The sequence below is a fragment of the Cavia porcellus genome, unplaced genomic scaffold, assembly GCF_034190915.1.
Source record: "Cavia porcellus strain 051 isolate PalLab524CR breed Dunkin Hartley unplaced genomic scaffold, mCavPor4.1 scaffold_32, whole genome shotgun sequence".
NCBI classification, from domain to species: Eukaryota; Metazoa; Chordata; class Mammalia; order Rodentia; family Caviidae; genus Cavia; species Cavia porcellus.
In genome coordinates, this window is record NW_026947515.1 from 18,476,796 (window position 1) to 18,536,484 (window position 59,689).

Genomic DNA, 59,689 nt, shown 5'->3' on the forward strand with positions numbered 1-59,689 from the left:
TAATCTTTGGTGCCATACCCTCATTTCTCACATGAATTTAGACACCATTGAGTAGAAAATGCTTCATTAAAATTGGTTCATTAACCAGACCTTGTTGTGTACAGCATCATATCAGATCTATGTAATTACTAGGAAGTAAGCTGGGAGACCTTAAAACCAGATGGATGAAGATTATGGAAGGACTCCCTGGGATGCTTCCTTCTGGTATAAGAGCTTCCTGTCCATGACATGGTCCATGATTTATTCATCATTATTACTAAGGTACTTGTTAGAAGTACAGACAAATCTCAGACCTAGCCAGAGTCATTTTGTCAAAGAGTCTGGTGTAACAAGATCTCCTTGTGAGTCCTGCATATTAAAGATGGAGATGCAGGGGCTGGGGATTTAGCTCAGTGGCATAAGCGCTTGCCTTGCTAGCAGGCAATCGTGGGTTCAATCCCTGGTACCGATTTAAAAAAAAAAGATGGAAATGCATAGTTCTAAGAGTGTTATAGAATTTCATCAAGATAACTACTCTCATTGTTCGTAATTTGCACAAGCAGTAAACAATTCTGGAGCTTTGAAGGCATAGGCTGGTGGCTCAGGAAGGAAGCTGGAAAGGAGATAAGGGTGGATATATGCTTGGCTTTAAGCAGCACTTGGAGAAATCATATTGGCTCTCTGAACTGCAATGCCTCTAGGAGTGTGAGGAAGAGAGGCCAACCTGAGCCAGTGTCCATATCCAAAAGGACCTGGAGCCTGTGGGTTATGGGTAGGGGACTCTGGGAGTTTATACTCCATGACGATGCTTTAGTTCCAGAGGACACTGAGTGTGGTTCTGAAGCAGTCTTCCCAGAAAGTCAGGTTGCCTAATCTCAGTAGCCCCATTCAGCTGTTGTTAGTGGAAGTGCAGGTGTAAGTACAATGTCACAGTCCCAAAACAGCAGGTGGTGGGGAGAGGAGGGCAGCCTTCCGGGCTGGAGGCCTGGGATGTGCATAATGGGTCCAGCATCCATACACTGCCTTAGTGAGGAGGTGACCGTGAGGGGAAAAGCTGCTTTCTGCCTGTATTTCTTGGGCCTAAGCTTTGGGCTTGGCCTAGGTGCTTGGTGTAGGTTGCAGATTCCCACAGTTTGCTCCACTTGCTATAAGTAGATTTGTCTCCATCCTGTGCTGGGTGGGATAAAGAAGTGAACCTTGCTGAACCTCGCAGCTCGGCTGGGAAAGGAGACGAGAAAAGGACCAGACAGCTCAGTTTCCCATGGCACTTTACATCCTGAATGTTTTCACCCCCTCCCAGTACTCTTCCCTAGAATGCACATCCGTCTCCATTCTGCTTTGTTGGAGACAGGTGAACATGCACTCAGCATTCACACCCCTCTTTCTCATTTGTGGTGTGAATTATCTGTGGCTGTTATTTTGTCCTGGACAAGTACTAAGTACTTTAGCCCTTCTAAAATCATGTTTTAAACATTTTACTTCCAGCTAGTTGGTCACCTCATTGAAGGCAAGAGCCAGGCTGAAGGTGCAGCCCCTTTATGTTCCAGGCTGTGGGCAGTGTCCTCCCTGGGTCAGCTGCCAGACAGTGAGTGTCTGATGACAACAAAGCCCGTCTGTCATTTCATTTCACTCTCATGAGTGAGCGCAGTTGAGTCTTCTCCCAAAAGATCTCTTGAATCCATTCTCTGCTTTCTACCTCTGCAGCCGACATCCTAATCCATTATCAGCTTTTCTCTGGAATTCCCTTGGCAAGAGTTGCCCGTGTGGTCTCGCTGCCTCTGCATCCGCAGCCCACCCAGCCCATTCTCTGTACGAACTACCAGGAGGATCTTAACAATGTAGAGATCATACCATGGTATTCCCTGCCTGAAAACCCTTGATGCCCTTCCTTGGCACTTAGAGTTAAGGCCGTTCCCCCTGCTCCTTGAGCCTGCTAGAGCCTATCTCTGGGCCTTTGCACTTGCAGTGCTTTCTCTGGAATGTGCTTGTAGCTTGTGCCAGGCTGCCTCTATGCACACAGTGCCTCCTCACCCCCGCCTGGAGCCCCTCCAGCCTGCATGTACCTTCCATGCCACCCTGCTCATGTCTTTCCTGGAACTCTGTCCACATTGTCATCTTTCACCACTCCTGTCTCTTCTTTACTTATCTATCATTTATTTTCTTCCTTCCTTCTTTTCTTTCTTTCTTCCTTTTTTCTTTGATACTGAGAGTTGAACCTAGCACCTTTGCACTGTGCTACATTCCTGAACCCAAGCAAGGGAGATTTGAATTACCCTATAAACCCTGGTCTTGTCATTGTTTATAGGTCACCTGCTGATGTCTCAGAACCCAACTCCCTCTTCCCCCAATACCTTATAGATTTGTTACTGTTTCTTTGATTAAACCAAACTTGATCAGAATCCTGTCTTGTTTCCAGTCTTCGTGTCTCTTGTCTCTTCTCATCCCCACTCCCCCTCTAGTGTCTACCTTGCCTTACCTGTGGGCCGGGACAAGTGGTACCCAACGTGGGGCACAAAACTGGGGGACTCTGTGAGTGACGCTATTCGTGTGCCCAAAGTAGAAAAAGGAAAAGGAAATAGAGGAGCTGACAACGTGGGGACCTCCCATGCCGCGCTGATCCTTGGTAAGAGCATAGCAGTGTGGGACAAGAAATTAGCCAATATGAGATTTTTGTTGAAAATGTAGTAAAAGCTTTAAAGGCGTGAGGAGTCAAGGTGAATATTGAGCAATTATGCCTATACTTTGATTTTATAAAAGAGGTTTGCCCTTGGTTTCTTACTCAAGGCACTATCAATCCCAAACAGTGGAAATGGGTTGGCACAGTGCTTATAGATTATTGCCACCTCTTTGGACCTGAAAAGGTCCTGGTAATGGCCTTTAAGTCAGGACATGGGTCTAATTCATCCTTATTATTGAGGGTTATAGGAGGCTTGGGGAGACTTAACCATTTTTGTGTATTGCTTCCTCCCACTTGGGAGCAGTGTCGAAGGTATGCCATCTTATCATTGCAATTTGTCATTCTAGTGTAAGAGGTGGGCTTAGTTTTAACTATACTTCCCTTTCAATCACATGGGGAACCGAACAGAGTGGCACTCAGAGCCCTTGCATAGTGAGGGGGTCCTAAGCCTCCCTTTTCTGGCAGCGGTAGAATCATCATAATCCCAAGGAACAGGATCCAGGCTGTCGGTTCCATCTTCTGAAAAACAAGAGCTGGGAAAAATCTCTCAGGGAGGTAAAATAATGGTTTGAGATTTTTATCAAATATGTATTATATTTGTGGGAAGGTTACATAATGTTTGAGATTTTTATCAAATGTGTATTATATTTGTGGGAAGGAAAAATCTCTCAGGGGTCATTTTTGTCCCTGGAGTTGTCTGTAACATTATCCTCTATTTGTTGCATTTGATCTACTTGTTTAACCAATTGTTCTGGTAGCCATTTCACAGATTTCATCTCTTTAGAGTAAAAGCATACTGATCCTCATCCCCAGATAAGGAGCAGCTTATAGGTTTCAGAGATTCCCCCTACTTCCAGGGAAGTTCACCTAATGATACCTCTGACATTGATGTTGGGTTTGTCACCCTCAATAACTGCAATTCTATAATTAGTTGGACCATTGCTTGGACTATTGATTTTACTTTCATTGGGCCTTTTTTTTTTAATAAATTGATGGCTTTTGTCAAACAACAGGTGGGTGCCATAAAAATGCAACCTATACAGGTCCATTACCACAGGCTTAAAATGGCTGATAGAGAAAATTATGGGGAGCCTGCAAAACTGTGTTATGATAATGCTTTGTGAAAGCATGCTGCCCACTCCATTTCTCTTGCCTTGGTGCGGTAGACTGGATAGCCAGAGACGGGCAACTGGGCCTCACACGGGACGCCAACCACCACCTAAGACAGGAACTGGGCCTCTTGCTGCCCTGCCTTCCAATAATGGGTAAGGCTTGGTTGGCCCCCCTGTGGAAGCGCCCTGACCCAAGACAGGCACAGTCTCCTCAAGGATGCAGCCTCTTATATTTTAAAGTAAAGGCGGATCTGTGGAAAGCCCTGTAATTGGCTGCTGCCTTATATCTACAAGCAGCAGCCACCTTAACCTCCTCCAGGAGTTAAGTTTCCATTTGGTAGTTAAGTTTCTCTCCTTGCCTAGCCTGTATGGCCCACTTAGAGATTGTGCTAATCAGCCCACCTTATGAACCCGAGCACGGGAGATTTGAATTACCTTATAATCCCTGGTCTTGCCACTGTGTATAGGTCACCTGCTGATGTCTCAGAGCCCAACTCCCTCTTTCTCCAATACCCTACATATTCGTTACTATTTCTTTGAATAAACGAGATTTGATCAGAATCCTGTCTTGTTTCCAATCTTCGTGTCTCTTATCTCTTCTCATCCCCACTCCCCCTCTAGTGTCTACCTTAACTCACCCACAGGCTGGGACAAGACAGGGTCTCACTAAGTTGTTCAAGCTGGGCTTGAATTTGTGATTGATCTTGCTTCGCAGAGTGCTGGAATTACAGGCGTGTGTCACCATGTCTGGCTTGAACTAGTTGTGTTTCATATTTATTTATTTAATTTAGTTATTTTGTCCAGATTTCCAGAAAAGTTAAAAAATGGTTTCTGTTTTATTTATTACTCAGTTTCCCTAATCTTAATCTCTTATACAATTATATTATGTCATTATTAAAACTAGGAAACAAAGATTGATATTGATCCGTATGGTCAACTGAAGGCAATATCAGTTTTCCCAGTTTTCCCTCCTGAGGTTGCCTTTTCCCTAACTCAGTCTTTTTCACGATCTTCCTACTTTGGAGGAATAGCGATCAATTGTCTCATGGAACATGTCTCAGTTTGTGTTTGTCAGAGGAATTCTCATACTTGGACATGCCATGTGTTAGTGAGGATAGCACCAAAGTGGTAATGTGTTCTTATGCTGTTTTATTACTGATGACCTTGACCTCAATCATTTGATCTATATCATTTCTTTGCTGTAAAGTTACCTCTATTTTTCTTTGTCACTAATAAGTGCCTTAGGGAAGGAACTTTGAGCTAATGTACATCCTATTTCTCCTTAAATGTTAGCCATTCATTTTAGTGATTATCAATAAATCTCATCTACAGCAGCCTAGATTCCGGTATTTATTTTAAAGCATATTTATTGTGTCATTCAGGTTTTTCCATCTTTGGATTATGTCAGACTTTGGGTTGCGCTGCCCTTCCTTTATCAAGTTCACACCTTTATTGAGCTCTCTCTTACTCTCTGGAACCACAAGATGCTCCTGATTTAACTTGAATGTGTTCTCATTTCTCATAGATTGGTTCAGTGAGTAAGAACTACCGATCTGTGATGTGAGCATATATGGAGGAGATGCACCAGGTTGCAAGTAAGGATGGTGTGTGCGTGTGGGGGGCTGTGTGGTCAGGGGCCAAAGTAAGATTCTTTGGAAAGTCCGTTACTGGTTCTTTGATGCTGGTGATTGAAAATCACTATAACCATGAGAGCCACATGATTGCCTGTTCCTGACAGACTTTGTAATAACAAGGTGATGCGTTTTATCAGAGGCCGCATTTCAGTTGAAAGTGGTACATGTAACTTATGGGGTTGGCTTGTGAATCACTGATCTACAACAAAGAGATTGGAATTAAAGAATTTTATTTTATTTGGTTCTGGGGGTTGAATTCATGACCTCAAGCTTGTCAGGCAGGTGCTTACACCACTGAGCTAAATCCCTGGTCTGAAATAGGCATTTAAAAAACCATCTAGTGATCCATAGTCTCAGCACTTGGGAGATTGAGGCAGGGAGGATTGCCATGAGGTAAAATTGGGCTACATAGTAAGCTCATGGACAACCTGAACTATGGAGTGAGACCCTGTCTCAAAGAAAGAAAGAAAAGAAACTATCACAACAGAATCATCTGGAGAGTGGCATGGCAGAGGGGAAAACAAACAAAAAACATGTAGAATGAAAATAATCTTTGAAAGAATCAAGGGTAGAAGCAACAGATTCTGGTAGATACTACAATAATGAGTCTGCAAGTTTCATTGTTCACTTAAAATGTTCTGTTTTGTCTTGCTAGTTGCTGCAAAAGATCGAGCCAGTGGCCACCAATTCAACAGCCAGGTACCAGGAGCTGCCTTTTGTTTTCTTGTGGTTTTTTTTTTTTTTTTTTTTTTTTTTGGTATGGCTAAGTGTTTGGCACCTGTGTAGTGTGGCTCTGCAGTTACTGGCATAGCAGAAGTCTTTTCTTTCTAGATAGACAGGCACCTACTTGAGGTGGCAGGGATCATCCTCAATTTCCTGGTGCCCTTTCAGTGTCTAACATTGACAAAGATCTGCTGGATAAATAATCATCTGAGTTTTCAGTTTTGGTGTTTTAGTCACAAAAACTCATGAATTCTGCTCAGCTATAACTACTTACACTCTAATTAGAATGGGGAGATGACTCATAGGATTTCTTCCCTCACTGGATTCTTGGTCCAAACTCGATAATAAATAAGGAATAAAACCTTGTCTCTGGTCAGTAAAGCATTTCTTTTTCCTTCTGAACAGCGGATGATGGCACGTGGAGACAGAAGGATGGTGGGAAAGTGCAGGTAACATTTTATATTGGCCTTTTTTTTTTGAATCAGGAATCAAACTTGAGACCTCATGCTTGCCAGACAAGTACTATGCCGCTGAGCTCTATCCTCCACCCTGTATTGGGCTTTGCTTTCTTTGTGGTTTTCATTCAGTTCTGGGGATGAAACCCAGGGCCACGTGCATGCTAAGCACATGCTCTGCCATTCAGCTACAGCTCTAGCCTGGGCTTTGCCATTAATACATTGTTTCCTAAACTTCAGTTGTTGCAATATGAACTTCAGAATTACTGAAAACTCTCTCTGTCTCTCTCTCTCTGTTTCTGTCTCTGTCTCTGTCTCTGTGTCTCTCTCCCTTGTTCCCCTGTGCAGTTCAGGCTGGCCTTGAACCCTCAGTGATCCTCCTTTCTCAGCCTCCTGAGTGCTGGGTTTATAGCATGCACAAACATTCCTGGACACCCCGGGCATCTCCTTTGTCGTTTCTTTCTTTTTTTTTTTTTTTTCCAGTGTGGTCTTTGAGATAAGTTTTCACTGGCCTCAAATTTGTAGTGACCCTCCTGCCTCAGCCACTGGGTGCAGGAGTTACAGGCATGCACCACCATACTCCACTTCCTTTTTTTCTGAAGTGTCCTCCTTTTTCCCTATTGTCTTCCTAAATTATAATTCATGAAACTCATGAGTACACTCTTCTATATTTCTAATGCACATTAAAAATGAAATCAGAACCATCAAAATAATGGTGGTCTACAGATCAGCATGTGAAATGCTCACACTGTCTGCCCTGTGGGAAATTCTCTGAGAGGGAGGCCAGGAACTGGTGGGTGAGTGAATGGCGGTCATGTGATTTACATCTTGATGTATTCATGTGCTCTAAGAACACATCTGAGTATTTTTTGTTAAAACCTGCTTTTGTTTCTTCAATAGGTCTCCATTTTGTCAGTGATGGAGCTAATTTGGAACCTGTATGAGATCCTTTTTGTTGAAGTTCTCCCGGTAAGCCTGGGATAATCTCATCATAATATGTAAGGAGTCTTTGCCGTCCTCTGCTGTTTCTTTGTATTTCCTGTGCCAACAATGTTGTCTCCAGTGCTTGCTTTCCTTTTTTTCTTTTTTCTTTCTTTTTTCCTTTCTTTCTTCTCTTCCTTCCCTTCTTTTCCTCCTTTTTCTTGGTTTTTCTGAGATGGAGTTTTACTGTGCAGTTCAGACTGGCGTTAAACTCACTCTGTGACCCAGGCTGCTCTCAAACTTCCACTGATCCCATCCACCCGCAGCCTTCAAGGTGCTGGGCTTGTGGTTGTGTACCACCGTGCTCAACCTTCTAGTTCTTTTCCACATACTGTCTGAAATCATTACAAGACACCCAAAGCAATGTGACATTTTGTTAGAGACTGTAAAAAGAATCATACATATTTTTCCTAGGAACCTAAACATTAAGGAGATGAACTTTTTTTAAAAATGAACTTTGAAAAGCAGTGAGAAATCAAGTTTCATCTCGAAAGTGGTAGTATTGATATTGTAGAGCAGCTAAGCTGAAAGTTGTATGCATGTGGGGAGGAATAAGAAGATGGGTGTAGAAGACACTTTGAGAATTCTGCAGCTAACAATTGGGTGGGGCAACCGTGTGTTTTAAGCCTGTGTAATCAATCTTGAATTATAGTATGGTCCATACAGTATCATGGTTTGAGTGTACTCTTTATGGAGGTACATCTGGGTTTTTTGCTTTTTGTTTTGTTTATTGTCTTTTTTGAGATGGGATTTGGTTTTTGTTTGTTTTTTAGTGATACTCTGCATTGAACCAGGGGCTTTCCACTGAGCTATATCCCCAGCTATGCCTATTTTAAAATTTTGTTTTTTTAGTAACTGTTTCAAGGGCATGACATTCATGTTCACCTTAAGGAGTAGGTACATTTATACAACATGCTTTAATTTTTTGTGTGTTGGTTTAAATTATTGTTTCTCTTTTTTGAGACAGGGTCTCCCTATACAATCAAAACTGACCGTCATCTTACTTTGTAAGCCAGGGTGTTCTTCATTTTTATTCTTTTTAAAATTTACTAATATAGGTATTTTTGATGCTGGGAATTGAACTCAGGATCTCGCACTTGCCAGGCAGGTGCTGTGCCTCTGAGTTATATCCCTGATTCTTAGTTTTAACTGTTTAGACAGAGTTTCACTGTGTTGCACAGGCAGTGCTTGAACCTGAGATCCCTTGCCTTTGCTTCCCAGGGTGCTAGCTTTTTTAAAAATCTATTTTATTCATAGATGGAAAAAGAAGAAAAGTACAAAATTTCAAGATAATGTCAATCGGGGGCAGCAATGGTACATACATCGTGCATTGTCATCCCCAAATCATTCACCCAGAGCACAAGACATGTGCATTCAATTTTCCAGCACCAGCACAAAGCTTTCTCTTCAGCAAACTTGGAGAAATCCATAGCATAACTATATCAACTGTTTTTTTTATATACATACACATATATGTTTTTTCTTTCAGCCTGTCACACTAATGAAGCTATGTTTACACACGTGTGTTTTATTTATTTCACTAATGAGTGTGTTCTCAGATTGCATCCATTTACCTATAAGTGTCCATTTTATTCTTTATGGCTGAGTAGTACTCCATTGTAGAAAAATACCACATCTTTTTTACCTTCCTCAGGGGATAGGCATCTAGATTGTTTCACAGATCTGGCTATTACCATCTGTGCTGCTGTAAAATGGGTGGGAAGAGAGGTTTCATGGGGGCAGAGGCCATGCAGAGAAGCTTCCATGCAATGCTGCATTGAAAGCCTCCCATGGAGCCATTGCTGACACTGACCAGACCCTGCCAGGCCACGGGTTGGCATGGCGTGCTGAGTCCCAGATGCGGGGACCATTTTCCCTCCACTGCATTCCTGTGGAGTTAGCTACACAGAGGTTTAGCAACTCATAACCCAAAGTCATAGACCTGAAAGGAGGCACAGAAAGGATTTAAATTCAGGCTTGACACAAACCCACGGTCTTAGCTACCACTCATAGAGTAGTCACTTCAAGGGAATTGTCTTTCTTTTTTCTTTAGTTCAAGGTGGATGTTGGTAGCAGAATGTAGGTCCTTTGGCATAGTCTCCTGGAAATAAAGCTGGTAGCTCTTCAAGAGGAGGCTAAGCCCACGCTGGAATTTCCATCAACTGTCAACTCTCTGTAACAACTTTTAAGAAAAAATAGATAGGGCCAGGAATGTAGCAGTGGTATAAGCACCTGCCTGGCAAGCACAAGGTCATGAGCTTGATCCCTAGTACCAAAAAAAAAAAAAAAAGCAAGTAGGTAGTTTATTCTTCTGTGGTGGACTGAAAACTATGGTCAATTTAAACACCAACTGAACTGAATCCGCATGGTGCTGAGTGTAGAGGGTCTACCTGAGGCCTTTTGCCAGCATAAAAGGAAAAGGTGGAGAAGACAGTAGCAGTGTGGGTTCTCCTAAGTGTTGTGGATTGGAGCTCTTGGTTTTCTTGGAGCTGTTGGTTCTCCTGGAGGAGTTTGTCATGCTGGCTTCCCTGATATGAACCTTGCTGTTATCAGAGGAGCTCAGGACCTTGTCACTGAGAATGGCTGCAGTTCACTTCGGGCGAGCCCCCGTCCTTACTTTGTACATCACTTCTTGACCCTGGGGAGGGGGAGATATGTGCTCTTCAGTCTCCAGAAGAAGCTCATCATGCTGCTTTCCTGATAGGAGCTCAGCTGAGAGGAGCTCGGGACCTCGTTGTCACTGAGATATGCTTTTTGGTGGAGGCTGGGTCCTTACTTTGAGTGCTGCTTCCTGGCTCCAGTACAGACCCTCAACCGAATGGCACTGATCTTTGTCCTGCTTGCACAGACTTTGTGGCTTCCATCAGTGACCTTTGGGCCTTCCCGCCCAGATCCATGCAACAGACTTGCATGAGTCATTGTTGTGGGCTCTAGGTCTCCAACTGGCCTCATAAGGGGCATTGACATGGGCTCTAGGTTTTCAGCTGAACCCATGAAGGTGACTGCCATGCGATCCAGGCTTTTGGCTGCATTTGCTAGGTCTCAGTGTGTGGAGAGATCTCCTGCGTTTTCTTTGTATTTGACTCCCTGAGTGGCCATTATAAATAGCACTTTAAGTCACGTGTCTTGTGTATAATTGTTCTCCTTGTGACCTCTCATAATATGCTATGGTATCCCTCATAGTAACTCAGAACTCCTTAGACCCGGAGTGCTGTGGCACTGGTTTGCTTTAAGGAAAGCAGTGTTGTCTGCAAGGTTCGCAGGCTGGGTTGTGTCAATAAAAGTTTGCAGGGCTTTCTCTGAAATTTTGCTCACAGAAGCTGGAGACATTTTGGTTCTTGGAGAACAGAAAATTGCCCCTTGCTTCTAACATGAGGCATCTCCTTGTCCGGTGGTCCCTAGCATAGATTTGAACTCACCTTGAACACACATAATGGCTTACTGTTCAATCATTAGAACATTTTTGTTTCCAAATTCCTGTCATTGATCCTTGGTTCCTGTTTCTAAGATCACAAAATTCATTGAAAGAAATGTAGGAAGTAGATATTTCATACATATTTTAAAACAAATAATTAGGTTAAAACTGAAGTATGAGAGGAGGGCATTTCTAGGAAAGTGTTTTCTTTTTTCTGCTTTTCAAAATCAAAGGATTGTCTCATTGTTGGGTGCCACCACGGTTATGAAGAAGGTTCTATTACAAGAAAAGTTCTGAGTTATTGCTTGTTCACTTTGAAAAAGTGATAAAATAGCAGTGGAATACAGGGAGGAGAGGCTGATGCCAGAAGTGGGGAGGACCTTCAGGATTTAATTCAAGTATGAGGACATGAAAGCATGAGGACAGAATGACGGTGGGGCCCTGATTGAACAACCAGCAGTACTGGATAAGTACCAGAAGGGCTGGGGGCAGCCTCGTCGTGGTGCACTTGCTTGCATGTGAGACGTCTGGGTTCAGTGCGCAATATAGCAAGGAATAAAACAGCACTATCACAAAAAGCCCAGCAGGCTTTGGAAGACTGCAGATATGGCTCAGGAAAGCATGAAACTGGAGACTGCTTCTGATACAGGGAGTTTCTGGTGCTGGCCCTGACTCCTTGTTTGAAGTTTGGCCTCTCAGATACTTCTGCAGTTGTGCACCTGAGTGAGCAGCTAGGCTCCCTGTAAAGGGCTTAGGAAAGTCAGCTGCTTAAACACAGGCCCCGTAAGAGCCCCTCTCAAACAGGATTTCTGGGATCAGTGTAACTATAATTGTGCTACAGCTTGGAACACTCTCCTGTCTTCCCAATATAACATATTACCTAGGTGTCAGCATCACCTGAGTGAGTAGAATATTTTGCCAGAGAATCTTTCTGTGACTCAGTTGTACAAAACCTTTAACCAAGGATTAGTTTTCCAATTTTAGTAATTTCTAAAAGAAAATTGTCACTATTTACTATACTTAAGAAATTTAGAAAGGAAGAGGCAAAAACCTGTTCCATGGCAGTGTGACTTAATTTGGGAATTTTTGACTGAAAAGTTGTGAAGTCTTTGAAAAGGTAGAGAACATAGTTGTCTTGTAGAAAAGTACCTGAAGTTTTTTCCTTGTTAAAGAAAGATTATAGTTGAATTTAAACAAAAAGTCGAGGAAGCTTTAAACTTTAAGGCATGTAGCTTCTTGTAAAATGTGAGATGAGCAAGTTAGTATTGATTTTCAAAATCAGATTTTAACACCAAATCCCCCTAAATGAGGTGACTTTTGGAATCAGTTCTATTTTAAAACCATTACTATGTGCAGGCCAGGAGAGGTAAGAGGATGAATCGAGCCTCTTCTTGAGTTTCCCATGCCTGGGTTGTGTCAGGTAAAAGTCAAGCAATAAATGGTTGAAGAAGGGCTGTGAAAGAAGTTGGTTTATAGCAGTGTTTCAAGAGAACTATTTAACTTGAGGATTTTAACATTAAAAGAGTCTTCCCATGTGTGGTGTGAAAAAGGGCACTGTCACATCTGGATGGAAGTGTTGAGGCCTGGTAGGGCAGGGAGAGTTCTCACATGCTAATGGAAAGCACTGACTCAAATCCTTCCTCTCAGATCCAACTGCTCACCTCCAAAAGCCTTCCTGCAAGCACTACGCATCATCACAGAGTATATGCAGCCCCAGCCTAACAGGGAAATGAATCACCAAACATGGAACTGGATAGAGAATAGAGCAAATGACAACTCTGTGGAATAAACCACCATATTGTGTATTCTCCTGTCTGCTGCCCTAACTAGTCCTCATTCTGGAGGTCAGCTGGATTTCCTAGAACCTGCATCCCCAAAGGAGGAAGGATTTCTCCTAGATTGTGGCTTGGAGCAAGAAAAACTTAAGTTGCTGGACTGGGTTACTACTTCTGAGTGTACAGAGGCCCAGCCCTGTGACCTCCATGGAGCTCTGTCCTGCCCCACTCAAGGGGCTGCTGAAGACAGGACTACCCAAGTCTGAGGCCCAAATCCTGCCTCGATATGGGGAGTAGCCCTGCGGGACACTGATGTCACCTGCGGGACACTGATGTCACCTCTGCTGGAGGCAGGAAGTTGGGCCTGGCCAGTGTAGCAAAAGGCTCACTGAGGCCATGGTAAGCCCATCTGGGCCAGAACCTAATTGTTTTTTTTGTGTGTGTGTGTGTGTCTTTTTCCTTTTTATTGGTACCGGGGATTGAACTCACGACTGCCTGCTTGCAAGGCAGGCGCTTATGCCCCTGAGCTAAATCCCCAGCCTGGAGAACCTAATTGTTTCTTAAACAATGATGTCACAAATGGTGGGACAGAACACAATGTACATGGTTACGAAGGCACTGGCAATATAAGTGGCCACCACAAACATTCCAGCAAGTGTTTTTCTGGCACACCACTGGTCTAGGTCTTCATGACCAAGCCTTATCCTATGATGTTTATATTGCCCTTCTGGGCTCCAGGGCTCATGATTTGGCCACAGTTGTGGCTAGTGGTCATGGGAGCCCCACATCCAGAGTGGGCTCAATTGCCAATCCAGTGGGACATTGAGCCAGTAGATCGTAATTTTTTCTTTTTTCCCTACAAGTCCAGTCCTTCACCTAAACCACAACATGCTCTTACAGTTCCAGCAGATCCAGAGCAATTGGATTACCCAGGATCCTCTGCACCGATGAAGAATTTGCTTACACCTAAAGAGTCAACTGGAGAGTCACTGCCAGATCCAGATAAGTTTGCTGTTCTGCATCAGGGTCTGCATGACAAGTTGGTTGGGCCACAGAGGATCCCAGAGGTGCATCCAATGCTAGACAGGCATGAGAATGAAGGCCTAGCTCTGCCTCCTCAACTCCAAAGAAAGATGGGGACTTCTCCTTTAGAGCAGGCTGCAGACCACCAGTCACAAGTACTTGTTCCACCTCTAGCGATTAAGAGCTCAACAGCATCACACTTAGTTTCACCCCTGAAACTGAAGGGTATAGCTCAGCCTTGGCAACTTGCTAAGGAGGTTTTTGGAGCTCCTTATCTATCAGAGTATCCTGAGCATCAGAAACAAACCTTGAAGGACAATACTGTGGATCTAAGTACGGATAAAGCTGATCATGACAGCCTACATTCGGGATATCTGGAGAATCCAGATGAGCGTGCACAGCCCTGTGAGCACAAGGAATCATCACAATACCAGGTGGAGGCCTGGACTAAAAATCTAGAGGCTCCCCAAGTCCAATCCTCTCTACCTCTGGGAAAAGGCCCATGTGAGCATTCACAGCCTGCTGAAGAGGTCTTACCTTCTTTAACCCAGTGGGAGGCCCTACGTCAGCATAAGCTTTTTACTGAGGATGGTTTACATCAGCTGTCAGAGAATCAGGAGTTCGGTGTTCCATCCGCAAGTAGCATGTCAACTCATCTCCTGCATTTGCCCAGTTTCATCTTTAGACCTGTGGATATGGAGGTAGTGGCAACTATGGAAAACGATAAGGAGACTCATCCTTCTCTCAGGCTGCTGCAGTCCCCGGGGCAATCTCTAGAGAATCCTGAAGAGGTGGAAACAACTCTATTCCAACAGAAGATTCTCCATCTACCTCTAGGACCTCCTTTGGCAAAGGAGCCTTCTCCTAGTGAGCAGAAGCATCCAGTTCCATTTTCTGAGGTGACTGAAGAAGTTGAGTACCTAAAGAGCCAGCCTGAGGCCACAGCTCAGCCTATAAAGTCTGTTAATGAAGGCAGACTTCCAGTCCAGGAAGATGCTCAAACTTCAGAGTCCTCTCTAAGGAGTGTGGCTAAAGCTTTGCTGTACCACAAAGTGACATTTCTGTCTCCAGATCACCATTATGACAGGCCTACATTTGGAGTTAAGCCTGCATATGCAGAACTTATTATAACTACAAAGCCTATCAAGGAGGTTGAATCTTCTGTGAGGTTCCATCAAGAGGTCCCAGCTCAGCCTCTAGGTCCTCATGTGGTGCTTGAACCTTCTGCCAGGCAGCATAATCAGCCAGCTCAGCCTTCTAAATATCTTGGAGAGTTTGAACAACTCCAAAGCCAGCTGGAAACCCCAGACCCACATCATGAGGTGAGATTTCAGCCTGTAGATGAGGATGCAGGTCTCCATCATAAGCTGCTCACCCTTAGAGTCGAGCCTCTGGATATGGAAGTTACTACAGTTGCAGAGCCTGTGAAGGTTGAATCTTCCCAGCAAATGGCCCCAGATTTGTCCTCCATGTTGTCTACACTCTTTGAACCTTGGAAAGTTCAGCAAAGTGTTGTAGCTCAGCAGCCGAACTCTTTAATAATTGATTACCATTCTCTGGTGGATCAAGTGATCCCAGTTCACTCCGAAGAGCTTTCTGAACATTCTCTAAGACAGAAGGAGAGCTTATCTCTGTCCTCAAAGCCTGCTGTGAGTGCCACACTTCAAATGATCCAGCAAGAGCTCTCAGCTGAGCCTCTAGGGCCTTGGAGCGAGGGTAGTAGTGTTCTTCCATTGGCAGCTTATATGACATATTCACTTCTAGATACAGGAACAAAGCTCCCAAGTCAGCATTCAGTGTTGTCTAAAGCCACAGTGACACATGTGGATCTGGAGCTTACTACAACCACAAAGCCCACCCTTCAGAGTGAGCCTTCTGTCACCTATCAGGAAGATCGGCTTAAAGTTCCTACTGAACTTTCTCTCGTCCAAATTGGCCCCTCTTTCCAGCATGCAGAGTTCTCTGAAAAATCTAAGTCTTCTCCGGCTCAGCAAGTAGTCAAAGCGCAGACTCTAGATGGTCCAAAAGAGTTAATTTCTGCTGCAACACAGCACGAAGCCCTGCGTCTGCCACTAGAGTTCTCCAAGAAGGCCAAACCTCTGCTTCCCAAGAAATCATCTCCAGTGTGGCAGCCAAACCCCACTCAGGTTCAACAATCTCCTCAGAAATGTATACCTGAGCTCTTAGTGCCACATGAAATGACACTTTCAAGGGCAGGGCAGGACCCTGTTCAGCATCCAACATCATCCAGTGTCATACTTCAAGCACTGACCACAGAGTTTACTGTAAGTCCTAAACCCACTACAGAGAGTAAATATTCTACGACTGTGCAGAGCACTACAACTGTTCCTCAGAAGCACCCTGAGGTGACACCCACACAACCAGACCCAGTGCAACATTGGTATCCAAATCTGACTCCTGTCATGGCTTACTCTGTGCCTCTGGATCATTCCATGGCTTCTCTGGCTACTTTAGAGGATACAGTTTACCCAGTTATAGCAGAGATACCATATCAATCTCAAGAGCCATCTCTGGAGCCTATAGTTCAACATATACTGTCACTTGGGATGACAAGTCCAACCCCAGGTCTGGACCAAGCTCAGCATCCAATATTGCTTGTTCACCCTTTGGATGTAAGCTTTACCATAAGTTCAGGACTTTCTACAGAGGCTGAGCATTCTGTGGCCCTGCAGAAGACTGAAGCTCCTTCACCAAAGCACCCCGAGGTGCCCCTTGCATATTCAGACCAGCTGCAGACTTGGAGCCCAAGCGTAATTCCTGTCATGCTTCAATCTTGGGATGAGGAAAATACCATGAATCCGTATTCTGGAAGTTACTCCCCAGAAAAGGGTTTAACTGTGCAAAAAAACCAGAACACTACCAGAGCAACCAAGACATGTGAGCTCTGCACCTGCAGAAACCATACCCTGTCGTGTGTTGGTCTCAGTCCAATCCAGAAGCTGCACCGAGTTCCTGTACTAGAGCCCGAAATCAAAAACACCTTCACAGTCTTGTAAGAATGAATTTGCTTCATCTGTACTTTACATTCGGCCTGATGTGGCAGCTTTTTTTCAAGGCCTTCGTGGGCAGCCCTCATCTCCCCAGTCCCCACTGACTGACTTTCTTCTGCTTTTACATTTTTTTTTCCAAATTTTCCTTGTTCCACTCTCCTTTGTACTTGTGGTTTCTTTCCCTTTGTCCTTAACCCATTTTTACTTAGTCCACACACCATTGTTTAACCCAGGCTCTCCACCTTTGCTCTGACCCTTTTATAACTCATTTTCTGTCTTTTTTTTTCTTTTTCTTTTTTGTTTGTTTGGTAACAGGGATTGAACTCGCAACCTTGCACTTGCCAGACAGGCGCTTATACCCCAGAGCTAAGTCCCCAGCCCCATACCTCATTTTCTTAGAGACAATATAACAAAGCGAGTATGTGTAGACTCTGGTCCTGGTGTGTAGCTCAGTGGTGGAGTGCTTGTCTTGTACGTGCAGCAGGGTCCAGGTTCAATCTCTTGCACCTCCCCCAAGAACAGATTCTGGAACCAGACTACATGGGTTTTAACATAGACATCTCTTTCATTAGCTTTGTATAGTTATTAGCTTTGTGACTCAGCTTCCTTATCTGAAAAATGGAAATTACAGTATTTACCATTTCACAAGACTGCGAGATTTAGCACCATGGCTATAGATGAATTTTGGCTGTTACTAGTACTATTTAGTACCTGAATTATGTGCAGAAATCATCTTTGTCTGTTGGTTTCTATATGTAGCATCCCGTTATGTCCAGATCAGGAAGTACACTGGAGGACACATAAGAATAACATTTTCTCCAGAACATGAAAAATGATAGGAAGGGGAAAAACATTAAAAGGGACGTGGTGTATATAATAAGGGGTAGAAGAGGATGCAGACCTTAGGAGCTGTGATTGTCCAGAATCTGGAACCACAAGTATGATGCTCAGGGGCACAAGTTCTGTTTGAGGCCATGGTGAGCACAGAGCAATGAGAATGCATCTGGTCACGTGGAAAATGTTCACTAGGCGCATGAGCAGACTGATTGCTTTCCCGCCATCCTCAGGAAAAGTATATGCAAACTGAACAGGAAAGTTGTTGCTGACGGATAAAGAATGAGTTTCCGCAAAATTGGAACTGAACCCTGGTTCGAGGCAGGTTGGCCTCAAGTTCACTGGTATCTTCATGCCTCAGCTTCCTGAGTGCTGTGATCACAGGCATGCTCCCCTACTCCTGACCTAATAACTTCTTGTCAATGCATGATAGACCTCCTTTAAAAAGGAGTCAGAGATGTGTATGGAATAATGTGAGATCCATACCCTTATATGCTTGACCACCTGTCTCCCTCACCCTGTCACACAGGAGATAAGCCCTGGTGCCAGTTTTGTGTGGGTTCCTCCTCCTCCTCTGCAATTTTTGCCCTGACCAGGTGATGGTTTACTCCTTGCCTGCTGGTTCCTGTTCTTCCCTGTGCATCAAGTCCAAGCGGTTTTTCCACATCAGCACGTTAGTTCCTCTATGCTGCTCTTGCCCTTAGCCTTCCACTGCCTGCAGAGCTTCCACAAAGGGTACCGAGCCAAAGCTTTGGCGCCAGCTGGCAGAGGCTTTCTTTATTCTTATTTGTTAATAATGATGCATTTTGGCCCATTTTTTCTTTGGAATTATTTTTCATTTTCTTGTTGGTTTATAGGAGTCACCTTAGACACAGAGATTTGGGGAAAATACGTTAAAAGTGACTGACAGCTGTTTGCAGTCTCTCTGTTTGAATGTCCACTTTGTATTCTTTGATACTGTGATTTGAGCAACTATTTCTAAGATGATAATATGTAATCTATTAACAGGTGATTTCTTACTGGTTTTTTTTTTTTTTTTTTTTTTGTAGTTCTGTATTACGGGTACCCTTACACCGCTTTGTTTTGTTTTGTGTTTTTCTCTTTTTCCTCTTAAATAAAATTTTTAAAAAAAGTGACTGACAGGCATTATTTATCTAGGAGTTTGGATTGATAGGAAGCTCAGCTTTGGAGGAGAAGGCTCATCTTTAGTGCAAGTGGACTTTCATTTTTTTTTTTTTTTATTGTATAAACTAGGAAGCTGTTTGCTCTGGAAATCTAAAAAACTGCTGTCTTCTCTGTTTCCATATCCCCCAGGTTGCCAGGATTCTTTTACTTATTCTGATAATTCTTTTCCCAGTTACTCAAAGATACAAACTATTTCTCCACAGAAATTTCCAAGGAAATGCTATTCATGATCTTCCAAAAAAGACATGGGAGTCATATCATTGGGCTGAGAAACTGTGAGTATATTCCCTCCAAGTATGTCAGATCACTTTAAGATACTTCTTGGTCCTGAATTTTCAGGTGAATACCTCTGAAAAATGATACTTGCCCTCTTATCTCATATTTACTTGATTGAAATTCTGTGAATGTACTGAAAATTGAATTTGTGGGAATTGGAAGTGTAGCTCAGTAGTGAAACACTTGCTTAGATGTGTGAGGCCTTAGGTTCAAACCCCAGCTCTGCAACTTAATTGTTTTTTAGTTTTATTTTTTTAAGTTTCATAGACACTGTTGGAAATTGTATTGTCTCACTAGTGTGAGAAGCTGAAAGAAAGTATACCTAGATAGGTAGATACAATAGTTAAGAAAGTTATCCTACTGATTTCTCTGATCTCACTGAAGAGAAATCTGTGCTACTATTGTTTGGACAACTGAATGCAGATGTCTTGGACTCTGAGTAACATATAATGTATTTTGAGTAACTGATTTGAAGAGAATAATGTGAGACATATATACAACTCTTGGCTTCTCAATGATTGTTTTGAAATTTTATTTCTTCTCTTTAAAATAATACAGATTTGAAAAAATGAATTAATTTAATTGGTACACTTTAAGCATAATAGCCCCAGGGGATTTGTACCTGCGCATAATATATCTTCATTCTTTTTCCCCACCCCTCCTCTCCCGTCAACCTCTCTTCTGTCTTCCTCTCCTAGTCACAAAAGCTTTAGTTCCATTTTTACTTTTCTCTGGTGATGCTGGTACTGAGGAGCAGTCTCACGACCTTGTGCTTGCCAGGCGGGTGCTTGTACCACTGAGCTGCACCCTGGCGCTCCATGTTTGCTTCCATTCCTCTTTGTTTCACTTCCTTCTTCCCCCCCCCTCTATTTGTCATTCCCCTCCCCATTTGAACATTTTCTTCCCACTTCACTATCATGAGTGTACATTTTGATCCTTATTTCCCCTTGCAGCTTCTCACACCTGAGAAACGGTGCAGGGTGTAAACATGTGTGTCCAATATATTTCACTTAAGGCTACGGTCACAAAATGCAACCATGTACCTAGCAATGTCTCGAGGTTCTCCTTCTTTATGGCAGAGTGGTACTCTGCAGTTATACCCACATCTTCTTTATCTGTTCATCCACCGATGAGCATTTGGGCTGTTTCCAAGATTTAGCTGTTACATATTATGATGCTATAAACAGGAGTGTGTGTGTATTACTGTTGCATGGTGCTTTTATTATTCTTTTGGGAAGATATGAAGAAGAATAGCTGGGTCAAATGGAACATCGAGGTTTAGTTTTCTGAAATCTCCATACTGATTTCCACACGATTATATCAGTCTACATTCCATCAACAGTGGAGAAGGGTTTCTATTTCCCTATAGCTCCACCAGCATTTGTTATTGGTTGATTTCTTGATAATAGTTTTTGTGGGATGAGATGGAGTTTCTCTATTGTATTGTATTGTATTGTATTTGTTTCTTTAGTGCTACTGGAATTGAACTCACAACCTTGGGATTGCCAGGCAGGTACTTACAATACTGAGTGAAATCCCCAGCCCTCAGTGTTGTTTTAATTTGCGTCTGTTGAATGACTGGTAATGTTGAACATTTTTTATATTTTCATGTGCTATTTCTGCTTCTTCATCTAAGATCTGTCTTCACCTCAGATACCCATTTTTCATTGGGCCTTTAAATTTGGCGCAGGGGGCCGAGGATAGCTCAAGCGCCTACCTGGCAAGCGTGCAGTCATGAGTTCCATCCCTGGTACCAAACCAAAAAAAAAAAAAAAAAAAAAATTTGAGGGTCTGATTTTTTTTTTTGAGTGCTTTATATAGTCTAGATATTACTCTTTTGTTTGAGGAACAGCTGGTAAAATTGTTTTTCCTACTCTTTGGGGCACTCTCTCTGTGGTTTCTTTTGTTGTATAAAAGCTTTGTTTGTTTGTTTTTAAGGTAGGGACTTGCTAGGTGGTGCAGGCTGGCCTTGGATTCATTTATGTAGTCCAGAGTGGCCTTGAACTCATGAGGATCCTTCTGTCTCAGCTTTCTGAATGATAAGATTACAGGAATGCACCTCCAAACCTGGCCTGTCAAAGTTTTTTAATAAGGGGTAATCCCAGTTGTTAATTCTTTGTGATATTTCTTTGGTTTTGTACATAAAGTCTGCCTACACCTGTATCTCCAAGATTTCAACCTATTTACCCTCCAATAGATTTAGTGATCCCATTTTAATATTTAGATCTTTGCTTTATATTGATTTTAGTTTAGTGTGTGGTGAATGATATGGGTCTGGTTTTAATCTCTGGAATGCAAAAAGCCTGTTTTTCTTTTTGGTCTTTTTCCTTTTTGTCGGTACCAGGGATTGAACTCACAACTGCCTGCTTGCAGTGCAGGCGCTTATGCTGCTGAGCTAAATCCCCAGCCCCAAAAGCCAGTTTTTCCAACTTCATTTATTAAATAGGCTATCTTTTTCCCCGAGGGTTTTTGGTCCTTTGTCAAAGAGAGGATAACAGAATGTGTCTGGAGTTGTTTCTGCATCTTCTAATCTGTTCCATGGATCCTCATGTGTGTTTTTCTCTACTAGTACCTTGCTGTTTTTATCATAGTAGTTTTGTAGTGTACCTTTTTTTGGTTTTTCATTTTAGGCAAGGCCTCACTATGTAGTCCACGCTGACCTGAAACTTGCTCTATGCTGTGCATATAGCAAGGACCCAGATTGGTCCCCAACTCAAATGAACCTTTTGCCTTAGCCTCCTAGCTGGCATTATGGGGATGCACTAGCATGCCTGGCTATAATATAATTTCACATCAGGGTCTGTGTGTCCCTCTGTATTGCCTTTGTGCCCAGAATTGCTTTCGCTATTTTAGGTCTCTTCTGCTTCCAAATTAATTTTAGGATTGTTTTCTCTAGTTGTTTGACATATGTTACTGTGTTTTGTTTTTGTTTTTATTTTTTTGAGACAGAGTCTTACTAAGTAGTTCAGGCTGGCCTTGAACTCACTATGTAACCCAGTCTGGCCTCAAAATTGTGGCAGTCTTCCTCCCTCAGCCTCCCTAGTGCTGGGATTACAGGTAAGTGCCACCACGTTTGCCTGCTACTGGTGTTTGGGATTGCATTACATCTCTGTAACAATTTTGGAAGTATGGTCATTTTAACTATAATGGTTGTTCCTCCCCACAAACAAGGGATATCTTTTCATTTTCAGATTTTCCTTTTTATGTTTTTCAGAGTACTCTAGTTTTCCATGTAAAGATCTTTTGCTTCTTTTGTGAGATTGATTCTGAAGTATTTCAGTTTTTTTGGATACTGTTATGAAAGGTGTGAAAGCTTTCCCTAATTCCTCTTTCAGTGAGATGGTTGTTTGTGTACACGAATGATACTGATTTTTGAGTGTGGACTCTGTATCCTATGTTACAGAATTTCCTCACTAAATCTAGGAGTCTTTTGGAGTTGTTGGGATCTTGCATTCTGTGTATCATATCAACCACTAATGCTTTAAAGTCTTCCTTCTTCTCTTCCCCCACATTGCCATATTCCAGTGTATGGACACCGAATCTTACAGAGGTTGATTTGCTGCTGCTTGCCAGTCCATCTCCCCGGAAGCCTCGACTGTCATCTTTCTTTACATCAGTTGTAATATCCTGCGATTCTACATTTCATACCTCAAGGTTATTTTGTTTCCCAAACATAGAGGGTTGTCCTTTTTTTTTAAGTTCCTACATAATATTGCACAGTATGTACACATCAGTGCTTAATAATTTCCCTCTTTATATGGATGTTTAGGGTATGTCCAGTTCTCTTTGTTTTATTTTTTTATTAGTACATGACTAATTCCTCACGGGGAGCTGGCATATGCACATAATGTATTTTCTTTCTTTTTCCATTCACGTCTCTTCTTCCTTCCCTCCCACCTCCCTCCATCCTGTCTTGATCCTCTTCCCTTTTGCAAAAGATCTACCTTACTTTTCTGTTGTTATGAGATTAACTACCAGCACCCAAAGTTAAGGAGGGAAGAGGCTTCATTACAAACAGTTTCAGACGTTTCATTCCATGATTGGCTGCCTCCAAAGCAGCTGACACGTGGCGGAGGGGCATTCACAGTGGGAGAAGACAGAAAGAGCAGCCAGAGGGAGGGAGGGAGGACAAGCCTCTTCCTGTCCCTCACACTGTATGCAGGCTCCCTGCTTTAGGGCAGCTTTAGCACTCACACCTTTAATCCCAGCACCGTACTATGAATTAATCACACACTCTAGACTAGATTCAGGTACCTCAAAAATAAGTAAATAAATAACCCCCATGACTGCGTTAGGCTTTAGGGGGAACATCTAGACACAAACCATAGCAAGATCTATCTCCCTCTTTCTTGTGATCTATCTTTTATTTTTCTCTCTATTTATATTTTGGGTTTCTCATAGAAATCGTGCAGTATTCAAGCTTTGGTGTCTGATTGACGTATTGTTTTTAACCGTTCTGGTCTCAGGTGCACCCGCTTTCTTACAAATGATTCAAGCTTATCCTTCTTTATTGGTGTAGAGTAGTACTCCATTGTGCATAAAAATCACATATTAGTGATTTATTTATTAGTGCATGTTCATAGCACATAATGTGTGCATTCCTTTTGGGTATATGTACATAATTTATCTCCATTCCATTTTTTCATCCTCCCCCCCCCTTCTTTACCAATTCTTGATCTTCTCTTGTTTGTATATGCTTGTAAGTACATAATATTTATGTTCCTTGTGGGAACCTGGTACATGCACATAATACATCTTAGATCCTTTTTCCACTTGCTTTTGTTTCCCTCTCTACCTGTTCCCCCCCATCTCTTGATTCCTTCCCCTCCAAGAACAATCTGTTTCCTATTTACTATTATTTGTCTTTTTTTTTTATTTATATTTTGCATTTCTCACATAAGAGAAACCATGTGATGCTTAAGCTTGGGTTTCTGATCTATTTTACTCAGCACTATGGTCTCAAGTTGAATCCATTTTCATACACGTAACTCCAGTTCAACCTTCTTCATGGCAGCGAAGTGCTCCCTAGTGATTAAACACCATATTCTCTTTATGCTTTCATCTGTAGATAGACATACAGGCTGCTTCCAATATTCAGCTATTATGAATGTGCTGCTATAAACATCGGCTTGCATGGGTCATTGTAATTTGCTCTCTAACTCTTGAGAAGGGGAAAAGCTGGATCAAATGGAATTTGTACTTTTATTCTTTTGATGGAATCTGCATATCAGAGTCTCCATATTAGCGATTGGACTAGTTGACATTCTCACCAACAATATAGGAAGGTTTCTTTTTCCCTGCAGCCTTACCAGTATTTGCTCTTGTCCAATTTCTTGATTATGATCATGGAATCTCCATGTTGTTTTGATTTGCATTTCTCTAATGGCCAGAGATGGTGAACAATGTTTTCAAGAATTTATTGACTGTTTTGACTTCTCTTCTGAGACGTGTCTGTTCCTATTAGTTGCCCATTTGTTTTTTGTGGGTCTTTTATTGAGGAGGGTCTCTCCAGCTTTCTTGTTACCTGTATCATTCCATGAACATCCTTGCTCAGGCCTCTTTGTGAACATGGGCAAGTATTTCTGTAGGACAGATACCTAGAAAAGGGATGGTTGGTGTGAAGAACTTTAGTTGCTCTGAGAAACGCTGTGCCAACACACTCCAGGCAGCAGGATCTGACAGTGCTCACTTTCTCACGCTTTGTCACTGCGGCATATTCTTTGTTTCTGAGGATGTTGATTCAGAAACACCTTTTCATCTTCCAGAAATCTCAGCCAAAATTACATCACTGGACTACGTAAGAATTCATTTGAAGGCCTGTCGTCCCTCCAATATTTGTAAGTTAAACATATTTGGTTGTCTCTATATATTTTTTTTATTTTAAAGAGGGTAAAATAGAATAAAACCAGTCAAAACAAACCAGTGTAAAAGACACAGAACTTCAAAACATTACAAAATCAACAATAGTTACCATAATGCCTTTGTTGTCGTCACAACAGCTGTGGATAACTTCAGACATATAGTAAAAATTAAACAGGACAGAACAGAATAGAAACAATCAAAACAAAACCGTGAAGGCAAGAAAGGACTTCAAAACAAGCCTATAGTAAATCCACAATGGCTACCCTAATATGTCCTGCTGTCTTTGAAATAGCTGTCAGTCATATTATTTGAGTTTGAAGTTATCTATAAAATGAGAGAGTTCAAAGCAGACATTGTTCAAAATCTCTTCCAGTGATAAAAGTGCGATTATGTGAGTCTGTGTAGGTTTCAGTCTGTGTCTATCATCAATGAGAAAAATCCCACTTACAGAGGAAAAGTGGTAATAAGACTGTGCATTTACTTGTGCTAACACGGGCCTTGTTTTATTAGTGTTTGGGTGCCATTGGCTTGTACTTATATTTACCCCCGATCTACGGATCAAATTGATTCATACTCTGCATTTTATTCAGCTCATAAGGTAATAGTAGTTTTCATATTTTTAAGTGCTATAAAAGGAAAAGGAAAAAGAATCTATAGTTGTATATTTTATTTATGAAGATCATAAAGGTGATCCTCTTAGAGGAAATATAAACAAGGCTGGTGTCCAGAATATCAAACTTGAATATAATGATTTAGACAAAAATATGTTTTCAGTTTTCAAAATTCAAAAGTCTAGCATTTATTCAGACTTATTAGATATCTAATAGCTACTCAAGGCAACATTTTCCTTTTATTTTTTCTAGAGATGTATCCTGCAATAAAATACAATTTATTGAAAGAGGCACATTTGAACCATTAGTTTTTTTGAAGTTCATGTAAGTTACAAATACAACCTCATAATATATTCAATTTTATAAGCCTTGTTATTACTCGGTTTGAAATTGTATTAATCTCTACCAAAGATTAGTATAAGGATTATCTCACAGGTCAGACAGAGTCATTACAGAGCAGTGATCTTCAATTGGTGTGAATTTGCACCCAGGTGATATTTGGAAACTGTGGCTATTACTATTGACCTCTAATTCTGAGAACCATCGGATAGTGTCCAATAAGACACCACAAAAAACAATTGTCCAGCTCAAAAGGTCACTAGTGCTGCAGCAGTGAAATTCTGTTCTAGAGTAATGGAGATCACTTAAGACAAGTACTTATTAAGCATTCACTCTTTCATATTTAGTGCATTTCAAGTGTAAATATGAAAGTTTAAATTAGAAGCCAGTATCTTCCTGTGAGATTTTTTTAGTAGGTGGAAAAAATATTGATATTTTGTTTCACCATGTACTGTATAAATTGAAATCATCGCCAAGTGATTAATCTCCAGAATTAATATCTTTCTTCTTTGGCTTATGCATTTTTATAGAAATCTTCATTGCAATTTACTAATAGAACTGAATTTTGGAACATTTCAAACATGGCATGGAATGCAGTTTTTACACCACGTGTAAGTAAAATGAATGGCAAACACATGTAAAAATAATCAAAACAAAACTGTAAAAACCAAATCAATGTGTTATTGGTTAGCTGGGTCTGAGTCCTGCACGAACCCTGAGAAGTATGTCTTAGGATTCACTGACTCCTGTCAGGTGAGATCGAGTGTGTTCAGGGAGGTAGGGCCAAAGACTCTGTTCCTTATTTTCAAATGAGGAAACTAGGCAACAAAGAGGCTAAGAGATAACTTTTCTTAGTGACAGGTTCTTACTATGTAGTCCAGGCTGGCCATGTACTCACTGAGAGCCCATGCTGGCCTCAAACTCATTTGTCCTGCTTCAACCTCTTGAGCGCTGGGATTATAAGCATGTGCGACCATGTGCGGGTTGACTTGTGCAACTTCCGGGAAGCCTGCTCTGTATTTCCAGATACTGATATTTGGCATGAGCAGTACGAGGTGTTGCAGGCACTGCCCAAGTAACACTCAAATTAGCACTGCAGAGAGCTCAGAGGTGTGGTTCTGACAAGTGAATGGTTCTTAAAATTCCACTTTTGAGTTTAACTCTGATTCCTTCTCACATGCAGAGTTCTGTTACATTGTATGCAATACAGAGCTTCAAAGAACTATGTTTAATGCTCTGTTCTCCAAAGAACAAAAGGTACTGAGTCCCAGAACCTCCTCAGTGGAAAAGCAGAAAGAATTCCTCAGAACCTGCTGTCAATCAGTTCCCTCCCCAACCACCCAGTATGTTATGTTTCAGAAAGTATGGGCCTCTGAAGTTATGAATGACCTGTAGGCAACAGGAACCTTGGAGATGTGCAAAAGATGCTGTTTATGTTAAGTTGTAGTGCAAAAAAATGTATAGAGAAAACAAGTGGTTCTAGGCCAGTGGCAGCAAACCTAAGCAGTGAGGGTTTTATTCACTTTCAGCTGAAAACTTCTGTGATGTTTTCTGTCCTGAAGGGGATTTTAGACTCAAGTTGAAAATTCCTCTCTGCTGAGAAAGACCTGTCTTGTGGGTCAGAGCTCCAGGTTCATACACTTAATTTTGAGTTCCCTGGAGAGAGGTTTAGGATGCACCTGGAGCTGGTTAACTCCACCTGAATTCTCAACTGTAGTGACCTCCCCTTGTCAATCTGTTGATTCTCAACTTGGGAGAACAAGGACAGTTTGCTTTTGAAGCAAAGTTGGGGTGGAGGGTGGGTTAGAGAAGACATAATGGAGAAGACAGCAACTTGTTCCATCTGCTTTGAAGGTTTTCCTAACAGAAAGGCAGTTGCTTTCTGGAGATGAGAAAGTGAGAGCCAACTAGTATTGGACATTAACATTCATATCATTTGATCCGGAGGGAGCTGTGCCTCTCAAGCTATTTTACAGTTACTTTGGTAGATTTGCACAATTAGTACTTGTGGCATGTACCTGTAGTTCCAGCTATTTAGAATGCCGAGGCAGGAGCATCATTTGCTCTCAGGAGTTGAGAGCCAACCTGGGACATACTGAAGGCTTAGAAGTGTTGGGTCATATATAACTCAGTTTACCTTTTTGAGGCACCCATGAACTGCTTGCAAGTGGCTGTGACACTTTACATTTTCACCTACAATAATGTGGCTTCTAATTTCTCCATCTTGGTCAGCACTTGTTATTACCTGTCTTTTAATTATGGCCATCTTAGTCAGTGTAAACACTCATTGTGGCTTTCACTTACATTGGAGACTGATGAGACATTACACATCTTTGCATGAGAATACGGGCCATGTACCTTTTTTGAATACTACTTTCAAATCCTCTCCCCATTTAATCCTTATGTATCTTTTTACTGAGTTGTAAAGGTTCTTTATACATTCTGGATATTCTGTGTATTAGGCCTTTATCAGACGTATGATTTATAAACATGTTCTACTGGTGGCTGACTTTTTATCATTTTACTGGTGTCCTTTGACACACAAACATTTTGTAGTTTGCCTTTGTTTTGTGTAAAACTGGGGGTCGATCCTTGGGCCTCTGCATTGAGCTACATCCCCAGCCCTTTCTCTATTAGGATCTCCTTAAGTTGCTAAGCTGCTCAGGCTGGGATCTAACGTTCAATCTTCCTATTTCCCAGAGTACTAAGGTTACAGCCAGGAACCACTACACCCAGCTATTTGTAAATTTTTTGGGAGATAGGCATGCATCACCAAGCCCAATTGAAGCACAAAATTTTAATTTTCATAAAATCTTGTTTATTTTCCCTGTAGTTAAAACTCTTTGTATCATACATAAGAAATTGTGGCCTAATACAGTTACCAACATTTGCTCTTATATTTTTTTCTAAGAGTTTTATAGTTTAAGCCCTTACATTAGGTTTTTGCTATATTTTGTATCAGTTTTTATATATGGGTTAGGGATTTGGTTACATTGTTTTTCTCTCTCTCTCTTTTTTTTTTTTTTTTTAAATCAGTACCGGGGATCGAACTCACGACCGCCTGCTTGCAAGACAGGTGCTTATGCCACTGAGCTAAATCCCCAGCCCGTTTTTCTCTTCCGTTTTGGATTTTTTATTTCACTTTTTTGTTTTACTCTTTATTATTTTCTTCTGTCTTGGGCTTAAGTTACTATTCTTTTTCCTACTATATTCAGGAGAATTTTACATTATTGGCGAGAATTTTTAATATTTGCATCTGGGTGTGTATCTTTCCCTCTGCACAATGCTCTAACCAGGTCCTAAGTGTTGGTGGTATATGACTTCATTTGCATTGATGTTGAAGTATTTACTGATTTCCCTTGTGACTTCTTTTTGACTCCTTAGTTGCCTATATGTGTGTCATTTCTGTATTTATGAATTTGCCAGACTTTTTCCTATTGTAGCTATGATCTCAGCCTGTGTTTCTCTGGATCAGTTGATTGCTTACGGAGGTGGAGAGGGGCTCAGCTCTTTTTGTCTCCCAGCCCGCAGGGCTGCCTCAGGCTCTTAAGGAGGAGCTGACTTTTTTCTCCTCCCAGTGGCCCATATGGCTGCCACGGGCTCACAAGAAGGAGCTGGCAACTCAGGATAAGTTAGATAACCTCTCTGTGCCTCAGTTTCCTCACTTGTAAAGTGGGGGTAATTTTAATATCTACCACTTAGGATTACTATGAGGCTTCAGTATAAAATATTGAACATAACTACTGTTACTAATAGTTACTATTCTTAAAGCATTCTGTAGAAGTATAACTTACATTTCCTGAGTAGATTTAACCTCAACATAGATTTTCCTTTCCTCATATTTCTTTTGTTGTTGTCTGCTTACTGTAAAGAATTGAAAACAAATTATATTCCAGCATTTTGAAGTAAAAATTTGCGTCACGATGAATATAGCCAGGCACAGTGGTAATTGCCTGTAATCTTAGCACCTGCCAGGTTAAGGCAGAAGTATTACATGTCTGAGCCCAGCCTGGGAAAATTAGAGAGAATTTTTCTGAAAATAAATGTAAGAATGGCTAGGGATACAGCTTAGTGCAAAGGCTCTGGGTTCAATACCTGTGTTTGCAGTCTCCACACAGGAGCCTGAGGTTGCAACAGTGCTTGATCCTAGGAGTTTGATGCTAGTCTAGGCCAGATTATATCTCTTAAAAGGCATGTGTGCATGGGAGCATGCATGTGTGAATGTATTCATTTCATTGATATGAAAAGAGAATTTTATATATTCAGCGAACATTTATTAAAAACCTAGTAAATTTTAGGCACTATGTCAGGCATTAACGTGATACAGGAAAACAGATGGGAGTAATAGAGCAAATATGGCTTTAATTACCTCCCCCTTGTTACAGTTTTTATCCAAATGTCCTCCAAAAGCCTCCCTCAGTCCTAGGTGGAGCTTTGGGAGGTGATTGGATGATGGGGGTGTTATAGCTGAGGTGGGGCTCAGAAGAAGTGGGTCACAGGAGTGTGGTGTGGATGGGTTATCTTCCTCCTGCCTCTTCCCTTCACTCTGTGCTTCAGGATTGCTGGGCTGTGAGTGTCTCTCCTCCACTCAGGCCCTTCCACCAGGCTTTCCTGCCTTGGAGCTGGCGATGCCCTGGAACGTGAGCCAAAATAAAGGCTTTTTCCTTCCTTGTGCGGCTGTCTGATATGGTCTCCTTCATGAAGAAAAGTTACTAAGACCCACCTCTTAGATGTTTAAAACTTTTTTCTTTGACTCTAAACCAAGGAATTGCACCCCTCCCCACATAACTGCCTTTTTTGTCATTGTTGCTGAGACAGGGTTTCACTATGTAGTTTCAGCTGATCTTGAATTCACTGTGTAGCCCAGGCTGGCCTCAATGTTCATGTCTCAGCCTCCTGGGTGCTGGGATTACAGGTGTGTACCACCATGCCTAGCACATGTTTTTTCTCTTAGTGAATCAGACCATGATTTTATTTAAATTTCTAAAGATGAAAGGCAAGCCGCTTGAGTTATGAAGGATGCTAACTATAGAATTTCCTGTAGGGTGAAGGTTTCTTATCAGAGCAGTCAATTTTAGGGTTTTTGTTCTTTCACATATTTTTCCTTTTTTATCCATGCTATTCAATATTTTTGCCTCCCTCTTTCTCATTTCCACCTTATCTTTTAGAGACCTATTTGACCCCCAAAGAAAGAACGCTTTCTGAATTCTAAGGGTTATTACATGTGTAGTCACAGAAAATGCTTTTTTACCATGTAAGTTCTATACCAAAAAAAAAAAAACCTTTTCATGTAACCTCAGGCATAGTGAAATTTTAATTCCATTGTGCCTTTCAGAATTCTCAATCATAATCCTCTGTCAGCCATTGAGGACTCATCTCTTTTTCAATTACCAGCCTTAAAATATTTGTAAGTATTCTATTCCAATAATTGTGTAAATGTAATATAACTTCTGTTCTTCTTGCTTCCTTTCATCAGTGGTTAAGTATTGTATCTTGATTCTGAAAGTCATAATTTTAAGTTTAATTTGAATTTTAACGCAGCTATTGAAAAAAGTTATTGGAAAGAAAATAATTAAGATATATAATGGGTAAGGGAGCTGGCAGGGGTAGAGAGCACTGTTGAAGAACACAGTAGAAATGGAACATATAAACGGAGGCAGACTCATCATTTACCTCAAAAGCATAGTGGCATTGTTACTAAAAATAAAAAACACACATAGAGGTGACTACAATATAAAACTGAAAAGTAAGATGATGATTTCAAAAAGGTATAGGCTCTACTACGGAATGTTAGTCATTAATTTGATAGTGCAAATATTAAAGTTGAACTTTTTCATGAAAAACTCTGGGATTATATTTTGTGATAAAATCATGTGCTGGCTTGTTAATGGGGAAAATTGAACTAACCACACTTTCTTGAAATACCTGTGTAAGTACAGAGTATTTGTGTCGGGATTCCTCATGACTGACTGAGCTTTCTTTTTCAGAGACTTAGGACAAACACATGTCCCACTTACAGCGCTTGAGAATATAATCACAATGGCTCTAGGACTGAAAACACTGTGAGTTAGCTTTGTTTTTCTTAAATTTATTTGACTAAGGTATTTTGGTTAGTTTTTTAAGGAAATTATTTTGGTTTATTAGGATAGCTGTGTATTCCATTAATGATTCCATTGCGTACAGGAGGAGGGCGAGTGCACAATACATCTCAATTTCTTTCTCCACCTCTTTCTCTTCCCTCCCTGCCCCTTTCACCCTTTCATCTCTTGGTGGTCCTTATTTTTTTGCTATGCGTTTGTACATAATGCTTGCACTTTTGTACGGACTTGGTGCGTGTATAAAACACATCCCAACTTCTTTGCATCATCCCTTACCCCCCACTTCTTGACTGCCTTCCCCTCTGAGAACAATCTGTCTCCCTACTTCCTATTATCTATCACTTACTTTGCTCTTTCTTTTAACTCAGTTTCACACTGGAGGAAAGCAATGTGATATTAAGCTTCTGTGTCTGATTTCTTTTTTAATAAACTAAATTTTATAACAAAATAATAGAATATTAAAAGTTAATATATTGTGTATTGTTTTCTTCAAAGTAGTTATTCAGAGTACCAGATATAGGCATAACGAATTCTCCAAAATGGTATTAGCATGGCAGTTTCTTTTCAGTGAACTACAAGAAACTAGTATAACTATCTTATATATATATTTTTTCTTTTCCCTACCCTCCTTTCCCTCTGCCCCCATCGTGGCTCCTCTTTCCTTTCAAATCACTTCTCATTTCATAACATGTATTGCACATTGTGGTCCTTATTTACTCTTTGTTTCTCACACCAGAAATACAATGTGATGTTTACATCAATGTGATGTTGATCTGATTTACTTCATTTACATGCAGGGTCTCAAGCTGCATACATTTACCAATAAAAGTCTCCAGTTTATCTTTCCTTATGACTGAATAGTGTTCAATTGTATAACAACAGCACATCTTTTTAACTCATTCCTTGGCTGATAAGCATTTGCATTGTTTCCAAGATTTTGCTATTATAAATGTGTTCTTGTATACATGGCTACACGTATATCACTGTGGTATGATGTTTTCAGTTCTTCTGGGATGTTACCCAGAAGGGGATTTGTTGGGTTGAATGGGAGCTCCAATTCAAGAGAGGTTTTTTTTTTTTGTGTGTGTGTGTGTGTTTTTTTTTTTTTTTGAGGAACCTCCACACTGATTTCCACAGTGGTTGCACCAGTCTACACCAAAGTGGAGAATGGTTCCTTTTCCTCTAGAGCCCCTCCAGCATTTGTTTTTGCTTGACTTCTTGATACTAGCCATTCTTTCAGGGGTGAGGTGTAATCTCAGTTTTGTTTTAATTTGCACCTCTCAAATAACCAGTGATGCTGCTGAACATTTCTTTCTTTCTTTTTTGTTTTTGTACTGGTGATAGAACTCACTACCTCGCTCTTGCCAGACAGGTGCTTACACTGTTGAGCTAAATCCCTGGCTGAACATTTTTTTATGTTTATTTGCCGTTCGTATTTCTTCATCCGAGAAGTGTGTGTTCATCTCAAATGCTCATTTTTGGATTGGGTCTTCAAATCTGGGAGGATTTTTTTTTTTTTTAGTTAGTTCTTTATAGGTTCTCAACAGTAATCTTTTGTCTGAGGAACAGTTGGCAAACATTTTTGTCCCACGTTGCAGGTTATCTCTTCTCTGTATTGGTGGTTTTCCCTGCTGTGCATAAGCTTTTCAATAAGATGAGATCCCACTTGTTGATTCTTTGTGATAGTCCCCGTGCAATTCGGGTTTTGTTCATGAAGTCTCTGCCTAACAAATGTCTTCAAGAGTTTTACTACTTCTGTCTTCCAGAAGATTTATTGTTTGTTTTAATATTAAGATCTTTGATTCATTCTGATTTAGACTTAGTATATGGTAAAAAATATGGTTCCAGTTTTACTCTTTAGGAGATGTAGAGCTAGGTTTTCTAGAACAATTTATTAAAGAGGCTTTCTTTCAGTGAATTTCTTTGGCACCTTTGTTAAAGACAAGGTGGCTTAGTGTATCTGGAGTTGTTTCTGCATGTTCTATTCCAATTCCATTGATCTTCAGGTCTGTTTTTTGCCAGTACCATGCTGGTTTTATCACATTAGCTTTATAATATAATTTCAAGTCAGAGACTGTGATTCCTCCTGCCTTACCTTTGTTGCCGAGGATTGCCTTGCTACTCTAGTCTCTTCTGGTTCTAGATGAGTTTTAGGATTGTTTTCTTTAATTCTGTGAGATATGCTACTGGAATTTTGATTGGGAATGCATTGAATCTGTTTTGGAAGTATGGTCATTTTCATTATATCAGTTCTTCCAACCCAAGACACTGGGATAGCTCTCCATTTTGAACATTCTTTTCATTCTGCTTTTCCAGAGTACTGTATTTTTCAATATTGAGGTCTTTGATATCCTTTTAGACTCTTTCGAAGTCAACATTCTTCTTGTGCACTCCCAACCCTGAGTGAGACTTTGAGGTTGAAAAGAGATGCTTCGGGGCTGGGAGTTTAGCTCAGCGGCATAAGCACCTGCCTTGCAAGCAGGCGGTCGTGAGTTCGATCCCTGGTACCGATAAAAATGAAAAAAAGACCAAAAAAAAAAAAAAAAAAGAAAAGAGATGCTTCTGAATGAAGGAACACATTCCTGTCACTCAGCACTAATCTCCAGGACCTTCATGTGAGGCCCACCACACACACTGCTGAGCTTACCCTTCTCTGGGGACCCCTCTCTCCCTCCTATTTACTCACAATATTCAAAAGCTGCAGTGGCTGTTGGCTTCCTACCCAGCCGCACAGGCTGCCTCCCGCACTCCTTCCTGCACCACGCTGTGGAGCCTCGTCCTGCCTCTTTACCATTCAAGGAGCCGCTTTCCATTAACTCAGATCTCTGTGTCCTGTCTGCAGGATCTTACCGAGCAATATGGTCTGCTGCCTCTGCCAGTTTAAAAATGATATTGAGGTGGTCGGCAAGACAGTCAAGCTACATTGTGACAGCACATGTGTGCTTCACACGACTCAGTGTGGTGAGTCTATGCCTGATGATATTTTTACTTATATTTTGCTTTTTAATTTTAAATGGTGATGATAAGATTGTAAACTAATGATATAACTGTTTTACACTTATTCATTCATCAGAGTTAAGCCTCATAAAGTTTTGAAGTGGTCCCCTGCAGACAGGTTCTCAGTTAGTACCGCATGTTGCAATAACAAAACTGTTCCATATTCAAAGGACTCAGAGGAAGGGCTGGAAGGGGAGGGCACACCATGCTTGGCTGCACACCATGCACAGTGCTTGCTGTCTGGTGCTTTGCCTTCCAGTGAAAACTTAATTCATAAAGTGAAATGCAGTTTGTAAGCTGATTTATGTACTCAGGGGCTCAAGTTTCCTCAACCTTGGGGCACATGGAGATCACTTTTGTCTTGTTTTTGCAATTGTGCAAAAGATTATTTTGTTTAAGGCCCAGGAGTTTCTAATTGCATAACCAGAAACTGCTTCCTGTCTCTTCTAAGGGAATGCAGGGTTCTTCCATGCCCAGACTGTCCTACACTGTGCTCTTCCTGGGTCTCACATGACTCAGGTGCATTTAAGGATTTTTCTGTATGTCAGGTTTATTAGCTCTTGCTTCATGCTTGCAACATGTGACTGCTTTCACATCCAGAGAGTTTGAATACAGATGTCTACCAGTGATCTGGGACAAATCATGAATAATGGCACTTTGCTCTTTCTGAAAAGGCAATGTTGCTTGGCTTTTAAAAATAATTTTTTACTTACAATATTACTCCTTCATTCCCTAGAAATACAAGCAAAGGAAGAATTTCTTAACTCTGTTTATAGACAAGGAAAGCAAGATTAGAGATGTCATGTGCTAGAGCCTCATGCCAGCCCTCTGCCCCCAATTCTGGGTTCTCCAGAAGCCCATGTTCCTCTGTGGTCATGATCTTAACTCCTCCTCTGGCCCTCACCACCACCACAGTCACTTATTCTTCTGGAAGAGAAAACAGGTTACAAGTCCATGACTTTCGTATCATCAGTAGCTTCAGATGCTTAGAAATATTAGAACAGAAGTGAACGTAGGGCAGGCATCTGATAGAAACAGTTTTTACTCCTTGTACGCTAAGACCTTAAATCACGTTTGTCCAGAAATTGCTGTTATTCTGAAAATGTATTGTGCATTACTCCACACAGGCATAAAACCAAGCAAATTAAAAGTCTCTGAACCTACACCCCAGGTCCCTGACCCAATTTAAGAAAAGAACCAGAGCAGGACAGTATTTGGTTCTGGTAGAGTCTTTCGTTATGGAGCCTAGGACATGTGAGAGCAGGGCCAAGTGAAGGTATGTGGTGAACAGGTGGAGAGAACACTTTGGCTCACTGTCACAGGAGGACTGTCCTTCCTCGTGGTCATCTGTGACAGTAGCGAGAACACGACACACCGAAGAGGTGGAGCGAGGAATTCCTGCGCTCCCTCTGCACCTGCGGTGTGATGTTATGGTATACAGAATCTGAGCAGGCGTGGAAGGGCTGCAGAGAGGGCTGCTGAGTGGGGACGTATTGGCCAGCATTTGGCCTTTTATTAAGTATCGATTATTTGGCTAAGTTAAGTTGCTGTACCCTACACTATGGAATGTTCTGAGTAGGTAGTCATGGTAGCAAGAGAGTTCTTTTTCTCTTGCTTTTTAAAAAAATTTTATTTTAAAACAAACAAAAGACTAAAAACGATGGTACAGAGTTTCAAATCAATGTAACTGGAGAGTAAGAATGGCTACTATATTCTGTATTGTTATCTTCAAAGTAGATACTCAGATCATAAGATAAAGGTATGAAAAACGATCAAACAATGAAAGTGCAAACTGTTATTTTGAGGAACAGAGATTAGTAGTATAAATATCTAATATATATATTTTCCCTTCTTTATTCTCCTTGCCCCATAGCAGTTGTTCTTTCCTTTTGAGCAGTTTCATCCTCTTTCACTTTCACAGTATCTAGCATATATTTTGGGTCTTATTAAGTCTTTCAGCTTTTTACACTGAGGAGACAATGCAGAGTTTATACACATGTGAGCCTGATTTATTTTACTATAGCCTCTAGTTGCATTCATTTACCTATAAAAGGCTCAAGTTTGTCTTTTTCCATAGCTGGGTAGTATTCCATTTGTAAAAAAAAAATACCCCATATGTTTTATCCATTCGGTGGTTGATGGGCATTTGGGTTGTTTCCAAAATTTAGCTATTACAAATTGAGCTGCTATAAACATGGGCACATGTATATTGCTGTGGTATGATGTCTTCAGTTCTTCTGGGAAAATACTCAGAAGGAGATTAGCTGGATCGAGTGGGACCTCCAAACCTAGGTTTTTGAGGAATTTCCACACTGACTTCAGCAGGAGCTGAACCAATCCTGCACTCCTACAAGCAGTGGAGAAGTATTCCTTTTTCCCCACAACTCTTCCAGCATTTGTCATTGGTTGACCTCTGGATATTCAGAGCCATTATTTCTGGAGGGAGATGGAATCTCAGTGTTATTTTAATTTGCATTTCTTGAATGACCAGTGATGTTGGACATTTCTGTATATATTTATTTACCATTTGCTCTTCTTCATCTGAGAAGTGTGCATTCATCTTAGATGCCCATTTTTTGGATTTGGTGTAAGTTCTAGATAGAAGTTGTTTGTCTGAGTTGGTTAAAATCACTCTTGTTTTCTCATCAGATCTCATAAATCTTTCATTGCTTTTTCACTTTCCTGTTACATGTTTCATAGTTTTAAGTTTGCGTTTCTTTTTTGTCTCTTCCAAATGGTACTGAAATACTTACCGACTGCTAACTTTGATTGGCATCATTAGCTGTGGGCTGACAAAAAGCTGGCTATTCAGTCTCCCTTGATTGAGAGCAGTCTCTTTTTTTCTGACAGTGGGACAAGCCCTCATAGAGAACCTTGAAGAAGCCTTGATGAAGGTGTTACAAGCCCGAAAGATGAGCACCAACACTATGCTGACTATCAAGCCAGAAAAGGCATCTTCAAAAAGGGGTGGTTTGCACTTGTCAGGCCTTGTGAAAAAGCAGCTAGACACTAATGATGAAAGTGATATTACTAAAACAGCTAGCTTCACACTGCCATACTTCCTAGAGGGAAATCTAGAAGACACAGAGAAAACAATATTACCATTCCTTCGTCTCCTTCTTTCAAATACACAAAATGGAGATAATTCCTTGGCTTATTTGGAAAACAGTATGAGAAACTCCTCTGCTCAACTTGGATCTGGCAATTTGAGTCTCAAAGATAAACTGAAGACGTTACATTTTCTCCAAAAGTTGTTAAATGCAAAAATTCAGGAAATATTAGATGACACAAAAAAGAAAGAGAAAACTGTCATGCTTATGCCATCTAGGAATTTAGATCCCCAATTCAGACTCCAAATCTTTGCAAACAAAGTGGAAAGTCCTGAAACACAGGAAAACAGCCTGGCAGAGGTGGAGGGTGAAAGGAAAATGCTTCCAAGCTCTAAGACCCTTCTCAAGGAGCTGAAGCATCCACAACAAAGTGTTTTCAAGGAAGAAAGGAAACAGAAAGCCGGGGATAAGTGGGCTGCCCAGCCATTCTTAGAAGATGTCACCAAAGAGGGAAGCCTAAGGAGATTCATCCCACAGGAGGTGGGGCAGCATCAGGGGATGCCAAGACCCAGGAAGTTCGTGGAAAACTCTTTCCGCATAGAGCCCTCCCTCACAGACAAACAGAAAGTAACAGCTTCTTCTTTCCTAAAACATCCCTCCATGGACACATCTCCTTCCATCCCTGCCAAAGCCCTGCCCAAGGTGAGAAAGAGAGCAAATGATTTCAACTACATTTTGGATTTACAAAATGCAAATGCTAGAGTTAAAACCACAGAGGGTACAAAACCAGTCTTACATCCTGGAAACCCTCACCACTTTCACAAAACTCATTCTCTCATGGCCCGGGGAACACCCAAGGCCAAGCTGAGTGACAAGTTGAGAAAGCAAAACACACACAGTAGACAACCGCTTGTAAAGAGGTCTCAATTCTCAGCAGTGAGGACTCTCACCAGTTTCCCATCAGGATCGTTCTTCTCATCTTCAGGAGAGCCCAGTTTTCAGGAGACTCCTGTTTCAGAATTATATGCTCCTTCAGAACTTTCTGTAGAAAGCACCCCTGTAGAAAACCATACTGCAGCAGATACTTTCAAAGGAGCAGATTTTGCGTTAAGCATTAGTGTGCCAGAAGAAACTATCTCCAAAGACACAACTCACAAGAATCATTCTGCTGCATACTCTGCCGTGACTGCATTCAACCTAATACCAGCTGTGAACTACACAACAAAGGCACAGTGGGAACACCCCAACATGGGCACTGACTCACCGCTCAAAGACTTCACCCCCCTGTCGCTGTCATCCTCACATGATCAGTTTGAGATTTACATAAATCAGCAACTCTGGCCCCTCATCCCCAACAATGACATCAGAAGGCTGGTTTCTCTTGTTATCAGGAATTTATTGGACTGCTCTGAGACCCAAGTGCAGTTGGCCTGTGCCAAGCTCATCTCCAAGACAGGCCTCCTGTTGAAGCTGTTCAGTGAGCAGCAAAAAGCCAAGGTGTCCAAGGCCCAGTGGGATGTGGAGCACTGGACAAATGAGAATTACATCATTCAGAGCACAGAAGACAAGAATGAAGAGAAGGAGCAGCAGTCAAGAGAGGTGAGGACAGCTGCCCAAAATGAGGGTCTGCTGTGAAGCACAAAAGGGCCCCCATGTCTGTACTTTGTCCTGGCCACGTAACTGTGGTCAGGATGGTGATCTCCACCCTGCTCCTTGAGAGAAGGAAGATGACCTGGCATATAAGATAAACTAGAAAGGAACATGCATAATACTATTTGTAACATGGTCCACCGCATATGTTTTTATCGCCTTGCAAACTACTCCCCTGTAAGAATTTGATTTGAATAGTCAGCTGTCATCTGTCCCACCTTTGTTACTTAACAAAAATTTCTCTCTCTCCTTCCTCTTTTTCCTCCCTCCCTGTCTCATCTATTTGTCTCTCAGCTCACAGTAGAAGTTCCAGGATTCGGCTATAAGAACAAACTGATCTTGACAGTATCTGTGACGGGAATAGGGATCATTGTGTTGATAATTTTCTGTCTCATTGAGGTAAGCATCACAATTACTTCAGGCTTCCTGGGAGGACTCTTTCCTATTGAGCAAACTCTCTTTTCCTGTATTAATACTGAACTACCTGACTTTATTCCAGCTGTTATATAGTTTGAGTTCTGAATCTGGTAATATTACTGGGTTTTGAGGTACTGGGAACCCCATTTAGAGATTTTTTTTCTAGGTTCCTTCTGTCCTGTGAAAGAATTGGTCAAGACAGGAACAAATGTCGTGACCTTTAAATTTATTAAAGGTAGGAACAGAAACATGCTCTGCAGAGTGCAGGTTAGTTAAAAGTAGGGGAGAACAGACTGCACTGAAAGAGACACAGTGGCCATGAGGAAAATGGCTGCTCTCCAACCTTGACTGTCTTATCAAAAAAATGCTTGATTTCTCTGGGGGCTGGGGATTTAGCTCAGCGGCATAAGCGCCTGCCTTGCAAGCAGGCAGTCGTGAGTTTGACCCCTGGTACCGATAAAAAGGAAAAAGACAAAAAAAAAATGCTTGATTTCTCAAGAGAAGAAATGAAGATAGCACTCTCTGATTGGTTCCAAGTGCAGGGCTTTGAAAAATGTTCTGTACTTGTGTCCCAGAACTCTATGGTTGACAGGAAATACCCACTTCCTTCCCCAGTCAGCTTGCTGTGCCTTAGTCCTCTCCTTAATTTTTTAAAACAGAGGATAAAACAATAAAACCAATTAAAACAAACCAGTGTGAGAGATACAGGACTTTAAAACAATACAAAATCAACAATAGTTACCATAATGCCTTTTGATATCTTCAAAATAGCTGCAGATAACTTCAAACATAGTAAAAATCAAACAGAACAGAACAGAACAGAATAGAAACAGTAAAAACAAAACAATGAATGCAGTAAAGGACTTCAAAACAAGCCAATAGTAAATCCAAAATGGCTACCGTAATGTATCTTGCTATCCTTGATATAGCTGCTCCTGCCATCAGATCTAACATAAACAAAAGAGAATAAAACCCAACACAACAAAACAATGGGAATGACATAGGACTTCTAAAACAAGACTACAGGGAGTCAACAATGGCTGCAACCCTCAGAAGGAGGGTTGGGGATGCCACACAGTGTACTGCTATCCTGTGAACCTGTGATCAGACCACTGGCCACTGGCCCTAGACCTGCAATGTTAGTGAAATGGACCAAAGCACCACAGGCATCCAACTGCATTTCACCTCCACCGTTATCATCACAGCCTGTATTTCTCTGGGTAACCTCCTGCTTACGCGATAGGAGAAATACTTCTTGATTGCCAGCCTGCACACCAGAATTGACTAGGGTCCATCTGTTGTAGCCCAGTCGCAGACTGGGCTTGCTCGCTGGTATGGCCTTGTTCTCTCTCCCCCTAGTCCATGAATGGTACTGAGTCATGGAGAGAGGCTTGGTTCTGGCCATTCCTAGTCTGGTGGCAGTCCCCATATGGCACTATTTCCCAGACTGGGCTTACTCCCTGGTGTGGCCTTGTTCTCTTCCTCGAGTCCACGAATGGGGAGAGGCTTGGGTTTGACTATTTCCAGTCTGGTGGCAGCCCGCACATGGCTCTGGTTCCTAGATTGGACCTGTTTGCTCAATTCCTACAATTTTTATGGATGCTTTGGAATTTGATTTATACAATTTTGGAAAAAGATGAACGTTTGTGAGGCAAGGATGGCAATGGTTGTGTTTGTCACCTGACGCAGTTTGCAAACAAAAAGAAATTTTGCCAAATGCTTCTTTGTAGAAACCAACTTATTAGAGCCCCAAAGCATTTGTGAGCTAAGGTCCTGCTGTATTATTCATCTGCACAGCTCATAGCCTCTTTTTTTATCTGGAGTACAGTTAAGTGGCCAAGTTGAGCTGGATGTCTCACCATGACAGGTCAAAGTTCGGGCTGCACTCAAGATTGGGATAATCCTGGTTCAGTCTCCTCCAGCCCTAGGGTCAAAGGCACGTGCCACTATGCTTGGCTTTGTTCTTCACGTTAAAACAATGCTGTTTAGATTTCTATTAGTTTTTTTATCAAATTAAGAATGTTTTCTTCTTTTAAGAATTTTTATTAGGAATTACTAGTTGAATTTTACCTAAAATAGCCAAAAAGATGTATTAAGTGCCTGAGACTGGTGGCATATGCCTGAAATCTCCCATCATTCTGGGAGGCTGAGAAAAAGGCAATGGGCCATTTGCAAAGATTTCTCAAAAATACATATAAACAATATATATTATAATAATATATAATAAGTATAATAAATATTTAATATATATTTGAGGAATTCTCAGAACACACACACACACACATACACACACATTGGAAACACTTCACTACAAAGGCCCTGAGTTCAATTCAAGTGCTGGACAAAAAACAAACAGATTGTGCCAGCTGCACAAGAATTTGAAGTAGGTGCTTTGGGAAAGTCAATGAACTATGATTAACAGGGCCAAATTCTAGTTTTCAGAAATGTTATCATGTCACTCAGATAAAATTTTGTTTTGCTTTGTATTTTGAGACAGGGTCTCACTATGTAGCTGAGGCTGGCTTTGAATTCACCTTGTCTCTAGTTCATGTTGATCCTCCTGCCTCAGTCTCCAGCACACTACCATCCCCGACTAAATAAGATTTAGATAAAGAAAAGGAACAAGTGAAGAATGGGAGGTAGTGGTCTTGGTGTTGGATACTCATGACTGTTTACCCCCACAACAGATTTATTCCCAAAAACGGGCTTCAGAGGAAAATGAAGAAGAGTCCTCAAGGTAAATATGATTTTTAAAGGAAAACTTCAAAACCAGAACTAAAACCACAACCAAGACCAGGACCAAAATTAGAATCAGAATTAGAACTAGGGCTAGAGGAGGACTTAGAACTCATCTATGCTTAAATACCCCAATGTCACGGTGCACGGCCCACCTGCAGCACAATAACCCTCCCTCCCCCTGATGCCTCCCCTCACTGCAAAGAAGCTGAGATGAGCGGGACAAGCAGGGAGACATCTGCTGCACCAGGCATCCAGTACCGAGGGTAGAGGTGGCAGGTTGGGGTACGCCTGCTCCTGTGGTGGAGAAGCCTTGTGGGGCGGCACAGGAAGCCCCGGTGCTAGGCTGAGGCTGGTGGAAGATGGAATCCTTCCATCCATCCGTGGAGGGGGAGAAGCTCATCCTCTCAGGCTTCCGGTTCCCTTGTGAGCCTCCTGAGTTCCTTTACACAAACCGCACCGCCTTCTCCTTGGGAGAGATCTACATAATGGTAGTTTGCCTCATTTTTTTGCAATGAAGAACTGGAGAGAAAGGACAGGAGACTGCCTTGCCCTGTGGTCACACTGCTAGTGAGTGTCAGAAAGTGGGTGGTGCCTTGCCAGCAGCTGGCACTGCTCCTCTGATTATGCTGCGCTTGGACTGAGCCATGCTTTATGAGGGGTCGGTGTATGTAGACACCATCGACTGCACTAGTCTCTGAGACAGTGCATTTTGATTTCTTTTTGTTCTGTTTGTATTGCACAAGGCACTCTCCTCTTTCACTCTTGATGGTACTGGAGATTGAATTCAGGGCCTTTTGCTCTGAGTTGCATCTTCAGTTTCTTTTTCTGTGATGATTTATGTATTCGAGACATGGTCTTGCCAGGTTGCTGAGGCTGGGCTTTAACTTGCCACCCTCCTGCCTCAGCCTCTCAGAATACTGGGATTACAAGTGTCTACCACCACATATGGCTCAAAAAGGACACACTGTTTTTTAGTATTAATTATCCTTTAAAGGGATTTCACAATTCACTCATCAGAGACAGTCCTTGGTATGAAAATCTCTGAACTGTATATCTTTACAGGTTGGACTTGAGTTTTTGCTTGATGAGTAGGGTGAACCAGCTAGGAAAATAGAAACACCTGTTTATTCCACAGGGAGGGCTGCATGTGGGGCTAAGTATGATGGGGGACTGATGTGAAAGACTCTGGAAAGAGTGAAATGTTTCCTCATAGTATAGTTATGCAGTTTGTTCACTGCAAGAGTGTCACCAACTGATGGTGAAAATGGGGTGATAATCTTGCCTGTGTCTCAGGCTGTGCCAGGTGCAGAGGTCTCTCTCAGAGACCTTGTGAGGCCCTGATAACAGATGGAGTTTCCAAAAGCACAGCATCGTGCAACTGTTTTCAGGATGCCAGGTCTAGGTTGAAATTGCTTATTGTGGTTGTGAACTAAGGTATATGTTTTGTCCTATGGAGACCTGAAGTGTGCAGGTGAGATTTTCACAAAGCATGCAGGGTAAGTGGCTGGGGATGACTTAAAATTGCAATCTAAAATGAAAAATAAAGAAAGCCTCACTGCCTTGGCCTTGTTCTCCAGGGAGCTCCACGGAGTCACCACAGAGGCAGCGCCCACAGTGTCGGCCATCAAGAAGGCGCCCTTGGAGTGACCCTGAATTGCCTCCAGTGACTGGCAAATCTTTTTTTCACATTGTTTCGTATTGTTACATTAAAACCTATAATATTTTAGAGCACTTCTAGCCATGCAGTAAGAAAATAAGTCTTGATAGTCAAATTGATGTGTGCATGTAACACACGGCATAGTGGAACTGCTGTTCGGATCCTTTGTTGTGTCCTGCTTCTGAGGGAGCCAGTGTGGCCTTCTTGTCCTTGGCAGCCAGGATAACCAGTTTCTGTAACCAAACACGCATGTGGGTTTGGCATTTATAGACTCCTAACACTTAGCCCAATAATCCGTGGAAGCATACTTTTTGTCTTATCATCATTGCACAGGAAATGGAGCTCAAAGAATATAAGTAATCTGGCCAAATACACAAAGCCGCATATCTAAAGCCTCAAATTAGAGTTTTAATTAAGGACCCTAAGACTCTAAAGGATTTTAACCAAGACACTGCCCCACTATAGAGTCTAGAAACATGGGGACATACAGACCTTGCTGCCTGCTGTCACATGGCTTAGTGTTCTGGAGATGGGCCATCAGAATTTGGGGGACATGTGAACCTCCAAGTCCCCAGGTGTAGGAAGTGGCTGAAGTTGGAGATGGATCACATGTGTGGGGCTAATGCAAGGCCAGGCCTGTGAACATAGAGAGCCCAAAGTGAGCCACATAACAAGCTGTTCCAGCTCTGGAAGGCAAGGTGCCCAGGTGAGTCAGTCAAATAAGCTGCTATGCAGAGGGGTTGAAATTGACATCAATTCCCTGAGTGCCTAAATAAATGGGCTAAGGTGGTTGAGCAGTTCCTTTCCTCCAATCCAGAGAGAGGGCCCACCTGATCCCAGCTTTGTGTGTCTTGCCCTTATTTCTTCACCTTTTCACCGCCCTTCACGGTCCTCACCCCAGGAAGTTTGAGAGCTGCATGAGTCATGGCACCTAAGATTACTGATGTTCAGCACAGAACCCGGGAGTCTGAGGCACGTCCCTCTGCCTCAGCTACTGTGAGACACTTTGGCTTCCTGTGCTCATGGAATCGGGATGGCTACGACTTAATGACCCAGCACCTACAAAAAGAGGAGGTTCTGTTCTCCCTAGGTCCCACTCACTTTTATGCTTCATGATATGTGACATGCCTCTTAACACGCATCGTGTCCCCTGTGTTAAGCAAAGACTCGGCTGTGAGTGTCTTCAGACTGTAAGAGAGGACAAGGAGCCAACTCTGTGGGTACAAGAAGACATACATAACCCTGCAGAAAAGGCTGAGATTGAGACGGAAGGATGGGCTCAGCAGGGTGGTGGGTATTCAGTGAGCAGGGTGGCGTGGGAGTCGGGCACAGGCTGGGAAAGGATGGGATGAAAATGACTCGTGGGCCTCCTTCCTGGACATTTGGAGCCAGGAAAACATATACCTGTTTTAAGTGCTCTTTATACCACGTGACCCCTGGGCACACTGCGATGCGTAACTTCAAGTCAGCTCATAACATGTGAAGCCTTGGGGTATACTTTTCCTCTTCTGGTCCTGTAGTTTTTTTTTCTTTCCACGGTAAGTTAATATCAGACACAGTGATCGAGCCAGTGAAGGGCACGTGTCAGGAGCAGTCTGTAGCAACTGTGCTTTGGGTACTTTAGATTTGGAGACTTTGGTCAAGTGGGAGCCCAGGGTCTGAATTCAGACCACAGTATTGGGGTGAGGAGGTCCAGGCAGGTCCTAAGAGTGCACATGAGAGCTGGGGAACAGGCCAATTCTTGGCAGAAACCTGCACTGAGCTCGGGTTGGGGTCTTCTGCTCCTTTGTTTCTGGGCAAGAAAGGTGTCCCTATGTCTTCAACAGTGGAAACCCATGGCGGCTGCCATTTGTACAACTGTCTATTGAGTGTATGGTCTTGTTCCACAAACTGCCAGGCTACTTTTACTAAAAAGAATGACTTCACATGGGCCTGCAAATGTCCCATGAGTGACTGAAAGCAGGATTACAAACTTTGACATTTCTGCCTTTGAGTCATCTTCCCTGGTGGTCCCCTTGGATTCTCTGAGCCATCCATAAATGTCTTGCGAGGCGCGAAAACCCCCATAGGCAACTTTCTTCCTGTCTGCCTTTGTTTCTAGCTTTGCTTGCTTGCTTTGGTCTCACTATGCAGTTCAATCTGTAGCTCAGGCTGACTTCACACTCCTGGTGATCCTTCTGCTCAACCTCCCAAGTGCTGGGATTACAGGTGTGCACAGCCACGCACTGCAACAGAATCTGCCTATCACTCCTTCTGAGAGGGCACCCTGAGCAGTCCTGAGGGGATGATCAGCCAGACCACCTTTGCCCAGGACTGCTTGTCAGCTCACACTTCTCATTCCCTTGTCTCTGTATTCTGGGTGCTCATGTCAGCCTGCAAAGACAGGCTGCAAACACTGGTCCACTTATCTACCCACCGCAGCTAGACACTGGAAACTGATCAAAGTATCTTTGCTGCCTTTCACCATTACTTTGTTGTTGGATTTCTTTAGCATGAGTGGCCAGCCCTGCTTCATTGGAATCCCAGGCTCAGGCCACCGATCTATGTCTCTGGTAACAGCTCCCCTCCTTTTTGGAGGCTGTCCTGTCTGTAATTCTCTCTACAAGAGTGACAATCTCAATCCTTGGGTGTAGGCAGAGGATTCAGTGTGTTCAGTAAGCTTATGGTTCAGCATGAAATGTATAAATAAGAACATACGTGAAACAGTTTTGCCCTAGGATAAATTACAGTTATGGCGGTGGTCTAACGTGGCGGAGGCCCAGAGCAGCAATGCCTACCACTTCCTGCTTCTTCTTCAGCCCTAACTGCAACTCGTCTTTCTGTCTGTGCACACAGAGAATTCCAATCAGTTGCTCACATGTCATCAATATCTGCCCCATGCACTACTTCCATCAGAGGTCACATATCTCTCTGTATCTGGTCGAAGGAGACAGCCCAGCTGCCATGAGTTGTGTGCTCCTTTTCACGTGCTCACCTTATCAAAACTGTTGATTTTTTACTTTTGCTTCTCTATTGCACCAGAATACTCAAACAATATGGACAACTTTTGATGTTAGACTTAATTACACATGGTGGAAGTGAGGAATTCTGTAGGAAACTCTAACTAGTTTGGGATAAGGATAACATTTCCAGTCAGCTGGAATGACCAGAAGATTGCACGTGGCTTGGCCCAAGTGTTTCATGTCACCAACTCCAGGACTTAGTATCCTTTGATTATTCCACTGAATTGTTGATTTCAGGGAATTCTGGGGCTGTGGAGGACCCTGAAAAACCATCTCGTCTGTTTTTCAGGAGTCCCTGCCTCTAAGTGTCTTACTTTCTAGGCTCCTGAGCTCTCAAATCTGTGGGCTTCTCTGTCTTACGTTGCTCTCCACAATTGTAAGGCTGCCTAAAGGCGTGGGTCCTAGGGTGGGCTGGTGTAGCATAGGAGGGCATGAATAACTGCTTGGGCATGCAGCACATTTCCACAAACACTTTCTCACCGGGTAAACTACCAATGGGAAACAAACGTGACTTGAACAATAATAAAAGCACCTGCAAACTGCTATGGAGCCAGGAGAACTTGAGAGGTTTCAGGGTCACCGCATCTGTGAACATGTGCAGCACTGCTGAGTTTGGGGTTGTTAAAGGTTGGCTCAGTCCAGCTTCCCTCTCTGATCCTCCAGCCCTCATACCCTCCTCTCCTGCTACAGCCCATCTTCTGGGAATTAAGCGCCTCCCTCTGGTTTTACTTTGGGATGAGCCTCCTTCACACCCTGAGATGCCCCTGGGCTTGAGTTCCTGGTCTCATTCTTCCACCCAGAGTGCACATGACCACTGCTGGCCAGTCAGAGCTAATCAGAGCCTGTGACAGAGGCTTTGCTCAAACCCGTTTTCTTCACTGCTGTGTCTGGTGAGAATTACTGCCTATCTTGCAGCCTCGGGACCTGGTCCTACTACCGTGGCATCCAGCATGGAGGACAATGCAGGAGAGGGGCACACAGGCCAAGGAGATGGATGTGGCCAGTCCTGAGCCTGTAGGACTGTTTACTGTTGAAGTGTGATTTTTAGATGGCAGACAGTCCTAACAAATCAAAGTTTGAACTTGTACAAGTCATCTGTATTTCAGCCTGTTTCCTCATCTATTACTTGGAAGATTTAAATGAGATAACACACACACTGAATGTAAATTTGCTATTAGTGATATGGTAATTATACAGTGGTGTCTCAGCTCATTAGCTTGATTCCTTGTATGAGTCTGGTTGCAAATCAAGTTGGACGAAAAAAAATCTGGTGTTTGGGGTCAATGTTGACTTACGGGAGATTTGATTTGGTTCTCATCTAATTCTGTTTCTATAATGGCTGATACATTGTGCCACCTTAGAAGTTTAAAAGCTTAACTACCTAACTCAGCAGTTCTACATCCTGGGGTGTAGAGGACATGCCCTAGGGTGGCTGTTTCCCATCCATGCTATTGTAATAGTTGTTTCATTGTATCAGCTTAAGAAGTTTAAAAGTTTAAGTGGCTCTGCAGCAGCCAGGGTCTTCACTTTGAAAACATCTTGAGGCTGTGCAAGAGGAGGCCATGGATATAGTGAGTGCTACAGCTGCCCCATGGTGGGTAGCCTGCTCACAACACAAGGGAGAAAAAGAGGCTTGTTCCCATTTATGTTGCTTCTTGCTGTCTTCTGCCAACTTCTGCCCCTTTGCCACGTCACCCTGATTGGGAGCCAGCTGATTCTGGACTAAAACCTCTACAAACTGTGAGCTAAACGAACCTTTCTGCACTTAATTTTGGGGCATCAGGTATTTTGTTTCAGCAATGAGACAAAAGTTGTGGAGAGAACTGAGTTCATGAACTAAGGTACGGCTGTAAAAGTATTGGTGAAGGATACAGGATTGTTTTGCTCTGCAAATAGTTTGTGGTACACATATGCACTCAGAGTCTCCCAGACTTGATGGGCTTTCTAGGATATGCAGGGACAGGAGATCACTGGTCCAGAGTCACCTTCCTCAGCAGGGCAATCTGTATTCTCTGCTCCCCTTCTGGGCTGTTCGGCTCTTTCCCTCAGACCACAGACCTCAGACCTCTTTTCCTCAGCCCATTCCCACCTTACTTAACTTGCCTGGGTACAGATTACTTCCGAGCTGGACCTCCATCCTCTGCTTCCCTAATCCTCAGAATTGCTCAGGAGGCAGGGTGTCTGGAGACAGCTTGGAGCATCTTTCCCAATAAGGAACTATGCCTACCAATTACTCATGTGGAATAAAACCACAACCACCCACACATGTTTCTAAGAGGGAAAACAAGTACATGACAGCTGTTCAATTTTTTACTCTTAACATTTTCCTGCTTATTAATTCATATTTTTGCTGAATACTAACTGGATTGCTGCTTCTGAACAGTTCTGAATTGTGAACTCCTAAAAGCAGGAAGAGATTGGTAGGAGCCACAGATTTTAAGTTGTGAAAAAAATTAAGCATGCAATCATAGTATCTATTATCTTCTTTTAGCAAATTATAAGGTAACTTCCTGGAAACCACTGCCCCTTAACACGGCATGCCTGATTGCCACTTTTCATTTTGATCCTGCGGACTGATTGCAGAGTCAGTCTGCCACTGAGCTACATTCCTAGCCATCTCTATTTTTTATATCAGATGGGGTCTTCTTAAGTTGCCCATGCTAGTCATGAAGTTGTTTGTTTTGTTTGTTTGTTTTGGCCATGAACTTTTGATGGTCCTGTTACAGTCATTTGAGTAGCTTATATTACAGGCATGTGCCATGGCACCAAGCCTCAGATTTATTTTTCAAAAATTATTTTCATTGGTACACTATTGACATATATACGATTACATTCATGATTTGTCCCTGTATGTTTTATATCATTTCTTTTTCTCATTCCTTCTTTCCTTCTCTTTATAAAACTTTGTTCCTATTGTTTTCCTGCTATTCTTTCTTATTTTATCTCTATCTCCACACTTCCTTTTGTCCTGTTTCCTCCACTGTTCCCCTTCCATTTGGACATTTTATTCCTACTTCCCAATATCTATTATACACGTGGGCTGTTACTCACACTTGGTTTCTCACACCAGGGAAACAATGTGGTATTTAAATGTGTGCCTGCTTTGTTTCACTTGAGAGTATGATCTCTTGGTACATCCATTTACCTAGAAAGGTCTTAAGTTTATCCTTTGTTATGGCAGAGTGGTAATTCATTGTATTAAGAAACCCTCATCATCTTTATCAATTGGCTGATGGGTATTTGGACTGTTTCTGAGATTTAGCTATTAATTTTGCTGTTATTAACATGGGTGTGCATATATGGATGTGGTACTATGCTTATTCTTTTGGGAAGATATCAAGAAGGTAACTAGCTTAGTCAAATGAAATATCTAGTTTTAGTTTTTTAAGGAATTTCCACACTGATTTCCACAGTGTTTTCACCAGTCTACACTCTCACCTACAGACAGAAGTGTTCCTTTTTCCCCACACCCCCACCAGCATTTGCTATTGGTTGATTTCTTGATAATAGCTATTCTTTCTGGGATGAGATGGATCCTCAGCATTATTTTAACTTTCAGTTTTAAATGATCAGTGATGTTGAACATTTTCTCATATATTTACTGGTTGTATTACTTCATCTGAGAAAATATTCATTTCAGATGCCCATTTTTAAATTGGGTCTTTAAATTTAGGGAGCTGATGTTTCAGTTCTTTATATATTCTAGATATTAGTTATTTGTCTGAAGAGTAGATGCTAATTTTTTCTCCATTTTATGGGTTTTCTCTTCACTCTGATGGTGGGTTCTTTTGCTGTGAAAAGTTTTTAGTATGATGTGATCCCGCTTGTTGACTCATATGTATCTAGGAATCTGTCCATTTCTTTTGCATTTTCCATCTCATTTAGAGTACAGGTTCTCACAGTAGGTACTGATGATCTTCTGGATTTCTGTAGGATGTATTGTGACTTCTCTCTTTTCATTCCGCATCATATGAGTTTGAGTCTTCCTTTCTTTTGATAAGGTTGGATAAGGGTTTGTCTATTTTATTTAATTTTTTAAAGAACCAGCTCTTGAATTCATTGATTCTTAGTATCATTTTGTTAGCCTCAATTGCATTAATTTCTGCTCTGATCTTTTAACTTCCTTCCTTAACTTGCTCTTTCTCAAAGCTTGAGGTTTAACATTAATAATTTATGTGAGCTTGCCCCATTTTTCTGATATGGTTCACTGCTATAAATTTCCAGTTTAGGGCTTTTTTCATTGTATCCCATTAGTTCTAGAATATCTTATTGGAACTATCATTTAGTTATACAAATTGTCTTATTTCTACCTTATCTGTAACTCATTTTTTTGTTCAGGACATTGTTATTTAATTTCTATGTATTTATATTACTTTTGTCATTCCTTTTCCCACTGATTTCCCATTTCATTGCACTATGATTTGATAACATACATGGAATAATTTCAATTCCTTTGCATTTACTTAAGCATGTTCTATGAGCTAGTATGTGATCTACTTTGGAGAAAGTCTACTGTGCTGCTGAGAGGAATGTGTTTTCTGTTGTGGGGTGGAACACATAACTGCTAAGTCTATTTTGAAATGTTTGGTTCATCTCCAATATTTTTCTTTTGGTCTAGTTGATCTACTTGTGACAGTGAGGTATTACACTTTATTAGTGTTTATTTGATTTCTCATATCCATTAATATTTGCTTTATACAGTTGGGTGTACTGGTATTTAGTGCATATATATTTATGGTTGTTATATCTTCCTCATATTATTCACTTAATGAGTATTAAATAACCTTCTTATTTCTTCTGATCAGTCTTGGCTTAAAAACAAACTTCATCTACAAATAGAATAGCTCATTTTTTTCCTGAGTTCCTGTCTTATGGAATATGGTTTTCGGTCCTTCAACTTTCCACCCATGGCTATTCATTGACTGGGGGTAGAAAGAACACGGCCACACCAGGAAGCAAGCCCAGTCTGGGAACCAGTGTCATACATGGGCTGCTGCCGGATGGGAACAGCCAAATCCAAGCCTCTCCCCAAGAGTCAGTGCCATTTGCAGACTGGGGATAGAGAGAACAAGGCCACACCAGGAAGCAAGCCCAGTTCAGGAACCAGTGTCATGTACAGGCTGCCACTAGGCTGCAACAGACAGACCCTAGCCAGTTCCAGGGTGCAGCTTGAAAACAAGAAATACTACCTCCCCACTGTCAGCAACAGGCTTATCCAGAGAAACACAGGCTGTAATAATAGCTGTGGAGGTGAAATGCAATTGGACACCTGTGGTGCTTTGGTGTTTCACTAACGCTGCAGGCCTAGGGCCAGTGGTCTGATCGATCATAGGTTCAGAGGATAGCAGTACGCTATGTGGCATCTAGAGGGGATCTCCTTCCAAGGGTTGCAGCCATTGTTGATTCCTGTGGTCTTATTTTGGAAGTCCTATGTCATTTTCATTGTTTTGCCAGGTTAGGTTGTATTCTCTTTTGTTTTGTTTATGTCAAATCCAAAGGCAGGAGCAGCTATTTTGAGGACAGCAAGATATATTATGGTAGTAATTTTGCATTTATTATCAGCTAACTTTGAAGTCCTTTATTGCATTCATTTTTTTGTTTTTATTGTTTCTATTCTATTTTATTGTTTGATTTTTACTAGGTTTGAAGTTATCTGGAGCTATTTTAAAGACATAAAAAAAAATTATGGTAACTATTGTTGATTTTGTAATGTTTCTGAAGTCCTATAGCACTTACATTGGTTTGATTTTATTGGTTTTAATTTGTCTTATCCTCTTAAGAAAATACAATGGTAGATCCAGTGATCAACTTGTTTTTCCTAAAAATGAAAGGTGAACTGAAACACACAAACTATAACAAGCCCAAAATGAACTGAATGCCTGCAAGTTTACACTGATAAGTAAACAAATCCTACTCCCCAGTCATGCCTTCCCTGATAGTCTCACTATAAGAAAGTTGTGGTGGGCCAGCCAAGTACTTGTTCCCACAACAAGACTCAGAGTTTTTGAGAAAAAACTCACAGTCTTATACTGTCCAGCTTGTAATAGTTAATGAAAAATTTACCAGATAAACCTTGTGTTTCAGTTTTTTTCTCTTCCCTTTGCCTTGCTTCAGAGGCCTGAGCTGCTGGACTATTCTGAAGCAGAGGACACCTTCAAAACATTTCCCCTCCTAGAACATGTAGACACTTGAGAAATACTTCTGTTTGCAGAAAACAGGGAGAAACAGAGGTCTTTAATCTGTGACACACTGTCTTCAGATATTTGGAGGACTGAAAATCTAGAGATTTCAAATCATGAGTTGAACAAACAAAATTCCAATTAAATGTAAAAATGGAATGCACATTGCTCTTAACCTTGAGAACAGTGAGTTAGAGAAACCGTGTATCATTTTTGCCAATGACTGTGGACTTCATGATTCTTGTTGAACTTCCGGATCAAAATTCAAATGAGCCAAAAAAGTTAATGGCAAAGCATTGACTATTTATACAGGAGAACCAGGAGCTTGGAAGGTAGCCGTCCAGGACTGTATTGCCCAGATGAAGCAGAGTTGGCCTTATAGAAGAAACATAGTGAGACACTTAAGAGAAGTCATGATGAACTGAATGACATCATCATTCAACCTGATGAGGAAGTAAGGGCATGCAGAGCACCATTTTGGTTCTTTAGCAGCAATCAAAGGAGACTCACCAGCAGATGGCTCAGTACCAGCAGCAGCAGCCTCACCTCAAGTGTCCACCTCAAGTATCACAAGGCCTACATCTTTGGAATCGGTAACAGGCAGAAGCTAGATGGCAGTCATCTGACAAATGGATCAAGTAATGGCAGCTCCTCCTGTGTCTGGATTTTATAAGGAGAGGAACGCACTTGAGAATGACTTTGATTCTTCCCCAGGGAATGGGAATAAGGTCTCTGACCGAGAAGAGAAGGTAGGGGTTATGTGAACCAGTTCAGTGTGGAGTATGAAAGTGTAAAGTCTCCTATGGCAGTAAAAACTCTCCCACACACCACTCAAATGACACAGACTCCAGTCATGACCCTCAAGAGGAGAAACTGGAGAGTGGAAAACATCACCAAACTGAGGGTTCCTACCATGTCCAGAATAGCTTGGACTTAAGTGTACATGTACAGGCTTCAGTTTGTAACATTTTTTCAGAAAATGTTTACACAGTGTCATTCAACTTGGGAAAAGATAGTGTCCAAAAGATTAATGCATACTTTTGTCACAAAAATGCATACTTTTGCTTTTTTGTGACTATTTTGGTTTTCTTTGATTTTCTATATTTCGTTGTTTTGGGGCTGTTTGTTTGGGTTTTTTTTTTTATTTATTTAGCTTCAATATCTCTGCCACACTGGATATTTTACCAGTTCATTTCTTTGAATGTTTCTAAAAGGACATTATTTGTAGGATTAAGGTTTGTAAAAATTGTTTTAAATTTTTTTTCCAATACCGGTGGTCAAACAACCTTGCACTTGCCAAACATGCTGCTGAGCTAAACCCCTGGCCTGGATCAAGTTATTTTTATATGCATTACTGTGAAGTTGTAAATGGAAATCTTTCCTTACAGTATAACACAATGATGGCTGTATAAATCAGTGTCTATCTAGAACCTGTGTTGTGTAAGGGCATTCTTACTCATGCTGCTATATGCTTCTGCACCACCCAGATTTGTTGGAGCAGATGTGTGTATGACTGCCAAGTTTTTCCAGTATAGTAGATGTTTTCACTGAATGCTGGAGTTCTTGATGGAGTGCTATAGTGGTTCCCATGTTAGATACCGTTTTCCTCACCATACATCTGTGCATTTTCTCTTCAGGTGACTGAATGTTTCAGAAATATGTGTGCAGAGTAACTCAGTTTCCATGAACTGTCATTTCCTGTAAATACATACTGCTCTGTGACTCTTTTATACCTTACCTGTGCTGACCAAACCTGAATAAAGATTTTATTGTAAATTAAAAACAAAGATATTTGCAAAAACTGAAGCTTGCATTTTAAGTGATTTGTGTTGAATATTCCAGGAACATAGAATTTTAGTTGTCTATAACCCTTATCAGAGAATAAAGAAGAAATTCTTTCCTAATAATAATTGTGATATAACCCCCAAATCTAAAATATGTGAAAAAAGAATAAAACAGATAAAAATTATCTATCTGCTTTGAGATATCCTAACAGAATTTTAGAAAATTGGTCAATAATACATTTAAAATATTAAACCCATATTGTGTTCCTCCCAGGAATGTAAGGCTGGCTCAATCTAGACAATATGTTTCTAAGATTTACCACAAAAGAGACAAAAGAGAAAAATCATGAGCATTACACTTTTTGTGGAAAAAGCTGTATTTTTATAAAGAAATGGTAGAATGTACAATCGGCCAGGTATGGTGGCACATATCTGTAATTCCAGCACTTGGGAATCTGAGGCAGTAGAAACTTTGGGAGATCAAGACAGCCCTGAGCTACACAAGGCCAGTCTGAATTATAAAGCAGAACCCTGTCACAAAACAATTTTATGCCCCACCTCTTGCCACAATCCTCTAGCTGCCATCAGGACTGGTAACCAGTATGGGCCAGGAGAAACAGTCAGCCATGCCCCTCATGAGCCCAACAGCCACCATTGGGACCAATAGCCAGCACAGGCCAGGAGAACCAGCCAGCCAAGCCCTCATACACCTGATGCTATTGGGAGAGTCTCAGTGTAGCCACCCCATACTGCACCACCTCCCTGGGAACCTAGGTTAGGAGAAACCAAATCCCCTACACCATGGATGTGTAGCCAACCTGGGATGCACCTGGGAATCCACAACTGTCTTGTCTAGAGGAACCTAGGGAAATGTCAAGACCAAGGAGCAAAGAATAATCTCAGACCTCCAGCTCACACAGATCAAGTCTGGCAGACACTGACATGGAAGAAATTGGAAGACACACACCAGAAATTTCTGAAAGGACAGCAGCTAAACTAAAGAAACAATTTCATGAGGCTGAAAAAGTATGTATCACGGCTTCCGGGAGAACATGGCAGACAGATAGCAGCAGCTACGGAGGCTCTCTGAGAGACCCAGCTTAGAATCCAGGAATGGTGTGGCATGAGCAATCCTAAACAAGAGGAGATATACCCTGCTGACCCAAGAATGAACTGGGCTGAGCGAAACCAACTGGGAATGCAATCCTGGTGCTATAACAGGAACAGATAAAGCCTCAGCATAGAAGCTGGAGCCTGTGCCATTGGAAGCCGCGATTTGGGTTTCCTGCCGCCGCTGTTGCGTCTGAATCGGCTCGGCAGGGAGAGAGACGCGCGAAAGCTCTGAGAATGGGAATCGGTGAACAGAGTTGAGAGTGGGACGGGCGGGGGGCCGTGCATTGACCTGTGGTGAGTGAGGGAAACGGGGACTCTTCTACGGTCTAGGAGGCTCCAACAGAGGACATTCTGGGACAGGGCAGACTTGCCGGAACAGGGCGCTGTAGTGACTTCAGTCACATATCCCCTTCTCAAGTGGGATTGGTGAGCAGTTTCTGAAATGAAACCTACTTGGTCTTGATGTATGAATTTTTTGATGACTCGCTGCTTTCTGTTTGCCAGTATCTTACTGAGGGTTTTTACATCTATGTTCATTAAAGAGATTGGCCTGTAGTTCTCTTTTTTGGGTTGAGAATGAGTAATGCTCACTTTCAGGCATAGCTTTGGAAGTGCTTCTTCCCTTTAGATTTCTTTAAAGAGATGGAGGAATACTGGCATTGGACATTAGATCTTCCATAAAGTTCTTACGAGCCAATCCCCTTCCCATAAGCAACTGGCTATCTGGAGAAACACAAGTTGTGATGATAGCTAATGAGGTAAAATACAACTTAATGCTTGTAGTGTTTAGTCTTTCACTGACTTTGCAGGCCTGAAGCTGGTAGGCTAATCAGCTATTAAGAGGATAACGATATGCAGTGTAGCATAAATGGGGGCATCTCTTTCTGAAGGTGGAAGCCATTGTTAATTCCCTAGTATCTTGTTTCAAAATCCTGTTATCAATCTCATTGTTTTGTTTGGTTGGGTTTTATTCCATTTTATCTTGTTTCATTTCATTATATCTGGTGGCATATGCAGCATTTCAAAAAAACAAGATCTATGATACCCATTTTGGATTTACTATTATTTTGCCTTGAAGTCTTCTGTTGCATTCATTGTTTTGTTTCTGTTCGTTTTACTCTGTTCTGTTCTGTTTGTTTGCTAGTGGTGAATCTCTCAAGGTGCACCTTGTCATTGAAATATCTCATTCTCTATCAATTTTGAAGGCAATTTTTGCAGGATACCTAAATTGGGTTTGGAAGATGTTATCTCTTTTCTCTCTCTTTGTTTCTTCCTTCCTTGTCTTTCTTTCTTTATTATTTCATACTGGGGTATCAAACTCATGACCTTGCATTTGCCAGGAAGATGCTTATGCCACTCAGCTAAATACCTGGCCTGATGCTATCTTTTCACTCCAAGCCTCCTGACCTTCAAAGTATGTGCTGAGAGGATACAAATGAGTTTACCCTTATGTGGGTCTCATTCCCTTTCTTTAAAAGCCTTCAAGAGTTTGTCCCTGTGATGAGTTTCTGGTACTTTGAGTGTAATGTGACCCAGAGAGGTTCTGTTTTGCTCATGGCTATTTGGGATTCACTATGCTTCACTTATCTATATGTTTATCTTTTCTTATATTTTGAAGGTTTTCTGCCACTATTCCTGTGAATAGCTTTCTAATGCCACTTATGTTCTCTTCTGAATTTTCACATATCTTAATTACTCCTTCATTAGTGTTCTTTGGATTCTCTAGCAGCAGTTGGTTGGATCTATTTTTCATATTCTCTTGTTGCTTTGAAGATGTCTTTGAGTAACTGACCTTGGAAAATATTTTCTTGCTTTGAAATTCTATCCTCAAATTGGTAACTTTTTCTGCCCACACTTGCAATGCAATATTTGATCACCTGAATTGCTGACTGAAACCTTTTCACAGACTCTAATCCTTTGCTAAATTGACCATTTATGAGTTGCACAATTTTGGTTAGTTCAAGATTTTTATTATTGTCTTCTGCATCACTTGGTTATTACTTTCCATTATTTTTTAGGATGCCACTGAGTATCTCTCTGACACTAAGTTGCTAAAATTCTAACATCACTTTCTAAGACATACATGTTGTGTTTTTAAACATTGACCAGGATGGAAGCGATTAACAAAATTGGCATTGATTTTTAGTTTTTTGTTCTGGTCATAAGATGCATTCTGGTCATAAGTTCTTAACTTATGACCAGAATGCATCTTATCTGCTTTGTAGGACCATTTTTAGTAACATGGCCTGTGACTCTTCTATAGAGGCAGAGTAGTTCCTTTTTGGATTACTGGAAAGTATTGGAATGGGTAGAAAAAACAGAGTGATAAGTAGAAGAATTAAGAGGTAGTTATTATCATTATTATTTTGTGGTACTGGAGTTTGAACCGAGAATCTTCACACCTTCTTTCATTTTTCTGACAAAGGCTAAGTTGCAAAGTTGTCCAGGCTGGCCTAAAACTTGTGATCCTGCCTCAGCCTCCTAGAGTACTAGGATTATAGACATATGTCAACGCGTCCCACTGAAATGTAGTTCAAAGAAGATTTGGGGTTTTTTTTGTTGGCTTATTTGTTTTAGTTACAAAAACAAAAAACTGGGGGGGGGTACTTAGACTTCATTGGACAGTATGTACTATTGACAATTTTAAAATTCTACTGACGATGGAACTACAACAGCAGCAAGACAATTCAATCAGGTTAAAAGGGTCCTTCAGAAAGATCTTCATACCAGACAGTGGAACGGACCAAGCTAAGAGCTAATTTGGGGTTCAGGGGATGGTTGTGGCTTTCCAGAGAATGCTGAATCGCCTATCTGGGTGCCACTGTATTATGGATCAGACCCAGAGAGGGAATTGATTCCATCTCTGCAATAAGTAGATCCTCAGTTCTGTGACAGTGATGCCTCAGAGGCTGCTCTACAACTGATAGACAAGTTAGGTAAAAGATTTTATGTATTAGGTAGGATGATTGAACTAAAAGGGGTATTTTATGTCAAAAGGAAAATTTAAATATGTTACAAAGTGTCATGATTGTTAAACTGTAATGTCATGTATGGTTTTGATTTCTATGGTTTTTCTGTGTAAAATATGCAAGTGTTAACATTCCATTGGTA

General features: G+C 41.6%; 1 protein-coding gene and 1 pseudogene across 1 annotated transcript; both read left to right on the forward strand.

Moving 5' to 3' along the window:
* The first annotated feature begins 978 nt into the window (after positions 1–978).
* On the forward strand, positions 979–45,392 carry LOC100732189 (leucine-rich repeat-containing protein 37A3-like). Its single transcript, XM_063242680.1, has 15 exons — positions 979–1,020; positions 1,465–1,564; positions 1,684–1,834; positions 2,439–2,602; positions 6,531–6,574; positions 7,481–7,549; positions 13,615–16,059; positions 30,376–30,461; positions 31,228–31,299; positions 31,880–31,954; positions 34,833–34,951; positions 37,838–39,636; positions 39,982–40,086; positions 42,792–42,841; positions 44,421–45,392. Exons 1-15 carry the CDS (start codon positions 979–981, stop codon positions 44,488–44,490), a joined length of 5,391 nt encoding a protein of 1,796 aa, XP_063098750.1. The 3' UTR covers positions 44,491–45,392.
* Positions 45,393–45,424: 32 nt separating this feature from the next.
* LOC111755649 (pre-mRNA-splicing regulator WTAP-like) lies at positions 45,425–55,326 on the forward strand (annotated as a pseudogene).
* The last annotated feature ends 4,363 nt before the right edge of the window (positions 55,327–59,689 follow it).

Excerpts from the sequence above, each read along its gene's own strand:
- LOC100732189 (XM_063242680.1), top strand. The coding sequence starts at position 979 with ATGGGTCCAGCATCCATACACTGCCTTAGTGAGGAGGTGACC. Across the intron at positions 6,575-7,480 it reads AGGATGGTGGGAAAGTGCAG|GTCTCCATTTTGTCAGTGAT; the intron begins GTAACATTTTAT and ends TTTCTTCAATAG. Across the intron at positions 42,842-44,420 it reads AATGAAGAAGAGTCCTCAAG|GGAGCTCCACGGAGTCACCA; the intron begins GTAAATATGATT and ends CTTGTTCTCCAG.